Consider the following 72,089-nt stretch of genomic DNA (forward strand, 5'->3'; position numbering starts at 1 on the left):
AAACTAAATGGCTCTAGCTGTAATTTGATGTATGCTGCCCTCAGCAAAGTAATGTCATGGAATGAAAAAAGATCTTATCAAAGAAGAGAAGAATCACCTACTTTACTAATCTCTAAACAAATCACTGCAAGAAGCTCAAGCCTTTTTATTACAAAAATGAAAAAATGATGTTAGCAGGCTACTGGATTTGAATTTATGATGCGATATATATCATATTCGTTAATTGGCTGTGGTATTCTAAAATAAAAATTGCAATTCTCTCCAACACCAAGGAACTCGCGTTAATTACTTGGTTAAAGGTAATATTTACTTTTTTGGGGTTTTCATTTTTTATTCTCGAGAGGCTATATGTTCTATTCTTTCAAATTGATTTTATATGGGACTATTACTATTTGGAAAATAAATGGAGAGTAGCTCACATGATCTGAGTCTCTCATCCTTCACTATGCAGTAAGGGATCAATTCTCACGTATATAATATTTTCCACCCCTTTCTGCTCCCCCTCCCCCTTCCCCTCCCCCTCCCCCTCACCCTAATAATAGAAAGAAAAACTATTTTTTCTTTTGCTGCTATGATTTTTTTCAAACATTAGATACTTTATTTTTAAAATAAAAACTTTGATTTATAGTATTTTTATGTAGATTTCATTTTCAAAAAGATTTAAAAACAATATCTAAAGTGAGACTACAAATTAGATACTTTTGATTCTCATGCCATGAACATTGTCATTCTTTTTTAGAAAAAGAAATCGAAGTAAGATTATCATCAAAATATAGTAGAGATAGTATGTATTACCCAAAAAAGAAAAAGAAAGTCAAAATATAGTAGGCGTTTGGATATAAAAATTCTAATTTTAAAAAAAAATAGTATTTGTAGTTAAGTTAAAAATAGTATTTGGAATTTGAAATTATGTTTGGACATGCATTTCACTTGAAAAAATATTGTATTCTTGTGAGTGAAGAAAAAAAAATCAAAAAATTTGAAAAGGAGGTCGAAATCACTTTTTGATTTTTGAAAAGTTTATTTTCAAAAAATCTCCAGAAACTTAGAAATTTTCATGGACAAACACGTTTTTGGAAAAAACAATCGAAAAAATCTATGGACAAACGGGTTCATAGTACTTTGTTGATTGATCACGCTCAACTATGCCTCCTAAGAGGTCTAGCGGTCGTTGCAAATATAATCCAGTTTATAAGTCCGGAGTCGAATCCCACAGGGAAATAACGTACTAATTACAACCAATAGTTTTGCACGAATTCAAGTAATCAACCTTCAAAAATATTATATAACGATTTGAGAGTTTACTGACTAAGATCAAAGTAATTAAAAATGCAGTAATTTATAACTAACAAAGCAATTGTTGTAGACAAGATTTGGAAAAGTCTAAAGTTATGATTTCCCCTATTGTCGGAATCTTTCCCGCTACGTTTTCTATGAATTTGCCTAAATATTCTCCACCAACCGTGAGTAATTTGATTGTCGTAGCTCTCTCTCGAGCAACTACCATAATTTACTAGACGTATTCTCTCTAACTACGCTAGCTGACACTAATTTACCGCTCACTATGATCGCACCAAGGCTTCGTTATCTCTAATCCCACCTTTAAACCTTCCGTATCGATCTCTCAACTACGTTAGGAGTGGTATTGTTCAACAACAACCTAAATGTGTACTCTCTCTCGAGCAATATACACAGTAAATAGTCCCAGTTAATTACGAGCTCTTCGATTAATAATAATAAAAATATAGTTGAACAAGCAGAAAAAATCAAAGGCAAATTTATATTAAACGCAGTAGAAAATCATCCTCCAATAGGTTCCATCAAACCTTAGATAAGAGAATTTAGCTACTCATAAATACAACAACAATCAACATAATGTTCAAACACATTAAACTATAAAGTAAAGAGATAACGGAAGAGAAAACTCATTTTTTTTCTTGCTCCACAGTGCTTGGCAACCTTTTTCTTCTCCAAAATCGTGTCCAACTCTAGAATAACTTGTTTGGGGAGTATTTATATGTAAAGCCGAGATCCCTCAGTACAAATCCGGGTTGGGGTTTTTTAACCCGCAACTTCTAATTACCGTGCTATAGACCCCGCGAATCCTGGTCTGTAGCGCAGTAAACCTGGCTATAGACCTCGCGAAGCCTGGTCTATAGCGCGGTCAATCTGGTTATAGACCTCGCAATGCCTGGTCTATAGCGCGGTCAACCTGGCTATAGACCTCACAAAGCCTGGTCTATAGCGCGGTCAACCTGGCTATAAATCTCGCGAAGCCTGGTCTGTAGCACGTTTTGCGTACTTGATGCTTTTGCGCTCTTTTCTTGTATTTTTATCCTCTTTTTGTGCAACTTTCATTCGACGATTTCTTCCGATGTTCCTACACATAAAACAACACAATTTAGCTCAAATGTCGCACAATAACTCACTAAACCAACAAAATATAGGGTGAGTAATGTGCTAAAAATATAGCATTTTGGACTAACATCACCACCCTACACTTAAACGTTGCTCGTTCTCGAGTCAACCACCAATTCCTAGAGCACTTTTATTATCTTCTAGCACATCTGAAGCACACCATACTATGACTATGGTTGATAGCAACAATTAAACTTTAGCATATGCCTTCAAACTTCCCTTTACTTTATGACATACTTCAAATCTTTATTTAACAAAAAGACAACATGTTTATAACTATCCTAACCTCACAAACCGACTCAATATCACAATGTATTCATGGGTTGAACACTTTACATCATAGAGAAATCTAATAACGTCATATATCCCTTGTGAAATCATGTGCCCTCACAAAAAGAATAAGAGAGTAAGTTGAATTCACACATTCGAATCAAATGCTCAAATATATTTTAAGGACTCTCATATATCAAAGAAATCTCTCACTCTCACACATAAGTCACATGTATGTACAAAGTACCATAGGCTTGCCCATTATGTAAACCTCTACTAATGTAGGCTTGCTCGATCTAAAATCATTTAGGACTTTTTATGGATGTAATGTGGGCTAAATGATGGGTAGGATAAATTTAGGAATAGTGACTAACCCTCCTAAGCACTTTAACACATCACAAAATTAATTATAAGCGCATTTTTCTTCAACCCAAGTGCAATTTCACAAACAATTTCACCCCCAAAGTATTTTCTCTTTCTTTAAGCACTACTTTAATTAATACACAATAGCAAGGACAAGATATGCTTATTTTCCTTTGCTACATTTTTTTTCTTTTCGACAATACTCTTTTTTTTCTACCATTCCTGCTAGTGGTGTATTCCTTACAATACAAGTGCACCTTTCTTTCTTTCATTGGATCCACTCAAAAGTCACCCAAGTTCCATCCTTACTTCTTTTAGTGCCCATTTTACAATTAAAGTGCTTTAAGAGGTAAAAGGATCAAAACAATGATAATTAAGAACAAAGGGGTATAGGCTTGTAATGTGGTTACCAAATAAAAGTTTATAGGCTCAAAAGGGTTGACTAGGGATAATTTTTATTATGGTAAGCATTAAGTTCAAACAATTCAAAAAAGCCTAAAATCATTTTTAAAACCAAGCAAAACCTAAAATTTCGCTTCAACTCACATGCTGGGAAAGTTCTAGACTCTAATGCAATGACACGGACTATATAATTTCTCACCACACATGCAACATGACTCACTAAGGACAGTTCCATTCCTATTCTCAAACAATTGCAAGTATTCACTGAGCCACAAAATATTAAGCATTAAACACAAAGTGACACAAGCCAAGAAAAAGAGATATAAGTGTCAATAAACATGTTATTACTCAACAAGGCATCATAACATTTTCAAACCATAAGGAAGGTACTACACATGCTATAGCCTAAACATGCTACTATCAAACTAGTCAAAGGCACCTAGCAATTCTCATTTTTCCATTCCTTTATTCCCTAAATCCTATTCTAATCTAAAGACAAAACAAAAACTACTACCCGATTCAACTACATCCCGTGGAAAAGAACCGAGGCACAAAGAAAAACCACGAGAGATTATTACTACCTAAAATAATAAATATTACTACCTAAAATAATAAAAATAAATATATATATATATATATATATATATATATATATATATATATATATATATATATATTTGTTAGACTTTAGTCCCTCAAGAAAACTGCCTAAGAGATCCATCGTCGGGAAAAGTCCAGTCAATTATTTTTTTATTTTTTTAAGGGGAATTACGAATCTAAAAATTAAAATAAAATAAAAAATTAAACACAAAAACTAATTAGTTTATCTAATATTTACAAATGATAGAGAATACCTCCCACCCCATACTTAGTTCATGCATTGTCCCCAATGCATATATAAGTTCCAACAATAAACAAAAACAGGTAAGGGGGTAGGAAAAAAAAACTCCTTGTTCAGTCATCGTCCTCGCCCTCATCTTCAAAAGCCTCATCTGCAGTTGTCCACTAGTCATCCGCTGCTCCCTCCTCAGCATCATCAACATCATCATTATCCTCGGACTGCTCTGGCTCGACCTCGGAACATACGGGTGTGTTGACATCCTCATCATCTGGGAGTCGTTGTCCATCGCCAAGCCTAACTAGCTGATGTGCATGAGAGTTGAGAGGGAAATGCTCTTCCAAGATGGTCCTCTCCTCCGTAGTGGTCGGTCGTCCCCCAATCCTGAGCTGTAAATCCATCATCCCATATAAATGTGCCATAAAGCTGTCATCTCGAGCATTGCGCTCGGCACCTGTGATTGTAGCCATGGCATTCTCCTCCTTAACTCGGATGCTTGTGATGTCCGTTAGTCTGAGGGGTGGAGTAATGACTATATCAAAATCTCGCTCCTCCTCCACCTCTTCTTTTCTCAGGTACTGAGTCAATATGTTGGCGAAGGACAATCTATCATTTTTCTTGCTTGTTCTAACCAGGGCCATCTAGTAGTGTATCAAGTGGCCCACATTCATTTTCTGGCCAGTCATAAGGAAGTACAACACACATATCCTTTCACGGATAATAAGAGTCTCATGGTTGCAGGGTAATAGGCGCGTGTTGATCAATTTCAGCCACACCTGAGCTTCCAGCTTCATTGTTTTCTTTAGAAATTTCCTATGGTGCTGGGTCTTCTTGTCATGAACCCAAGCAGCCACAGAATTGACACCACAGAGAGTGTGTCTCAATGCTAGATATGTTGGACGGGTGATGAAGTTGTCCAAGGGTTCCTGTGGAACATCCGAAGCTCCCAAAAAATTGCATATAGTTGATGTTGAAAAATCGATCAACCTTCCCCTAATAGGCACCAGCTGCTCAGGATCATTCGGATCAAAACCAGCATAAAACTCCCAAACAAGGTTTACATTGATATCCCTGGTGTTTCTAAACACGTAGCTCAAGCCAAGATCATGAATACCTTTCCAAATTGATTGATACTTAGCTTGTAGGCGACGTTCATGAACAACTGACTCAAAATGTATATGTCTCAGCCGACAAAGCTTGTACCAGTCCTTGGCAAATTGAGGTATGCTCTTCAGTCCAAAATCTCGATGTCCCTCGGGTTGTGGACATGTGGATACTATAGCTGCAACTGCTTGCAACCCTTCAACTTGGCTTGAAGTGGCCTCCCCTCCTTTTCTATTTTTCGGTGGAGGTCTGGAAGAAGCCTTGGCCTTAGTAGGAGCAATAGCCTTGCCCTTGCCTTTACCATCGCCTTTTTTAGGAGGCATATTCGTACCTACATAAGTTAACGTTCCTCGGTCATAGAACATATGAATCAATTCAAAACATGGTCTTGCGACCCCACACTTAAGAGTTCACGACATGATGTTCAACCATTTTGAGGCTACTCAGACTTCACCTTTTTATTTTAGCATGAGAATCAAGCAATGGCAAAATGATGTGTACTACAATTGCGATGCATATAGCTACCGGTGAGCTCACCTAAACTTGCAATTTGGAGTGTGCAAGGCAACATAGAACTAGTATTACAATCCCGGAGACTAGAACTCCATTGGGGACAAAGAATACCTTTGAGGCATTTTGACAAACATATAACGTGCACTAATGCCATGGAAGTGCTTGTAGGGATGAGGGATTGCCTCACCCTCCCAAATCGGCTTGGAGATTTCATGTTACCACCCTTGTACACAATAACAATACCAATCCTATGGGGTTAATGGGATTAGGGCGAAGAAGCACAATGTTACAATGAAGATATACACAAAAGTTGTCAGATTTCATTACTACAACCCCATTCGAATTTTGATAAAGAAAAGAGTTAGAAACATACCTTAGATGCTTAGGAGGAGATTGCTCTTCAATTGATGTTGCTAGTGAGTGAAGGAGTGGGTGATTTTTGGGCGGTCAGTGGAGTTTGGGTATGTGTTCAATGGAGTTTGTGTTTTTGGTGTGAGAGGGGTTTTGTTTTTAAAATTGGGCATGCAGTGTTGTGTGTGTAGTGTTTTAAACCGGTGGGGATTAAAAAGAAAAATAAATCGCAACTTACCTGACCGCGCGACGCCAGGCTAGATGCGAGAGCCAGCTCACTATATGTCGCACGATGCCTGACCAAACGCGAGGTCTAGATCGCTATATTCCTTGCGACGCGGGCTGTATAGCGAGAAAACAATCTCGCGATGCCTGACCAAACGCGAGGTCTAGCTCGCTATATGCCTTATGGCGCGAGCTGTGTAGAAAGGAAACTACATGGCGATGCCTGGCCAAATGTGAGGTCCAACTAGCTATATGCCTTGCGTCGCGAGCTGTGTAGCGAGGGTCTGTTGTTCTTTAGGCTTTGTGGAACGGGGTAGACATCGAGGTCTAGAGCGTACTCACGTGATTTTTATTCCGAGTTATGCCCGACTCCCTGTGAAATGACTTCTCAACATGCTCTATTACCTGTTCAAACACCAAGACTTAACTAAAACTTGTTAGTGACTAAAAACAAAGAGAAAATTCTAGTTAAGCTAAAATAAACTACGAATTGGGTTGCCTCCCAACGAGCGCCTGATTTAATATCGCGGCACGATGCAGGCGATCAAACTTAAGGTTCACTCAACACTTGAGGCTCCTTCAAATGAAGCACCGATACAATTTTTTCCTCCTCCATGCCAAGGTAATGTTTCAACATTTGCCCATTGACTCTAAACCTGTTCGTTCCATCCTCGGATTCAATTTCTGCAGCTCCACTTGAAAGTACTTGCACCACTCTAAATGGTCCCGACCATCTAGATTTCAGCTTACCCGGAAATAGTTTCAATCTTGAATTATATAACAACACGACATCTCCGGTTTTGAAAATCCTCTCTTGGATATGCTTATCATGCATGATCTTCATCCTTTACTTGTACAATCTGGTGCTCTCAAAAGCATGCTAATGGAACTCATCAAGTTCATGAAGCTTTGTGACTCTACTCATACCAGCGACCTCCATGTCAAGATTTAATTACCTTAATGCCCAAAAAGCTCTATGCTCTAGCTCCACCGGTAAGTGACACACCTTTCCGCACACCAATTTATACGGTGACATACTAATCGGAGTTTTGAATGTAGTGCGGTAGGCTCATAGTGCATCATCTAATTTTCTCACCCACTCAGTCTGAGTAGCATTTACAATTTTGGTCAAAGCACTCTTCATTTCTCTGTTCGACACCTCAACTTGCCCACTTGTTTATGGGTGATACGGAGTGGCAACCTTATGGCATACGCCATAGTTTTCCAGCAACTTTGTGAAGGCTCGATTGCAGAAGTGAGTTCCTCCATCACTGATGATCGCTCTTGGAGTTCCAAATAGGGTGAAGATATTTTTTCTTAGAAAATCAATAACTCCCTTTGCATCATTTGTTGGGAGTGCTACATCTTCTACCCATTTCGATACATAGTCCACTGCTACGAGTATATACTTATTGTTGTATGAGCTGACAAATGGTTCCATCAAGTCGATTCCCCATACATCAAAAACTTCTACCTCTTGAATTGTGTTCATGGGCATCTCATATCGACGGGAAATATTCTTCGTCCTTTGACACTCATCACAACTCTTTACCCAAAAGTGTGCATCTTTAAATAACGTTGGCCAATAAAATCCCGACTCCAACACTTTAGCAGTTGTCCTTACTCCTCCAAAATAGCCTCCATAAGGAAAAGCATGACATGCCTGCAAAACAAAAGCTTGGTTTATCTCGGGAATACATCTCCGGATTATGTTATCAATACAAATCCTAAACAAATATGGTTCATCCCAGAAATACATGCGACAATCACGAGAGAACTTTTTCTTCTGTACAGAAGATAAGTCATAGGGAACAATACCGCTTGCTAGGTAGTTTGCAATGTCTGCATACCATGGCACTACCTCAAGGCTCGTGGCCAACAGTTGTTCATCTGGGAAGGTCTCCATGATCTCTTCCACCTCAACCTTCATTTCAGCTCCTTCAAGCCTGGACAAGTGATCGGCAACTTGGTTTTCCGTTCCTTTTTGGTCACGGATTTCCAAGTCAAACTCTTGCAGTAGTAGAAACCATCGAATCAGGCATGACTTTGCCTCTTTCTTATCAATTAGGTACCTGAGAGCAGCATAGTCACTTGCATCACACATCAGCTCAAATGGTTGCTCCCAGTCGGGTGCAACTATGATAGGTGCAGACACTAGCCTCTTCTTCAATCCCATAAAAGCTACCCTGCAGTCATCTTAAAACACAAAAGGGTGATTTTTTCAAGCAATTTACACAAAGGGTTAGCAATCTTAGAAAAATCTTTTATGAACCGCTTGTAAAAACCGGCATGACCAAAGAAACTTCTTATTGCCTTGACGGAAGTGGGTGGTGGCAACTTCTCTATTACATTAATCTTGGCACGGTCTACCTCAATGCCCTTACTTGACACTAGGTGTTCCAAGACTATACCTTCATGTACCATAAAATGGCATTTTTCCTAGTTTAGCACCAGATTAGTCTCCATACATCTCTGCAGCACTCTTTTCAGATTTCTAAGGCAATCATCGAAAGAGTTTCCCACCACTAATAAATCATCCATGAAAATCTCTATTATTTCCTCTACCATATCTGTGAAGATGGCCATCGTGTACCTTTGGAATGTGGCGGGTGCATTGCATAGGCCAAACGACATTCTCCGAAAAGCGTAAATGCCATATGGACATGTGAATGACGTTTTCTCTCTATCTTTTGGGGTAATAGATATATGATTATACCCCGAGTATCCATCCAAGAAGCAAAAATGGGACCTCCTTGCCAATCTATCTAGCATCTGATCAATAAAAGGCAAGGGAAAATGGTCTTTTTGGGTGGCCTTATTCAATCTTCTGTAATCCATACAAATTCGCCATCCCGTGACTATTCTCGTTGAGATCAACTCGTTGTTCTTGTTTCTCACAACAGATCCCACCTTTCTTTGGCACACACTAAACTGGACTAACCCAATTGCTATCAGAGATGGGAAAAATAATTCCTGCATCTAACCACTTGATCACTTCCTTCTTTACAACTTCTTTCATGTTAGGGTTCTGCCTTCTTTGATGTTCTCTAGAAGGTTTGTGCCCATCTTCCTGTAGAATCTTATACATATAGAAATCTGGGGTGATACCCTTAATGTCTGCGATGGTCCAACCGATTGCAGTCATGCACTCTTTCAACACCTGCACAAGTTGTTCTACCTGCACATCTAACAAACCAGATAAGATAATAACAAGTAAAGTCATGTTAGGTCCCAAGAAAGCACACCTGAGGTGAGATGGTAGCGGTTTCAGCTCCAATTGTGGTGGCGCTTCGATCGATGGCTTGGCTGGAGGGGTCTTTCTTTCTTCCGAGTGTAAAGGCTCGAATTCGAGCTCTCTTTTCCAGTAACCTTGCCCTTGAAGAGCCAACACCCATTCCGCTAAGTCATCGCCATTTACTTCTTCTAAGTTCATGAGGCAGGCTGTTAGAGGGTCTTTTTTATTAAGTGCCTCATCATCTTCCTCCATGATCACATCCACTGCATCTATCAGAGAGAAATTTGCAAACTCACTGGGTCGCTGCATAGACTTTTGCACATTAAATGTTATTTATTCATTATTCAATCTCATCTTCAGCTCCCCCATTTTACAATCAATTAGAGCTCTTTCTGTGGCCAAGAACGGCCTTCCCAAAATTATGGGAATCTCCTTATCAACCTGGTAGTCCAGAATGACAAAATCTGCTAGAAACACGAATTTTTCAACTTGCACAAGTACATCGTCAATTATACCTGATGACCTTTTTACCGTTCGGTCAGCTAGCTATAGTAACATGGATGTGGGATTTGCTCTTCCAATGCCTAATTTTTTATAGATAGACAATGGAATCAGATTTATGCTTGCCCCAAATCACGCAATGTTTTGGTGAATGCATAACTACCTATGGTGCATGGAATTGTGAAGCTTTTAGGGTCGGATAGCTTCTCAGCTATAGGTCTTGTCACAACAGCACTACAGGTATGTGTCAATGTGACAGTTGCCAGGTCTTGGAAGTCGAACTTACAAGACATCAAGTCCTTCATCATTTTTGCATAACCGGACATCTCCCTCGAAGCATCAATTAGAGGAATGTTTACTTGAATTTGCTTCAGCATTTCCATGAATTTTTTGTACTGCTCATCCTTCTGATATTTGGCCAACCTCTGCGGGAAGGGTGCTGGAGCTCGCTTCTTTCCTATGGCTTGAGTTAGATTTTGCTCGGGCACTTTTTCTAATGCCTTCTCTTGCACTTTATCAGTCTCCTCCATAACCTCTTTTTCCTTGTTTATTTCCTCCTGGGCTGGTTGCACTCTTACTTTTGTTAGCTTAATTGACTCATCTACCTCAATTGGCACTAACACAAGTGTTTCAGTTGATCGGTTCTCACGCGAGATTTCTTGCTCTAAATCAAGATCTCTACCATTTCTCAAACTCACTGCCATAAGTTGATTCAGGCCCTACTCCTTCGGATTGACATGTGTGTTTGCAGGTAAAGTCCCTTGGGGGTGATTATTCAGAGCCATAGATATCTGCCCTAATTGAATCTCAATGCCTTTTATCATTGACTCATGCTTCCACCTTCTCTCGCATTTTTTCATTAGACCCAATCAGTTGTTGCAACATTCCTTTAATTGCAGACAACCCATCATCTTGTCTCACTAGCTGTTGTTGTTGAGGCAATTGATAAGCTAGCTGCTGATTTTGCTGACTATATCCATGTTGCCTTTGGTAAGGTACTACTTGACCCTGTGGTCGCATAGCTCCAGAATTATTGGTGTTATTGTATTGTTGTTGTGCTGGTCTATACTGCTGATTCTGCTGCCCCCAATTCTGACCACCTTGTCTCTAGCCTCCATAGTTGCCCGCATAGTTTATATTCTCCTGATAGTTTTGGTTGTCACTTTCACCACTCCACGAGCATATGTATGGTTGGTTAATGCATGGTGTACATAATTCCCCATTAGTCGTGTCAACTATGTGTACCTGCTTCTGTCCTGATTCATCAATCTTCTTGGTAAGGATACTTATTTGCGTCATCAAAGTAGTCATATTCTTGGCTATGGAGTTGTTCGGGTCCAATGCTACTGAGTGAGTTATAGGGGTGATTGTAGTGTCTCTTGTTATCCAGCTTGAGTTTTGAGCCATTTTGTCTAGCATGACCTTATATTCTCTAAATGACTTGCTCAAAAATGCTCCACCTGCTGAAGCATCAACATTGGCCTTCAAGATATCCGCTAATCCCATGTAAAACCGTTGTCCCAACATCTGATCTGGAATGCCATGATGTGGACACTTAATCAGCATACATTTGAACCTCTCCCATGTTTCTTGTAATGTTTCAGCTGGTTTCTGCCTGAAGCTCAATATTTCATCAACTTGCTTGGTGGTCTTATTGGGTGGGTAGAACTTATTCAAAAATTGCTTGACTAATTCCTCCCAAGTGGTGATGGAATTTATGGGAAGCCAATTAAGCCAAGTCTGGGCTTCTCCTGTCACTGAGAATGGAAACAATAACAGTCTTATTGCTTCCGGTGTCACATTCGGTTGCCTTTGCGTGACACAAATTGACAGAAAGTTTTTTAGATGCTGCTGTGGATCTTCAATGTAAGACCCGGAGAACAGTCCCTTGTTTTGCAGCAGATGTAGCATGTTGTTTGTGATTTGAAATGACTCCGTTTGTATCTGAGGGGCTGAAATTGCAGTTGCCAAATTTTCAGCGGTGGGTTGTGCCCAATCATATAAAGCTGCTTCATGCACAAGAGATGCCACACCCTGATTGTTCGGGTCATTCATATTGTTTCGATTGTCTTGATTATCCAAAACATCACCCATGTCTAATTCAATTTGTTCGCTTGGGTGTTGTTGTCGTTTGTCTTTCCTATTTGCACGATTTAATGCCTTGAAAGCTTTCTCAAGATCCGGTAATGCTTCAAACAATTCACCAATTCTTGAGGAGTTTCTAGGCACACACCTATAACAAACAAGACTACAAACGTTATAATTTCAATGTAATGAAGTAAAATGGAGAAAATTGACTAAACTAAGAATCCTAGCAATTCTTCTAGCTGTAATTAATAACAATGTTGCTTCCCCAGCAACGACGCCAAAATTTGATCACGCCCAACTATGCCTCCTAAAAGTTCTAGTGGTCGTTGCAAATATAATTCGATTTATAAGTCCGGAGTCAAATCCCACAGGGAAATAACGTACTAGTTACAACCAATAGTTTTGCACGAATTTAAGTAATCAACCTTCAGAAATATTATATAACGATTTGAGAGTTTACTGACTAAGATCAAATTAATTAAAAATGCAGTAATTTATAACTAACAAAGTAATTGTTATAGACAAGATTTGGAAAAGTCTAAGGTTACGATTTCCCCTATTGTCGGAATCTTTCCCTACCTTTTCTATGAAGTTGCCTAAATATTCTCCACCAATCGTGAGTACTTTGATTGTCGTAGCTCTATCTCGAGCAACTACCATAATTTACTAGACATATTCTCTCAAACTACGCTAGCTGGCACTAATTTACCCCTCACTACAATCGCACCAAGGCTTTGTTATCTCTAATCCCGCCTTTAAACCTTGAGTATCGATCTCGCAACTACGTTAGGAGTGGTGTTGTTCAATAACTACCTAAATGTGTACTCTCTCTCGAGCAATATACACACTAAATAGGCCCAGTTAATTGAGAGCTCTTTAATTAACAACAATAAAAATATAGTTGAACAAGTAGAAAAAAATCAAAGGCAAATCTACATTAAACGCAGTAGAAAATCATCCTCTAATAGGTTTTATCAAGCCTTGGATAAGAGAGTTTAGCTACTCATAAATACAACAACAATCAACATAATTTTCGAACACATTAAACTACAAAGTAAAGAGATAAAGGAAGAGAAAATTCGTTTAATTCTAGCTCCACAGTGCTTGGCAGCCTTTTTCTTCTCCAAAATCGTGTCCAACCCTAGAATAACTCGTTTGGGGAGTATTTATATGTAAGGCCGAGATTCCTCAGTCCAAATCCGGGTTGGGATCTTTTAACCCGCAACTTTTAATTACCGTGCTATAAACCTCGCGAAGCCTGGTCTGTAGCGTGGTCAACCTGGCTATAGACCTCACGAAGCCTGGTCTATAGTGTGGTCAACCTAGCTATAGACCTCGCGAAGCCTGATTTATAGCGCGGTCAACCTGGCTATAGACCTCGCAAAGCCTGGTCTATAGCTCGGTCAACCTGGCTATAGACCTCGTGAAGCCTGGTCTATAGCACGGTCAACCTGGCTATAGACCTCGCAAAGCCTGGTCTGTAGCACGGTTTGGGTACTTGATGCTTTTGCGCTCTTTGCTTGCATTTTTATCCTTTTTTTGTGCAACTTTCGTTCGACGATTTCTTCCGATGTTCCTACATATAAAACAACACAACTTAGCTCAAATGTCACACAATAACTCACTAAACCAACAAAATATAGGGTGAGTAATGTGCTAAACGTATAGCATTTTGGCATAACATCATTGATCCAGTCATTTATTTATACTTAATGGAGGTTTGAATCTTGATCATTCAGATCTCAATCATTAAGTGTGATTATGTTTTAAATCTAAATCGTAATCATTCAGATCTTATCCATTAAATATGTTTGTTTTTTTAATTTTATAACCGCTTAATGGATCTTAATGATGAAGATTTGTAACAGAGTCTTAATATCATTAAGATATTATACATTCAAGAATTTATGTAAAAATGATATTTTACTATTACTCATACACTTTTACCACTAATCACCATCACTACTGCTATTGATGTCCCCCAACGTTATAGACTACTATCACCCACTACCCATTACCACTATCCTTAGCTACAACCACCACTGCCGCCAAGCACGAATGTCAGTTGTTAATACCATTTAGCCATTATTTACAACCATCACCACCAACCACCATTACTACAACAATCAGCAATCATCACTATCAACAACAACTATATATCACCCATCACTGTTGTCAGTCACCACCATTATCAACCATCACCGTTAATTACTATTGTTATCCACTGTCTACTATACATAATCACCACTATCAATCACCACCACCACCAGCCACTACTCAGTTGTACCCACAACCACCATTGTTAGCCATAATGTCACGACCCAAAATCCTATCTTAGGAATTGTGATGGCACCTAGTCACTAAGACTAGGTAAGCCTGGTACATGAAGAGATATAACAGAAATAAACAACTTAACTATATCAAAATCAAACGGATAAATGAGATAATGAAACTAAAACTGAACATATGTTATACAATCCCCATAACCGGTAATATAGAGTCATAAGCTCTAATGACATACACTAGAATTTTTATATATAATATTGTTTTAAAATGAAGATAAACAACAGTAATGATAACATTCGAAGGTGACTCCGAGGCATGTGAATGACAAGCAGGAATACCTTGAAGTCTCCAGACGCACAGACACAACTCCCCAAGACAACGCGATCGGAAGTACCTGGGTTTGCACAAAATGATGCAGAAGCGTAGCATGAGTACACCACAGCGGTACCCAGTAAGTATCAAGCCTAACCTCGATAGAGTAATGACAAGACCAGGTCAAGACATCTACTAGATATAGAAACATATGCAGGATATAACATAAAGCTAACAATGGAAAGAACATCAATGTAAGACTAACAGTGGAAGGATCACTAATTTACAACCAACATTGAAAATAGTAGAAGCAAAAATGGTAACAAGAAGTAACCAGGTAATAAAGCAATAACATAATTAGAACACAGATGAGATATCAATAAACTCAATTAAAAAAAGAGATGATAACTCAATTAATCAAATTGTTCCCAATGCATGAATTACAACAAGAATTTTCCCAAGGCACCACTCCTCGTAACCACAAATCATAAGCCAAAATTCTGAATCTTACACGCGTGGCATCTCGTGCCCACATTATCAATCACCTTTGCACGGCAAAGCCCACGTGCTACCATGTATGTTATATCCGTGTCAAATATCAATTAAAGTGATCGAGAGATATATTTAAACCCAATAAACCATAACAATAATCTAGAATAAAGTAAGGCATCAAATGAGATAATTAATTTATTTTAAAAATCAAATAAAGTAAGATAAGAACAAGTTATACAAAATAGAGTATCAGATAGGTTTAGTTTAGAAACAAATAAAATAAGTAGAAATATCATGTTTAAACAAAGTAAAACGTTCGTTAAATTAATGAATTAAATATATAATTTGTTAAAAGTAAAATGTGATGACAACTTTCAAGTATAGTAAACATCAAATGGGGTGATGAATATAATTTGAAAATCCAATTAAATTAAAAAATGTGATAACCATTTAAAATAGTAAAGTATCGAGTGAGATAACCAGTTTTATTTTGAAAGTCACATAAGTAAATCACCTACATAATTCTTTTATTTAGAGCCCATAGGTTACCAACAACTCAACCGAATATGAGATACTGTCCCCACACACGTAAATTCACCTTGACAATCAATTTGCCAAGAAATAACGGAGGCACATATTGGCATGTTAAATCAACACAGCAAACCACGTAGAATGCATGACTCACAAGAAGTCTCTATCGTTCCATTATTAGAATACCGACAGTCAACCAAATACGATAAAAATACAAGTGAAATGATTTAAGAAACAACAATAATCGTTCAACCGGTAAACCGTTCCAACGGAGAATGAACCATGAGAATCACAACCGAGAATAACTTTACTGTCACAAATAATTACAACATATCAATCCGTTACGGCGTGCAACCCGATCCCGCCTATATCATATTACCCGTCCTTATCGCTCCATATCATATCTTTCCATATTATTTCAATACCATTGCGGCGTGCAACCCGATCCCCAAAAAATATGAGTTAAGCAAACAAACTACAACCAACTACGTCGTATAACAAAATTAAACGAAATAAAGAAACTAAACAAAGAAGGTCACAAACGGATAAAATAGTTACATGTTGACTCACAAGGTCAAATAGCAGGTAGTGACGGTTCATAAATAATAATACAATTACAAAAAAAAAACAATTAACACTTAAGGCACGTAGCGGATAAGGCATGAATTCAACAAGTAATTGCAATTAACAATTAAAGCAGTTAAGAGTAAACCTGACAATAAAAGATAAAACATGTACAAACCACTTCAATTAAATACAAAAAAGAAACCTAAGAGTCTAAATCGGTCAAATACCACATATAAGCATGGGTACACACTCATCACCTCGTGTACACGTCTTCCACATGATTCAAATAGTACAATCAACCTAAATCCTAAGGGGTAGTTTCCCCCACACAAAGTCAGGTAAGATACTTACCTCAAAGAAGCCAAATCAATATTCTAAGAAGCCTTTCCCATTTGAAACAAACTCCGGACGGCTCGAATCAAGCCAAAATAACTTAATATAAAAAATAAAAGCCATAGGAAATAATTTCGGATAATAAAGCTTTGATCTTTAATGAAAACCAAAAAGTCAACTCCGGGCCCGCACCTTGAAACCCGACAAAACTCATAAATTTCGAACACTCATTCCGATACGAGTCCAATCATACCAAAATCATTCAATTCTGACCTCAAATAGGCCTTCAAACCATCAATTTATGTCTTAGAATTTTTTTTTACTAAAATCCCCAATTTTTTCAATTCAAATTATTAATCAAACACTAAAATCCATGTTGGAATCATGAAATAATAACAAATCTGAGTAAAAAATATTTACCCCAATCCAAGTAGTAAAATCTCCTCCAAAATCGCCCAAAATCGAGCTCCAAAACCTTGGGAGAAAAAGTAACTAAATTTCGAAACAAGAAATAAAATGCAGCAGCTGTCCCAGCTCGATTCAAGTTCTAGATGATCCCAAAACTTACGTTTGATAAGCTCACAATCCTTGCGAGATTACACCCAAGATAGCCTCTTGAATCACACAATTTGGCCTTAAAATGAGGGAGATAAAGTTTTAAAAGAAATCTGAAAATTTCAATGGCACATTCGTAATTATTTGCACCTAAAAAAACTAGCAATAAGAAAATCTTCGTTTTAGAACCCAAAACTCATTCGGAACCTCTCGGACACAAACCATATATGCATTTCAATCATAAAATATGCTACGAATCTGCTCGTGTACTCAAAACACCAAAAAGAGGTCATCTTAACCCAAAATTAACCATGGTCAAACTTCAAATCCTTAACATAACTAGTTTCTCTACCAATGATCCAAAATACATCCGAGCCCCCGGGACCCCATCCAATCATACCACCAAGTACAAATATATCATCCAAACTTCTCCAAAACCTCTAAACACCCACGGGAATATCACAACAAAGAATCGATGCTCAAACCGAATATAATTTCTCTTAAGTTGTTAAATCTTTATCCTTTCAAAGAGTGTCCAAATCACACTTAACACTTCAGATTACTTTCAAAATTTGCACACATGTTCAATTCAACTATATAGACCTTTTCAAATCCCCGGAACAACAATTGGAGTTCAATAACATAAGTCAACTCTTGGTCAAACTTATGAACTCTTAAGTTCTTCAAATTGTCAACTTTCGACAAATAGTGTCGAATTCTTCTAGGAACCTTCGAAACCAAATTCGAACATATGTACAAGTCCAAAACTACCATACGAACCTATCGGAACAATCAAAATCCAATTCCGAGTCCGTTTACTCAAAAGTCAAACCTTTGTCAACTCTTCCAACTTAAAGCTTCTAAAATGAGAATCATTCTTCCAAATCAATCCTGAACCGCTCGAAAACCAAAATCAACCATAAACGCGCAAGTCATAATACGTAATATGAAGCTACTCAAAGTCTCAAACCACCGAATAGAATGCTAAAACTCAAAACGACCGGTCGGGTCGTTACACATAATCACCACCAACCACTATATAATTGTTTTAAAAATATTTTATTAATTTAGTATTTGATTAATTAGTACTATATCATTTGAATTTATATTTATTAATATTTAAATAAGACAAGTTTTACACATTCAAATATAGAGAAAACAAACAATCTTAATTATTCAGTATTCAAATACTAATACAATGTGTAGTGAGATTTCGGCATTTTAATCTTAATACACATATTAATATTCAGATGTGTATTCAGATTCAAATGTTTTAACCTTAATAAAAATAATGGAATCTTATGGGAATGTTTAAAAGAAAGACACTATTTACCAACAACTATCCATTTTAGTCATGATACTAAAACTAGCCAAAAGAAATTACTAATGATATATAGCATTCAAAACATAGACAAAAAAAGATTTACTTTCAATGGGTATTATTGCGACCCATTGAAAACACATAGACGAGGCAATATACAAAATTTATAGAAGTTTGAAGGCGAGTTAGACTAGTTTAACATGTGATAGGAAAAAAGTTCTTAGTCACTCCGCGTACGAAGAACCGCTTAGCAAACTCCAAAGCACCAACTGACGATACTAATAATTTCTCTAACGAAAATGGAACATTCAGTGGCGAAATTAGCTCGCGATAACGCTTAGCCACCCGCTCATCTCCGATGATGATATCTTCGCCGAGGATAGCGTAGCACCAATATATAAAATACTAAAAAAAAGGGTAAAAAATATTTTTTTTAATGGGTATGATTGGAATTCATTGAAAATATATAGATGAGGCAATATACAAATTTTGAATAAGATTGGAGGTGATTTGGACTAGTTTAGTATCAAAATTTGTAATTAAAATCGAGTTTGAAATATTTTTCTACGACACGTATATCAAACATGTATCACGTGTGTATCTCACACACATGTATACATGGATATACATGTGATACATATTTTATACACATATGATACATATGTGATACACAAATGATACACAATGTGATACACATATCATCTTTTTTCATGTTTATCTTCTACTTCGAATTTTCAATTCAAACCACCTCAAAACTGAATCAAATCATCCAAAAACAGAGATTCAAACTCTTTAAGATGTGCCCAATGTATTCTAACAACATCTACTTGAAAAAAAACAAAAAAATGACTTTTTATTTTTTGCTACAAATAGCTAATTGGCTAATATTGGTAACATTTACCTAATATTAGTGATATTTTATGAATTTGTCAATTTTTATAATCTATATATTATTAAAAGGAGAGAAAAAAGCCTCCACATTAAGCCAAGTGGAATCCTCACAATAGACCACTTGACAATTTAGGACAAAGTTAGTTAGATTAAGTAATAATTAGTTTTTGGTAAAAATACATAAAGACCCCATTAAACTTGTCCAAAAAATAGGTTTGAACACTTAAACTAAACGGGTATTATTTTACCCCCTATTCTTGTGCATATGAAATTAATGCCTCCCTGTTAGACCTAAACCCAGTCATAAGTTGAGCAGTGTAGTACACTCGTTCCACATCATCTTTCACATAAGAAAATCATTAAAAATTTAACAAATTAAATTTCCTTGGCTTAATCTACTCTCTTCCTCACCCCACCCTACCTGTTTCTTCCTCCTCTCCAAAATAATCTACTATTTCCACTCTTCTTCATACAAATCATCACATTTTCACTAAACCACCAACCTCGTCGCACCATTGTCCCCAGCACCTATCCACCATGGTCCCCCTCCATCTTCACCAAAAATATAATTAAGTTCTCCCATATTTATGTGATAAATTTCACCATAACATTTTACAATAGTACCTATAATGAGGCTAATAGTAATTTCTTCCTTGCATCAAGACGACAAGTGCGAGTCAAAAATTGACATAAATGAGCCAAGAAATTAAGCTATACCCAATTTGATTTATAATTCGGTGGTGTTAATTGCGAATATAAGAGGAATAAATGTGCTTTTAGAAGTGAATAATGATGGAAGCAAATTTGGGAATGAATTTGTAGTGTGGTCGAGGAAGTGAAGGTTCCAGAGATGGCCATGGAAACGGTGGAAGTAGTTGGGTGTTGCTGGATTTTGTTGGGTGCAATTTATGGAATCTGTACCTTAAATTTGGGGTGAAGGATTTGGGTGGTTTTGAGTTGGATTAAAGCTTCAATAGTCTACTGCACTATCTGTAAAGAAGAAAGGGATGAGGGGGTGAGGAAGAAGGAGACATAAACTTTTTTATTTTTTATTTTTTGTTATGTACGCGCTTTTAATTTTTTTTTTTTTTACTACATCAGCTGTTAAGGAGGAAAATAATTCACTTCAGATGTGTTTAGGGGAGGGGAGGGGGAGGGAGGAGGGAGGGTAAAAGAACACCCATTTAGTTTAAGTATTCAAACATATTTTTTGGACAAGTTTAATGGGGTCTTTATGTATTTTGCCTTAATTTTTTAATTTTTTTAAAATTAAATTATGCACGATATGTTGTTAATAGTTAGTTTCTCTTTTTGAATTTGAGTTTAAACATACTTAACTAATTTGTTTTTACGGAAATAATAATTTTTATGTACTGAAACTTATTTATTCTGAAACATATTATATTTTAAATTGAAAAGTTATCACCACATAATATAACTTCATATATTATATTAAAAGAATGATAGTGAAGCATGATGTCAAGCTAAGTGTCATATAAAGAAAATGCTACTTTGCTCTTTAAAACTTGGCAATTTAGGACAAAGTAAGTTAAATTAGGTAATAGTTATTTTTTTTAATTTATATTTTAAAATAATTAAATTATGTATTATGTATTATTAATAATTAATTACTCTTTTTGAGTTTGAATTTAAACATACTTAACTAAATATTTCTATGAAAACAATAATTTTTATTTACTAAAAATTATTTATTCTGAAACCTATTATATTTTAAATTGAAAAGATGCTATCACCTAATATAACTTTATATATTATATTAAAAGAATGATAGTGAAGCATGAGGTCATCCAAAGTGTCATATAGAGAAAATACTACTTCGCACTTTAAAGGCAATTTTTTTTATCTTATGACAAAATATAATCTATATCTATATTATAGATTTGTATAGATAATTTGTAATGCTAAGAGTACATCTGAAATCGAAACCTAAAATACACAATTTTTAATATCTTATTAGATTATATCATTTCAAAATTTTTGTATATATTTGAATTGAAAGACAAAAATATTTGAATTAATTTAAAAAATAAAATAAATTATTCTCTCTTATAGGCGGACATAACTGGTAGTTTCCTAAAAACAAAAGAGGCCTGAACCAACCTTTTCATTCCGAGGACTTATTGGGCCTCTAAGAGCCATTGGCCCAAAATACTCTGCGGGTCGGGTACTTTGGGATTCTCCCGCAACATATACTAGTGTTTATATCTTCTTCCCGCGCTCATTTTGAAACCTCCCCCTTTTCTTTTTTGCGTCTTCCAATTCCTCCTAGGGTTTGGCCAATTCTTCTTCATACTCCATTTCTGCGTTAGTAGCCAAATATTTCCACATTGTCACAACAAAATGAGCGCTCCAATGGAAATCTCCATGGTCAACGCTCCTGAAGTCAACACCAGCGAGCAAAACGGCATCGTTCCGGATCCTCCTCCACCTCCGTCACTCACATTGCCTGAAGAAAAAGTTCTTGTTTCAGGTTCTCCACAATATTATACATTTGTAATATTCTACCTTGTGGAATTAATTTTGTTTAAGGATTTGGATAGTTTTTCTTTTTGCCCAAAAGTTTAATTTTTTGTAATTGTAGTTGAAGTTTGTTTGAAGCCTTCAAGTACAGCTCGCATTGATGATGTTACGTTAGCTGTTGAGAGGTATGTAAATTTTCAACATTTATGTCTCGGTGTCTTTGGGTGCTGTGAATGACTTCTCTTACTTTTGAATGTACTAAATATCAATGTTGAAGTATGTAATTGAAAATAATGCAACTAAATGGGATAAAAAGGAGGTTATCTTGTGCACTAAGTGCTCCTAGTCCAGTATAGGGTTAGAGGATAATTGCAGTATACCATATGCAGATTGCTGAGGTCATTTCCACACAATTAAGTGATAATGCGAGCGGAGGAAAAAAATAGATTATTTCTTTTCGTTTGCCTATGCCTTGGTGGGTAGAGTTACCCGTAGCAGGTACCTGGTGGAATAGTCGAGGTGGGTACAAGTTGGCCTGGACACATGTCACAAAAATAATTAAATGTCAAGTTTGATTAGTTGAGTATAATGTTAGTCGTGATGCTATGCTAAGATGAGGCTTACTGTTGCTAGAGATTTGCTTGTTACTAGGAAATATAGAGAGAATCTAGTGTTAGAGGAACTCAAATTATTGAATATCAGGATGCAATAGGTCCTAATAGAGCTTAATTGGATGATGATAATTCATATGCTGACTGCAACTAGCTGCAATTGAGGCATATATGTTGTTAATGTTGTATTTGACGTCTCTGGGAATTGTTAAGGTGCATGCTGTTTCATATGAACACTATTTATGGCTAAGGTTACTTTTTCTTATTTTGAATTCTCAGTCAAATTTGCTTATTTGGTTTATTTGGGAAAATCATTTTGTACAGAATGCTGGAAAAGAGGAGCATGAGCTACGAGGATGGTCCAATTCCAATTCCAATTGATGATCTCTTTCTTGCTGAAAATGTTCAGCACATATGTGTTTGTGACACAGGTATAAAATATTCAGTCGCTTTGGCCTTCTGTTTGTGTAGCAGAAAGAAGCAAACTAATGTTTACCAAGCTTATTTTTGGGTATTAATGCGCTGCTACATTGTTTCTTTTGTAGATGTGTGGGTGGAGAACCGAGATATTCTTCTGTTCTGGCAAGTAAAACCAGTTGTTCATGTATTCCAGGTCTGCTTCTTTTCTAAAGCTACCTAAAGTCCCAAGCCATTTGGGCATCCCTATTTTCTATCCTAGCTTGATGATATAGAAACTTGATGAAAGGATTCTTCAAGACACACAAAAGTTGCTAGAAACTTGTGCCCATATTGGATATATATTGAATTTGGTACTCCTACCTGAGCCCAATGTAACATACGATTCATGTGTGCGTATGTTGTAGCTATCATTCGTGTAACTGCTTGTATGAAAGGGTTATATGATGTCCTGTTATTCATAAATCCTGCCAAGTAAAATAGAATAAACCAGAAAAGAAGTGAAAGAGAAATTGGAGGTTGGTGTGAGAATAGCTAACACAGTCAACATGTGCACCTAATCGATTAGAGTTGACGTGTCCAATTTTTTGACCTCCCCAATTTGAATTTGATTTGGAGATTTTCATTTCTCAGCTTAGTGAGGAAGGACCATGTGAAGAGTTGAGTGGGGATGGCCAGCTTTCTACATTTAATGAATGGATTCTTCCCGCAAAGGAATTTAATGGAATGTGGGAAAGGTGTGTCGCTCGCTAGCTTAAAAAACTAGATGTTTCTTCAAGGAATACATATGTGATTTATCATTTCATTTCTACAGCTTAATATATGAATCTGGTCTCAAGCAGAGATTGTTGCGATATGCAGCAAGTGCTTTGCTGTTTACCGAAAAGGGAGTTAATCCATTCCTAGTATCTTGGAATCGGTAAGAAACTTGTTTTCCCGATTCACAAATATTTATGAGGCCAAGCTTTGCCTATAAACCTTGTCTGTGCTTATGATATGTTCATTCTGCCTTGCATTCTTGTCTTGGTGAGTTTCGAATAACCAGTTTAAGTGAAGCTTAGTTGGAGTTTTTGATGCACTTTTGGCACTTGTACAAAATCCGGATTGTTTGGTAGCCGTTTGCATATTGAATGCACCGTAGGATCACACATGCTTCATGAAATTGCTAATTAGAATCTCTTCAACATAAGTATTTCAGATCCCAATCTTGCATATGGTTGTTGCCACACTTGTTGTTTCATTAGGGTGCTTATTAATCACAAAAAGCCCTAATGAAACAACATACTCATTAGTGTACAGGTTTATTGTGCCTATCGATGTCAACTTACTCCTTATGGATGCATAATTGAGGATCTAAATTGTAACTTGATAACATTTTGAAGTTCTATTGTGCAAAGGATCAGTATTCTGTAGGTTTATCCAAGCTTGCTTCAAGATTTTGACTCGATGTGGTAATAACACGTTTGATAGATTTGGTTTTATTGATTATGAGTGCATGTTCAGTTCTCACTTATTTCCACGTTGGTCTGCTCTAATGAGCTCTTGTTGAATGCATATGGACCAAAAACAACAAATATTTTGGTTTAGGCTCTCTACTTTTTGGTATACTGCTTGTATATGGAAATGTCCCAACTCGATACAATTATTTACCTTATGAGAAAAATAAAGGCCTTAGGTAAAAAAATAATTAGCTTCAATCACTTACTCTCTCTGTCCTAATTTATGTGAGGTTGTTTGACTGGGCTCAGAGTTTAAGAAAGAACGAAAGACTTTTGAAACTTGTGGAGTAAAACATTTCGTAGATATTTTTGTGGCTATAAATCATCTCATTCAAGGAAAAATGAGAACTTTAAAGTTAAATTGTTTCTAAATATAGCAAGTGCCATTCTTTTGGAGATAGACTAAAAAAGACAGTATCACATAAATTGAGACGGGGGAGTATTTCCAATGCTTTTCTAATGCTACCTTTGTTTCTACATTATTTATTTTTGACAAAATCCTGGTAATTGTATGAGAAATAATAATTTTATTCTAGAAACTGTCTACTGCATTACGGATGTGAAGGAATTGGAATCGTTGGAAGCAGGATTTATCCCATCCCAGGATATTGTTAGTATGCAAAATTTGAGGATTTGTTTTACTAAAGGTAGACCGTCAAATTTGTTTATGAAGTTTGAATATCTTGTTAGGTTACATAATATCAAATTTTGAGGCTATCCTATTATCACAAACCCTATCACGACTCTTATATCTTCCAAGCAAAATAATAATTAGAGATGATACTGACAAGTCAGAGTGAGATTTTTCTTAAATGTGGGATTTGACATTTTAGAACTAATACAAATGGACACAACAAACTGCTGTACACAAGAAATAACTAACTTGATCAGGTATATAAATTAGAGAAGAAAGATAGGCAAAAGAGGCAAAAAAGGAAAAACAAACAAAAAAAAATCACGGGATAATGGATGTAGATAGTGGGAAATAAGAGCCAAATAGTAATATGCGGCATTATCAAACACAAAAAGCAAAAAAGCACTTTGAAGTTTGTTGGAGCTTTAAGGGCAAGCACAATGAGTTTTGATTAAGAAAGATGCAAATCAAGAGAATAATGAAAAAGTAATATATGTAATACATTAATAGTGGGCAGAAGAGTTGAAAAAATTATTGTTAGGTTAGGTGAACTAGTTATTGTTTAGTGTTGTTTTCTCTAAAGCATAGCCCATAGGTGATGAGACATACTCCTTAAACGACTTGGTTCTTGAATTAAAATGCTGCCTAAGAACGCAAAGTGCTCATCCTATTATGCATCTAGCTTCAGGGTTAAGCGCTCGTTAAACGACCCTTTGACACCACTAGAAACATGATTATTTTACTAACCTTATTTTTCTGGCTAGCGAGGTAGTTATAACAGTATTATCAGAAGAAATGTGAGAGGGTTTCATATAACTCTAGGAAGTTCATCTTCTAGCTATTAACTTGTTCTTCATCCGTTATTATGAAGAAGAATTCATCAAGTGTGAGATTGTTCACCCACAAATATGGAACATGAGCTGGGTTTAGACCGTCGTGAGACTGATTAGTGTTACCCTACTGAATATAATGTTGCAATAGTAATTCAACTTAGTACGAGCCGAATCATTGATTCGCACAATTGGTCATCACTGATTGGTTAAAAAGCTAGTGGCACGAAGCTACCTGCGCGGATTATGACTGAACGCCTTTAACTTAGAATGCGGTCTAGAAGTAATGCATGCGCATGGTGTCCACATATTGACCCCCCCAGTAGGGGCCTCTGGCCCAAAGGGCACGTGATATTGGCAAAGTTATCACGGTAGAAGGATCGCACTGACTGCTTTGAAGTACAATTTCCATCAAGAGGCGAGTTGAATCCTTTATAGACGACTTGAATACACGAGGTGTATTTAAATTTAGAGTAGTGCTGCCATGATCCACTAAGATTTAGCCTTGCCACTCCAATTCGTCTACCCTCTATTCCAATCAATTTTAACCATTTTCTAAAGGCGGTTTATTCCTTATTTTATGATAAATAGGCACAAAGTTTTGGAAGATCGAATAAGTCCAACAAATCATACAGAGCGTATGCTCCCTTTAAAATTGACATCCACACATGGCACACAACTAAATGCATGGATGCTAAGGTTAAGGCACGTTTTCTTTTGGGGTGTCAAGTGGCTTATGACTCGTGACATGTCAAGGACAACGTTAATGCCTAGTGTCGAGTGCAAGGCTAATGCCCAATGACATGTCAAGTACTAGCCGCATGCAACGACAATGTCACAACTAAAGGTTTTTCGGGTTGTCTAGTGCAAGGCTAATGCCTAGTGACATGTCAAGTGGTGATGGTGGTTGGTAGTGGTGGTGGCTGTGATGTAGGAGGTAGTTGGTAGTAGTGGTGCTGGTGATAGTTGTGGTGATGGTGGTTGGTAGTGGTGATAATTGTGATAGTGGAGATGGATGGTGCAATTGTGATTGACGATGGTGGTTGGTCATGGAGGTAGTTGGAAGTGGTGATGGTGGTTGGCAGTGTGCACCATGCAGTAGGGTGCCTGCTTCCCGACTCGTCTGCTATTATAGTCGTATTCTAATCAACACATTTTGGCTTATCTATTCCCAACTTTCCAACAATCTAGTTCACAATATCACACTTCTCATATTCATGCTTCTCTCCCCAACTTTATATATTTTTTTCACTAATTTTACATAATTTTAACCTATTGTTTAATTAATTTTAGTGCATTTTTTGTATTTCATTTTTATGTTATTTTGTTACTTTTTTTGCACAAATGCATGCTCATATATGTGTTTTTAAATTATTTGATGTGCTGGAAAATTTGTCACATTTTTTTTCTTTTTTTTTTTGATTTCTTATTATTTTATATTATTGTATTATATAAATATTTGATAATAATATCTATATCTATATATTATTAAAAGGAGAGAAAAAAGCCCTCTCCTTAAGCCAAGAGGCAAAAGCACATTATTAAGACAAGTGGCATAACCACAAAAAGCCAAGTGGCATTATTAAGAAAAAATTAACTACCATTTTAACTAAAAAACCCTTTTTAAACTTTGAATTAATTGGTTGCTCTATTTGAATTAATAAATATAGATATCTTATAATTAATTATATTAAAAAAATGAAAGTATAAAAAAATAACTACTCATTCAAATTGTGGAGTTGTTTCAAGTTGGAGTTTTAAAGTTATTTCAAAATTAAAAAACTAAAAATAAGAAAAAATTAAATTAGCTACAATAAAAAAACGAAAATATTAATAATAATAAAAACTACTTATTCAAGTTGGAGAATAGTTTCAAGTTGGAGTTTTAAATTATTTTAAAATAAAAAACGAAAATAAAGAAATAAAGAATTGCCAATTCAAATTGGGGTATGGTTTCAATTTGGAGTTTTAAAATTATTTTAAAATAAAAATCGGAAATAAAGAAATAAAAAATTACCAATTTAAATTGGGGAGTAGTTTCTTTCTAATATAGTAGTCTATATATATATATACATACACACACACAAAAAGAGAAGTAAATAATTATATGATGCCAAGTGGTATCACCATGGGACACCAAGTATAGATTTTTAGGACAAAGCTCCAACTAAGTTGGTGTTTTAAAATTATTTTAAATAAAAACAAAATTGAAAAAAAATAAAAAATTGCAAATTCAAATTTGGGAGTAGTTTCAAGTTGGAGTTTTAAGACAAAATAAACTACCTTTCTAACTAAAAAATCTTTTGAATTTTAAATTTTGAATTAATTGGTTACTCTATTTGAATTAATAAATATAGATATCTTATAATTAGCTATAATAAAATCGAAAAAAAATTACCCATTCAAATTGGGAAGTAGTTTCAAGTTGGAGTTTTAAAAATATATTAAAAAAAATAAAAAAATAAAATTAGCTATAATAAAAAACGAAAATATATAAATAAAAGAAATACCCATTCAAATTGGGGAGTAGTTTCAAGTTGGAGTTTTAAAATTATTTTAAAATAAAAAACAAAAATAAAGAAATAAAAAAACTTTCAATTCAAATGAAAAATATAAAAAGTCAAGTGGCATTGTTAAGACAAAATATTTTTCAAGTGACATTCAAACTGGGGAGTAGTTTCAAGTTGGAGTTTTAAAATTATTTTAAAATTTTTTAGAAAAAATAAGAAAAAAATTAAATTAGCTATAGTAAAATTGAAAATATTAAAAACAAACAAAAAAAACTACCTATTCAAGTTAGGGAATAGTTTTGGTTACTCCCTTTCTAACTAAAAAACCTTTGAATTTTAAATTTTGAATTAATTGGTTACTCTATTTAAATTAATAAATAAAGATATCTTATAATTAACTATAATAAAAAAAGGAAAAAATACTACCTATTCAAATTGGGGAGTAGTTTCAAGTTAGAGTTTTACAAATATTTTAAAATAAAAAAACAAAAAAAAAGAATTGTTTTTAGCTATAATAAAAAAATGAAAACATATATAATAAAAAAGGAAAACAAATCTACTCATCAAGTTGGGGAGTAGTTTCAAGTTGAAGTTTTGCAAATGTTTTTTTTTTAAAATATATTAAATTAGCTATAATAAAAAAATGAAAATATATAATAAAAATTATCCATTCAAATCGTGGAGTAGTTTCAAGTTGGAGTTTTAGAATTATTTTAAAATAAAAAAACAAAATAAAAAAATAAAGAAACTTTCAATTCAATTAAAAAATAAAAGATAAATAAATAACACTCAAGAAAATTATCAATAGTACTAAGTACTTGCTAATACAATAATAAAAATAAAAAAGGATCAAACAATTTATTTGATTACTATATGATGTGTATCCTTTAATTTTGTATAGATTGTGTTATATTTTTGCACACTATATTAAATAATAAAATACAACTAATATTTATTAAGTTAATATGATATATTAGATCATAATTTTATAAGATTAATATTCTGTCAAATTATCCGCGCATCACGCGGGTTCTTATACTAGTATATATATATGGATACATTAAAAAATTTATGTAGCTTAGTTGTACCTCAGATTGTGCAATTTGGTGTTGTACACGACTAGTATGATTCTCTGGCCAAACTTTGTCTACTCATGTCATTTAGGGGTTTTCTTAAGACATATATAAGGGGAATATATGTGTTGAAGGCACCTCAAGGTACTTACTGCCAGGCAGGGGCATGCATGTATTGGGGAAAGTCAGCATGCAACATAGTTATTTGGTGCCATGCATAGACAAGTCGTTATATGTTGTTGGTGTTGTCCCCTGGGGCTAAGCTCATGACTTGCCAAATGTTGTGTGTCTGTGTGCGGAACTCGAGGTGCCTTCTTTGCTTCGGTGGGATCTTATAGGATAGCCTATTGGGGTGGAGTAGGGTGGTGTGGGATGAGAAACTAGTGTAACTCGTGTCTGACGAGACTTGCTTTGACTTTGCAACATTGGCATTGGTGGCAACACATGGCATCTATATGCTGACCATTGTGGTTGGTGTTTGACGTGCATTGGTGAGGCATGTGTACGCATGCCATTTGAGTGATGTTTTGCTTGTGTGGATATGTTGGATCCCTACTTGAGCAGCAATGCTCTAACCTACATGCCATCTCAATCATGACACAAAAAGACAAGTTAGGCTTGTTCGGAAGTCGGTTTTTCTTGTGTTGCATACCTTATGCCCAGACATTATCAGGTACAATCAGTTTCCATTCGGCCCTCGCATTCCATGTGCACGGTGAATCAAATGCTGCAGTTTTGTCCCTCATCTTCCTCGCTCCGGCGTGTAATGGCATGGTCCATGGCTAGTTGTTGAGACTCTTGGACTTGGTAAATGCAATGGGCATGAGGTCTTTATTTACTCCTATCTGCCCAAAAGATGCTCCGCATGAACGATAGTCGTGCTCGTTTTGGACTTGGCCGTGCCTTTGGGTTGGTTAGACTCTTGTAATGCTGACTTCAACGAGGAATGCTACATGATTGATCCTGCCAGTAGTCATATTCTATGTATAAAATCGATTAAACCTTGGTCATTGATTTTATTTTGAAATTTCCCTTCCATGCCTGAATATATTGTTTATTTGTTGTGAATTTTTGTATAGCTTATCTCAATATGCCAAGATTTGTGAAAGAAAGATTATTTACAAACATTTTGAAACATGTTGAATACATGTCATATATCAGGTTTGTAACATTGAGACATTAACACATTGACAGTGTGTTGACTTCATTATCCCATACGTGAAAGGATTACCAATTAACTTATAGAGCCTAATATGAAGAGGATTGTTTACTTTTTCTTTTAAAAGTGTCAGAATTTCTTGGAATAAGTACCATAAATAAGTGAGGAGCTACAAGAGAAAGTGGAAGTCAAGCAAGCGGCATACTTGACGCTTATAGAGAGCATGGATGAGGATGCAGAGAGGATGAACATGGAGGGGTATAGGACGGCTAAGAAAGAGGCAAAGTTAGCGGTTACTGCGGCTAAGACTGTGGCGTTTGGGCGTTTGTATGAAGAGCTTGGGGCCAAAGGCGGGGACAAGAAGTTATATAGGCTAGCCAAGGTGAGAGAGAGGAAGGCTCGTGATCTGGATCAAGTTAAGTGTATCAAAGAGGAAGGTAGAGTTTTGATGGAAGAGGCTCAGATTAGACGAAGATGGCAGGCATATTTCCATAAACTCCTTAACGAAGAGCGACTTGGAGCACTCCGAGATGCGCAGAGATTTCGGGTATTGTGGGCGCATAAGAGTAGAGGAGGTAGAGAGGGCTATGCGTAAGATGCACATGGGTAGAGCTACCGGGCCAGATGAAATACCTGTGGAATTTGGAAGAATGCGGGTAAAGTAGGTTTGGAGTGGCTCACTAGGCTGTTCAATGTCATTTTTAGGACCAAGAAGATGCCCGATGAATGGAGGTGGAGTATGATGATTTCTCTGTATAAAAACAAATGTGATATCCAAAGTTGCAATAATTATAGGAGGATTAAGCTGGTAAGACATACTATGAAAGTTTGGGAGAGGGTGGTTGAAGTAAGGGTGAGGACCAGTGTGTCCATTTCTGAGAACCAGTTCGGTTTCATGCCGGGGCGTTCTACTATGGAAGCCATTCACATTGTGAGGAGATTGGTGGAGCGGTATAGAGAGATAAAGGATTTGCACATGGTGTTCATTGACCTAGAGAAAGCATATGACAAAAGCCCGCGAGAGGTGCTCTGGCGATGCTTGGAGGCTAAAGGGGTCCCAGTAGCCTACATTAGGGTGATTAAGGACATGTATGATGAAACTAAGACTCGGGTTAGGGCAGCGGGAGGAGACTCAGAACACTTTCCGGCAGTGTTGTGAAGAGCGTGAAGCGAGGAAAAGCAACAACCCCCATTTTGCTTAAAGTGAGAAGCGAGAAGCGAAGCGCTCACTTTTTTGAAGTGAAGCGGAATTTAAAAATAAAATAAAAAAATAAATACTGCATAGACAACACATGTAATTGTAAGCAGATGTTCAATACTTCAATGTAAAAACTAAAGAGTAGCATTGAGGCGTCGTTAGTGTACTCATCTGAAACAAACAACTTCTTCAAATTGCTTTTTTGCTCATACATCCTATGCAAAGTCAAGAAAGCGGTATCAAATCTTGTCTTTGCAGGTTTCACCAAGCTTCTTTGTTTAGTGAATCTCTTCATCATATTCAATAACAAAGGCCTTTGAACAATATAGAAATGTACTCTAATTGCCTGATTAAAGACTGAATTGAAGGGTCTTTCCTTGAAAATGTCACCGAAGATCAAATTAATGCAATGTGTTGCACACGGAGTCCAATAAACATTTTCACTGGCGTTGTCCGTGACAACTTGAACAACATTTTCTGCTCCAATAGAGTCTATTGTACTCTTGAACAAGGAGTACATTTTGGTTGAATCAGTCGAAGAGTCGCTTGCATCAACGGACTCAAGAAACATGCTTCCCTTAGGAGAATTCACCAAGATATTGATGATCATTTTTCCATTTCTTGCCGTCCACTTATCCATCATAATGGAACAACCAAACTTGTTCCATTCTACTTTGTGCTCCTCCACGATTTTGTTAGTCTCTTCCACCTCTTTTTTTAGATATGGACCTCTAACTTCATGATAAGTTGGGGGCTTCATTCCTGGACCATATTGGCCTACGACCTCAATAAAAGCAGAAAAAGTATCAGTATAATTAACACAATTAAAAGGAAGAGCTGCATCATACATCCACCACGCAAACATTGTAACTGCACGATCCCTCAAAATCGCTTTGGCATCAATTTGAGGATTATCATTTTTTCCTCCCTTATCTCCAGATTTTTGCGTGAAGTAACAATCCATAGGACCTTTGGTCTTGCCAGTAGATCCACAACCAGAAGACATTGTTTGCATCCTTCCCCGCTTTTGTGATTTTGATGGAAGCGACGAAGCATCGTCACCTTCTTCTATTTCATCATTGTCTTCATCAAGATTATACAATTCTTGTTCATGAATCATTTGAGTCTTTAACTCTTTTTTTTTTGAAGGAATGCTTTCAATTCTTCCTTCACATACGACAAAACTTTAAAACAAGATGCGACATTTGGATCACCACCGATTAGATGCGCTTTTTGACGATAGATTCCCCCATTTGAAATCTTGTCACAAAAAAGACATCTAATTGCCATCTTGTTGGTCTCGCTAACTCTTGTAGAGTAAGCCCAAGCCGGATCTTTCCTATCTTCTTTTGGTGCCATTAAAAGAACAACTACATAACACATAAGAAAAGCAATAAGAACTAAGAATAAAGGATATAAAAATAAGAGGACGGGCAGTATGGTTCTGTTAAAAACTGGGCAGCATAAAAACAATGAAAGAAAAACTCAACGAAGAGGAGAAGACTGAGAAAGAAGAACCGAAGGTAAAAAAAAAAATTCGCCAGCATTTCGCTGCTATTTGGATGTTGAAACAGTGAAAGAAAAAGAAGAAGAAGAAGGAATATCATTACATACCTGTTGCTGCTGAATCTCTATTGAAGGCTTGAAGTTGAAGAACCCTACTCGCCTCTTTAGACTCTCAGATGCTCCGATGGTCGTGTTTTAATAAAAAAGCACTGAAAACCCTTCATTTTTAATTAAACAGCCTGTCACCTGCTTAAAACAAAGAAGCGTTCGCTTGCATTGCTTCGCTTCGCTTGGTCGCTTCCCGCTTCTACCTGAGTCGCTTCACATGGCAGAAACGGGTAAAGGGTCGCTTCGCTTCTCGCTTTAAGCGAGGAAGCGACCGCTTTTCACAACCCTCCTTTCCGGTTATGATGGGGTTGCCAGGGATCAACTCTTAGTCCATTCCTATTTTCCTTGGTGATGGACGCATTGACGAGACACATTCAAGGTGAGTTGTCATGGTGTATGTTATTTGCTGATGACATAATTTTAATTGACGAGACGTGGGGTGGTGTTAATGAGAGGCCGGAGGTTTGGAGGCAGACCCTAGAGTCTAAGGGTTTCAAGTTGAGCAGGACCAAGACGGAATACTTGGAGTGCAAGTTCAACAACGGTACCCAGGAAGGGGATATGAAGGTGAGGCTTGATACGCAAGTCATCCCCAAGAGAGATAGTTTCAAGTATCTTGGATCTATAATACAAGGTAACAGGGAGATTGATGAAGATGTCACGCATCGTATCGGAACAGGATGGATGAAGTGAAGGCTCGCTTCCGGTGTCTTGTGTGATAAGAATGTGCCGCTGAGACTTAAAGGTAAGTTCTACAAGGTTGTAGTTAGACCGACTATGTTGTATGGAGCAGACTGTTGGCCGGCCAAGAACTCTCATACCCAGAAACTAAAAGTAGCTGAGATGAGGATGTTGAGGTGGATGTGTGGGCATACCCGGTTGGATAAGATTATAAATGAAGTTATTCGGGAAAAGGTGGAAGTGGCCCCTGTGGAGGATAAGATGCGAGAGGTGAGGTTGAGATAGTTCGGGCATGTTAAGAGGAGAAGTATAAAAGCCCCAGTTAGAAGGTGCGAGCGGTTAGTCTCGGTGGGTAGCAGGAGGGCTAGAGGTTGGCCTAACAAGTCTTGGGGATAGGTTATTAGGCGGGACATGGCGCAGCTGGAGCTGACTGAGGACATGGTCCTAGACAGGAGGATGTGAAGGTCAAAAATTGTGGTAGAAGGTTCGTAGGTAGTCGAGCGTTTCTCTTTGTCTTACTCAGTTCGCTAGCATTAATGTTAGTATGATATCCTTTTATCCATATATGGCTATTACTACCTAGAGTTTGATTGCATTCTTGGATTCAATCTTATTTCATCTTGTTGTTGTTCCTACTTGTTGCAATTATCTTTTCTTTTTCAGTCGTTCTCTAGCCGAGGGTTTATCGGAAACATCCTCTCTGCCCTTCCAAGGGTAGGGGTAAGGCTACCCTCCCCATACCCTACTTGTGGGAAACTACTGGATTTTTTGTTGTTGTTGTTGTTGTTATTGTTGTTAAGTACCATAAATAAGTGGATGAACTGATGTCAAGCAGCTATGACAGTATAATCAAACTGTAAATCAAGACAAACTACTAGGCACAAACATGGGTACTCTAGTAATTCAGACATAAGATGTGAAAACTACATCGAGCAACAATTTGGTTGCGTATGTTTTTGAAAGTATATATGCATCAGTAAAACTAGTAAATTGGTCGAAGCACGAGCTCCCATCTTTAATGTGACAAATGGGTCAGAGTTCAGATAGCCTTGCTGCTCATTACTTCCTTTTCGTCCCATTTTGTTTGATCTAGTTGTTATTTAAGAGAGTCAAACATATTCTTCTTTGATAGTGATCTTTCTAATTCCTTTTAAGCAAATATTCATAGTTAATAGCATTTTCAGATATTTTCTATACCTATAATTTATTTGAAAAATTAATGTCCGTGTTGAACTGAAAATTATTCAAATCTACCTTTGTAAACATGAATTAGGTAGTTGGGGCTGAAGTAATCAGATATTGATTTTCTGGTTTTCTCTCCCACACAATTCGTTCTTTTATAGCTTTTATTACCTTAAGGATGTAGCAAAACTTATCTGTCCTTGATTGTGTTTCTTTTTCCAGTCCTGCATTTGGATACAGTTATCCAGTTTTCTCACTGATTTCTTTTCTAATGGTTTGTAGTATTATTCTTCTGCATGGACCTCCAGGAACGGGAAAGACATCTTTATGCAAAGCATTGGCGCAGAAGCTTTCCATACGCTTTAGCTCTAGGTTTGTACACAAGTAATGCTCTATTGGATGTTCCAGCACTTGGGTACTTTGCTGACCTCCTTTTTTCCTTTGGATTCATACTCGCATAAATCAGATACCCACAGAGCCAATTGGTCGAAGTCAATGCACATTCATTGTTCAGTAAATGGTTTTCTGAAAGTGGCAAGCTGGTATGTTTCATAGTACACTTTGAGATAACTATTCAGGTCTTGACACCTATCTACACTGGGTCAAGCTTGGCCTTGGAGATGAATTTGAAATCCATACATTTAAATCTACACAATTTAAGAACCATTTTGTTTGTTGGAAAGGAAAATTGTGCTGAGGATTTGAGATCCTGCTTTATCCATTTATTAGACTAATAGAAAATTACCATAACTTGACTATCATAAGATATTCTCAGTTACATCATAGTCTGAGGGAGAAACTGCCGAACTGTATAAGTTACAGACTTCAAGTCTTCACAATGCTGAAACCAAGAGAGTTTTTTGTTGTTGTGTGATAATGGTGGTGTGCGGGCAGCTTGCACGCACCTCGACCGGCACAAGTACGGGTAACTCTGCCCCTCAAGGTTTAGGCCGAGGGGAAGAAATCACCTAGTGTTTTTTATCTCCGCTGGGATTGAACCTGAGACCTCATGGTTCTCCTCCCACTTCATTGACTACCAGGCCACACCCAAGAGAAGATATTCTTTATATTGGCTTCTTATCTTTGATGCAATTTGCTGGCATAGGGCAGAGAATGAGTCCATGGAGGACAATGAATTTGAAGAGCATGCAGCACTAGTTTGGAATAGTTGGTTGATGAGATTGGATATTTGTGGATTCTGTTTTGGTGCTTGAAAATGAATTTTGCTGAAACTTCAACTCCACGATTACATTACAAGTTCATACTCTCTAATGCTGGTCTAGTTAATTGCAATAATGGAGTCCACATGCGCACGTCGCAAGAGACTGACCCACGGTCAAGATCATTGATAGTTTTACTAACACTCAAAGAGCCAAGTTGGCAGTCGAATTAGGGGTCTTTTAGTTCACATACTAGTTATGTGGGAATTATCATATAAGGATTGTCCATACGGTGAATAATAATGAAGCGGTTGTTATGGGGTAAATAATATTTTAGGGAATTTTGTGCCTTGAATCTATGAATAATAATGTAGGATTGTTATGTAAGGATTACTTTAAGGGCATCTATATCTTTAAATATTTTTATTCTCATATGATCAACTTTGTTTGGAATTGAGACATAATAGTTGTTGTTGTTATTGCTAATATGTGTAATCTTATTCCATTCTATCGACATAACTAATACGTAGATTCTTGCATATCTGAGTGCGGGGTTTATTTAATAACACCAACCAAATGCTGGCATTACTTTGAGGGGATTGTTTTTCTTATTAGGCCAACCAAATGACCCCTTAGTGTTTTAAAGTTTTCAGGTTAAGCTGCATCTATCAACTTATTGTCTTCGTTGGTCATTCTTGTATTGCATGGGCTGCATTATTCGCAAGCAGTCAACTATGAAGATGAAGGTGTCTCTTAGTGCTAAGATTGTTCTCCGGAAAAGGAAAATGCTGTTACAGACTTCCATAATGTCATTGACTACAATATTTTCTTATATTATTATGAGACAAGACTTGTTATCTAATCTGTCAGCTGAAGTACTCAGAACAGAAACTAAAATTTTGTCAAAGCAAAAGCAAAAGTATATAAGAGTGTTGAAAAGCCCTGATATATTCTGCAATGCAGTTCTACTTCCTAATCATGTTAGTCACTAGAACATGGGACCACCAAGAAGTTTGTTTGGTAATTTGATGTCCTCCATTCTGTTTATCTCCACCTTCCTATCTCCAATGTTGCACTAGTTTGCCCATTTGATTCTTTGGTAGACAGCTCTATTTTGACACCTTTGTGCTCCACTTCAGCTAAGTGGCTTACATCCTTATTTCAACCTTAGGTTGCAAAGCTGTTCTCGAAAATCCAAGAAATGGTAGAGGAAGAAAACAATCTGGTATTTGTCCTGATTGGTGAGAATTACAATAAATGAACAATTCAGTTATACTGGTGAATTATTTATTTATCGTTTAGCATAATAACTCTTTGCCCATATTTTTCCAGATGAAGTTGAAAGCCTTGCTGCTGCTAGAAAAGCTGCTTTGTCTGGATCTGAACCTTCAGATTCTATCCGGGTACCATAATCTTTATATTACTCACCAAAATTAAAACCTGTTAGGATTTCTTTTGTTAAAGAACAAATGTGTTTTCTTGATAAAGCTGCATATCTATTTGTCGTTTGACACATGATATATCTTCTCAGGTAGTGAATGCTCTGTTGACCCAACTTGACAAGTTGAAGTCTGCACCAAATGTCATAATTCTCACTACATCCAACATCACTGCTGCTATTGGTATGCCTACCATTAAATTCAGATGCCATATGAGGACAGTTCATTGGAGCCTCTTCATCCTAATGTTGATAGTTTAACAGTAAAGTTATGGATATAATTCAGATATTTTAGATCTATGCATTGGCTAGAGAATCTTGCATTTCCATTATCTAGGGAGTAGGGTCCAACACTGATCATATGGCCATAATAATTATCGTGTCCTAGTGGTCAATGAAGTGGGTGAGAACCATGAGGTCTCAGGTTCAAATCCCAGCGGAGGCAAATACCAGGTGATTTCTTCCCATCTATCCAAGCCTTGGTGGATAGAGTTACCTGATACCTGTTGCTGGTGGGAGGTGGTAGGTATCCCGTGGAATTAGTCGAGGTGCGCGCAAGCTGGCCCGGACACTACGGTTATCAAAAAAAATAATTATCCTTTTTCATCCTCTCGAATTACATACATTACATTTTAGTAAGGATTTATGGGATTACTCTCTACTGGGAAAATTCTTTAGTCCGATGGGATAAAGCAGGAAATTGAATTACTAGTCCTGCTCCTACTCTCCAGTTTCCAGTCATACTTGGGGTTTTGATATGGGCCTTACTTCCTATCATAAGTTTCTATAATTGATCTTTGCCGTCATCCCAGTATTTATCTACCCAGAAAATTGTAAAGTTTGGTGCCTTCTTGTCAAAGTATAGTACATAATATGTCTTCTGCGAACTCCTGTTTAGTTTCAGGACTAGGTAGTTGAACCCATCCAGCTGATTGAAAGAGAGAAATATTTGAACAATATAATGTAAATGTCTTGTTTTCCAAGTATTCTACTGTAAGCAGTCGTGCCAGATAAAATATAAAATGCTATGTATTGCTTTGTTTTGACAGCAAAATTGCAAGCACAGTAACTCTGAGTTTCTTTTAATTGTATGAGATCATAATCGTGCAGAGGTCTAGTTTCTTGTTAATATATTAATGAGCAGTTTCAGTTTCTTCTTTTTTCATTAAGAAAAGCATATGTGCAGATCATCGTGCATGTATTTTTTCTTCCTAGTTTGAATCTTGTGTAATAGTAGTTAGGAAGCATTTTGGAATTTTCCTATCATCGTTTTCTTCTGCAATTAAAATTTAAAACTACTACAAACAGTTTGACATGTACTGCGTGTTTAACAAGCTAGTATGAATATAATGCTATTGGATCTTCATGTACATTAATGTAAGATGAAAATTTTGTTTTCATGAATAGTTACTGCTTATTAAACCGATGTTACCATTCAATTGGCTAGCATTTTCTTTTTACTTCTCTTTTTCTTTAATTAGCATTTTCCTTTTACTTCCCTTTTCCTCCCAGTGACATGCTTTGAACAGTATCCTGATCACACTTGCATATGTTTATTTAACCTAAAAATTGTATGCTTCATGAGATTGCAGATATAGCTTTTGTGGATCGTGCTGACATTAAGGCATATGTGGGACCACCAACTCTTCAAGCACGTTATGAGATACTAAGATCATGCTTGCAAGAGCTATTGCGTACTGGCGTCTTGTCAAATTCTCAGGTGCTGGTTGTTCTTGGATCATTTTTGAGTTGTTTTGATCCACTTGGATTATAGTGCACTAAATAATCTCTATGAAATGGCTGTAATATATGCAGGACGCTTACCATCTTCTTCCAAATTTTGCGGGTTTGAGGGAGAACCTGAGCATAGTTACAACTGAGTCTCAGATGTCATTACACCTTGGTAAACAACTCCTTGAAGCTGCAGAGGCATGTGAGGTAAAGATGTGCCCCTTGTATCCAGTCAAGTAAATTCAACAGCATCAATCACACAATGTTAATGCATGTCTATCTTTTAGGGAATGAGTGGAAGATCACTTAGAAAGCTACCATTCTTGGCGCACGCAGCACTTGCTAGTCCTTACAATTGTGAGCCTGGCAAATTTTTGCATGTAATGATGGAAACAGCTAAAAGAGAACGGTCAGAGCTCTCCGAGTGAGTTTTTTTCCCATTCGAAGTCAAAATCCTGCTTCTGTTACTAACCCTGTCACCAAGCTCACCTATAGAATAAATCGATGACTAGCACTGTTAAAATGCCGAGAGAAATTATCATATGGTCCTGAGACCGACAGAAGCAAGCTCTTTATTATCTCTTTTGGGAGAGGAAGGATTTCTGGGCAATGTGAATTATGTAACAACGATATATTTGAAGGCCATTACATCAATGATAGGTATTCTTGTATGTTGTAACATCAATTGCACTGGAGATGCATATATGAAAGTTAAGATGAAATATGTATATCACATCTACATCTCCATCAGATATTGGTAGATCTGGTCACTTGGGCCGATTAGCTTTCATTCATCAAGCACGGTTAAGAAGTTTTTATACTATCTGATTATGTCAGGCACTATGAACTTTGGAAAGTTGACATATCTGTTGAATTTTGATATCACCAGATTGTGGCAAATAAATGAGAAAGGCTTATTCGTTCTTAGCAAATAATCACAATTTTATTTGTTTAACTCTCTAAGTGGCGCTAGATGGTAATTAGGTTAAACAAATGAGTTTAAATCCTGTCAACTGCGGTGTAAAGAAATTTACTTAATTTTGTCACTTCAAAGATAATTGTATGTAGATGTTTACTCTATGTATGTGTTAGTAACATACGTGGAGTAACTTGGTGGAGTTGACCAAATTGCAACCAAACAAGCAAACCATATTCGAATGGAAGTGATAAACATACTAATTAATATCTTAACAAAATGGGATTAAAGAAGTAAACAAAGTGATAAACCTATCCTTTTGTTATCTTGTAAACTTGAGATTTGTTCCCACGATTATGTTTATTGCTTCAGCTAGGAAACTAAAAGAGAATCATGATACCAACCTGATCGCTTTCTGTCTTAGTTCTCAATGGTAAGTCTAATATTCCGAATCTAACAATGCACCTCCTCTTACTTCGTAGAGCTTAAAAGGTTGGATTAATTTGTTTGTCTTTCTTGTTCAGTGTTTTTCGTCCAAACCGAAGTGAAAGAGCTGTAAGGATCACTAAGCATGCCTAAGAATATGCCAATTTATGAGTGAAACTTGAAGTGAGGTTAATTATGTAATGACAATGTAAATAAACTTTATACTATGGAGATACCTAAAAGGTAACTACATTGGTTCTCGTGGTCCTCTATGTGCTTTGATAAAAATGTAGGAGGAGCTGGTTTTAGGTCCATCCATGACATAGACAAGGCCTTTGCAGCTAAGTCATGGTGAGTCCTTAGACCCAAAAACTCTCTATGAAGGGATTCTATTGAAGCTAAGTAACGTAATAGTATACATCTCGGTCATTCTCATATTTGGAGAAGAATGATGGATATCAAGATTGAGTCTGAGAAACATATTAAGTGGATACTTTTTAATGGAAGGGCCTCGTTCTGGTGGGATAACTGGTCAGAACATGGCTCCTTATCCAAGTTTATAAATGACCCTAATAAAGGAAAGGAGACAGTTATGGACTTCATTCATGAAGGTCAGTGGAACCTTTCTGCTCTTGAGAATGTTCTTCTTAGTTCCATTGCCAGGCTCTAAACTAGTTATGGACCATTACTAATGATGGTTCATTTTTTAGTAAATCCGCGTGGCATCTTTTCAAGCAATCTAGAAATGTTACCTTACTCTACTAGTAATATTTGATATAAAGGGTTCCCTTTCAAAATATCTTTCTTTATAATGAGATTAATTCATAACAGATTGCCTATTGGTGAGATCAGTATAAAATTTGGGTTTGTTGGTCCATTATGTGTTCTTGTTGTAAAGCTCCTAAATATGAAACCATTGAACATGTTTTCATTAGCGGTGATGGCGCATCATCTGCTTGGACTTGTTTGGTGGTGTTTGTGGTTTGAGAACTACCAATAGAGTGTGACAAACTCTTTCCAACTGGTGGTTAACAAAGCCCAAGAACAATGTTCACTCTTTTGTAATTCACTGCCTCCCATGTTTGATATGTTGGGAAATTTGGAAACAAAGATATGCTATTAGATATGGAAATTGAAAAGCTTCTGTTAAAAAACTTTTGCTCCAAATCCAGAACAGGATCTGCATTCTTATTAATGTGAAGTTCCCATTTTTGCCTATTTTTTCTGAGTGGAAACATTTGATCCATGCTGTGGAAAGATGCAAACCTTTACTAAAGGTTATCCCTGTCAAATGGTAACACTGATGGATGCAGCAAAGGAAATCCAGGCTTAGCAGGTGGAGGAGGATGCTTGAGAAATCACAATGAGGATCTAATTATAGCTTACTCCAATTTCTTTGGTTCATGTATTAATAATAATAATATGGCTGAAGCAAAGGCTATTCTAATTGTCTTAGAGTGGTGCATTGTCAATGGATACAAGGAGGTCAAAATTGAATCTGATTCTCTAGTCCTGATCAATGCTATAAACATTCACATATTAGAGAGCTAAGGCAGAAAGACTGTTTTATTTTCTCACATTGTTATAGGGAAGCTAATTGCACTGCAGACTCACTAGCTAACTGGAGTTTATATAAGAAGACTTATATTTTCTTTATGGGGTCTGACACTTTACCTATGAAGGTAAGAGCTGCTTTGAACATTGACAAATGTCAGTTATTCAACTTCAGAATTAGGACGAGAAAGAATTCCTTCTGTCGTTTAGCCATTTTCGTAATCCGTTTTGTTTAGATGGAAGGATTAATACCTTCTTCAAGCTTTTACTTTGGAGCACTTTATTTTATACTCCACTGGAAGGTGTTCCCCAGCTGTTGACTTAGGAGTTGCTTAGTTTAGATTTTCCAACTCCTCATGTAATGATATTTTATTTTAGAATTAATTTAAAAAATATCCAATGAATATAGACTAGCTCAGTTTAATAAAAAAAAGGTAACTACACGTTAGTGTATATAATATGCGACAGATAATTTGTTATAACACGTTAAATTACACAACTCTATAGGGTAGAATATGCTATGCTACGTGGCCGTCCAAAAGAAGGACACGTGGAATCTAAGGCGGGAGATAACTAAAACCGAAGACAATTGTCCTGTCTGTCACCGGAAAGAATAACACTCATAAAGATGCAATAAATACCCTCCGTCCGGTGGCATTTAATGGAGAATATTCCACAATATTTAGTGCGCTGTCCGTTACAGAGAATATGCCATTTATGTTCACCGTTACACCTTTTTCAATGACCCTCATAATTGATATTAAAGAAGGGCATGATCCTAGGACCTTGTTCCCTAGGTGTAACTATAAATAGTGAGTTCTGTTATCATTGTAAAGGAAAGGACTTTTCTGGAAAACTTACGCTATAATCGATTACATGCTTTATACAATTTTATTTTCTCGTTCCTTGGTTTCATCACTGTTGTGCCCGGAAGCTCTGCCCCCGAATTACTGTTTTTCATGTTTTTATCTTTATTTCAAGACTAAGTATTGTGTATTTCTTTAATTATTTTATTATTTCAGGATCAAATTAATTTACTTGTCTAGAAACCACGTATAAATTTAACTGTACCATTTTACGGGTAAACAGTTTGGCGCCCACCATGGGGCCTAGACAACCGTGTAATTAAGTTGACCCTTGCCTTTTTTACTAACGTATTTTGATTATTTGTCTTAATAAAAAATCATAAGAAATGGCATATAATGGTGTTAACAACACACACAATCCTGAGGTTCAAGGAGACCAGCCTCATCTCAAGGATTCAGTCAGTGACACCCACAATGAGGGAAACGATGCCTCGCCGGTCCACGATAGGCGGTACCCACGACATGTTCGGGAGGCAACTCCCGATGATGTTGAAGAGGAGTATGTTGTTGATGTGGTAAGGGTCCTACAAGAACAACAAGCGATCATTCTAGGCTACCTCACACAGCAGGATAAGGTTATGACAGAGTTGAAGCAGGCGCTGTCGGGGGCTTCAAATAATGCAAATAGACGGGGTCCAGTTCTGCCTGGCACTCCCGCGAATCAAACAACGCATAGGGTCGACAAAAATACCCCGATGGGCGAGGTTGGCTCCGATGGGGTTGGGGGGAGCGGATCCGGCCCCAATAACGAAAACGATCCCTTCAAGAATGAACTCTTACGATTTATGAGGGAAGTGAATGCCTGCATGGATCAAATCTCGGGCGCACCACCGGTTATGAAAAGTCCAGACTCAAAGAAGTATACTCAGTTGTCATACAAACCAAGCGCGACACCAGAATTAATCCCAAAGCAGTTTAAAATGCCCGACGTGCCAAAGTATGATGGAACTTCAAACCCTCAGGAGCATATTACCACCTATACAACGGCAATGAAGGGGAATGATTTAGCTCCTCACGAGATTGAATCCGTTTTGCTGAAGAAATTTGGAGAGACTCTCGCGAGAGGAGCCTTGACGTGGTATTCGATGTTACCCAAGCATTCCATAGATTCCTTTGAGATACTCGCAGATTATTTTATTAAGGCTCATGTTGGGGCCAGAAAAGTGCAGACCCGAAAGGCCGACATATTCAGAATTGCACAAGGAGAATCCGAGTTTCTGCGAGAGTTCGTTACCCGGTTCCAAAAGGAGAGAATGTTGCTCTCGACTGTTCCGGATGAATGGGCGGCTGAAGAATTCACCAAGGGTCTGAATCCGAGAAGTTCAGACGCTTCCCGAAAACTGAAGGAAAGCTTGCTTGAGTTTCAAGCAACGACATGGGCGGATGTCCACAACCGTTACGAGTTGAAGATAAGGATCGAATATGATCAGGTTGGCTTCCTGTCGTCGACAAAAGGACGAGAGAAGAACAGAGAAAAATCAAAAGACGATTTCGACACGGACATACGATTGAGGGGCCGGTTTTTTCCCTAGGAACGGACCGAAGGCCGCGGCAGAGGCTTCGGGTCAGTAGACAGGTTCGCCACCGATATAAGGACTAATTTCGGTCGGAACAATAGATCATTGCAGGACAAAGAAACGTCAAGTACGCGTGATCCTTCTTACCCGAGGTTGTCAGAATATAATTTCAACGTTAGTGTAATAGAGTTGGTGTCAGCTATGAGAAATATCAAAGAATCACGGTTCCCGAAACTGATGAGATCCGATCCCAGCCAGAGGGATCCCAACTTGTGGTGTGAATACCACGGGATGAATGGCCACCGGACTGGGGACTGTCGACATCTACGGGAAGAAGTGGCGACACTATTGAATAATGGGCATCTCAGAGAATTCTTAAGTGATCGGGCCAAGAACAATTACGGTCGCAACCGGGATAACGCTGAACCCTCGAAAGTAGGAGAAGATCATACGATCAACATGATCTTCGGGGGGAATGAAATCAATGGCGTCACCTTCTCGACAGCAAAAAAGACGAAAGTATTAATAACCCATGGCAAGAGACTCTGGGAAGATGCTGAAGACGACATCACTTTCACGGAGGAAGACGCAGACAGATTATTGCTGCCTCACAAAGATGCATTGGTAATTTCTTTAAATGTGCTAGACTTTAAACGTGTTCTAGTGGATCCCGGAAGTTCGGCCAATATCATACAATGGAGAGTATTTGAGAAAGCTAAACTCACCGGAAGCATCATTCCGGCCACAAAACTCCTCGTCGGATTCAACCTTGCGAGCGTGACAACCCGAGGAAAGATTTTGTTGCCCACGAACGCTGAAGGGGTGATGAAAATGACTCTTTTTGAAGTGTTGGATGGTGTCATGGGATATAATATTATTATGGGAAGACTATGGTTGCACGAGATGAGAGCTGTACCGTCAACGTATCATCAGTTACTGAAATTTTCAATGCCCAAAGGAATTAAACAGATAAGGGGTGACCAACCGGCGACAAGGGAGATGAATGCAATTTCGATCTCCAGTAGCAAAGGGAAGGAACACGCGTTATGGCAACTACAAGAACCGGTGCCCACTCCCGAATAGAATGAATTTAACCCGGGGGTAGAAGTGTCGAAATATTATCAGGTACCAAGGTATTTCCAGGTACCAGAAGAGAAGGATGCAACAAAATCCATGACGGAAGAGCTCAAGCAAGTTGCATTATTTAAAGAGTTCTTAGAAAGGAAATTCCACTTGGGGACATGATTGCACCCCGAGCTTAGGTCTGGCTTTATTGAATTTCTTAAATTTAATGCCGATTATTTTGCTTGGTTGCATGCAGACATGACAGGTATCCCAACGGAGGTGGTCGTACACAAGCTAAGTTTGGATCCTAACATCCCTCCGATAAGACAAAAGAAACGCCCTATTGCGGAGGTCAAGAATAAATTCGTCAAAGAAGAGGTAACTCGCTTACTCGATATCGGTTTGATCTGAGAGGTAAAGTATCCAGACTGGCTAGCTAATGTAGTAGTAGTTCCTAAGAAGAACAATAAATTTTGCATGTGTGTAGATTATAAGGACTTGAATAAGGTGTGCCCAAAAGACTCGTTCCCACTGCCAAACATCGATCAAATGATTGATGCAACGACGGGGCACGAGTTAATGAGTTTCCTCGATACTTATTCCGGGTACAACCAAATTAAGATGAACCCGTAGGATCAGGAAAAGACTTCATTTATAACAAATTTTGGCGCATATTGCTATAATATGATGCCCTTTGGGTTGAAGAACACGGGATCCACTTACCAGTGCCTCGTAAACAAGTTGTATGAAAAATAAATAAGAAAAACTATGGAGGTTTATATAGACGATATGATCATTAAGTATTTGAATGCATGTGATCACCTTAAATATCTGCAAGAAATTGTTGACACCCTAAGGAAGGATAACATGAGGCTCAACCCCGAGAAGTGCGCGCTCGGGGTCAGCTCCAGTAAGTTCCTAGGATTTCTGGTATCACAAAGGGGGATTGAGGTAAACCCCAATAAGATTAAGGCCATCGAAGACATCCTGGACCAGATGTCGAGCATGAAAGAAGTCCAAAGGCTCACAGGGAGATTGGCCACTTTGAGCAGGTTCATTTCTCGGTCATCAGAGAAATGCCACAGTTTCTTCGCATTGCTCAAAAAGAAAAACAACTTCGAATGGACCCCAGAATGCCAACAGGATTTGAGAGATTTGAAATGGTACTTGTTAAGCCCTCCGTTACTTTTGAAACCAAAGGAAGGTGAAACGCTGTTGGTCTACCTCGCAGTCTCGGAAGTAGCGGTAAGTGCAGTTTTGGTCCGTGAGAACGAAGGTACGTAATCTCCCATTTATTATGTTAGTAAAATTTTTATGGTAGCGAAAACTCACTACCCGCACTTGGAGAAGTTGGCCTTAGCTCTCGTAGTCACCGCTCGGAAGCTGAGGCCCTACTTTCAATGTCACCCGATAGCTGTGGTGATAATATTTCCCCTGCGGAACATCCTTCACAAACCCAAACTCTCGGGTAGGTTGGCCAAATGGGCCATCAAAATGAGTGAATTAGATATAGAATATAAACCAAGGACTGCGATTAAGTCACAAGTCATAGCTGACTTTGTGGTCGATTTCAGTCCAGGATTGCTGCCTCTAGAAACTAAGGAGGCAGTCATGGTGTCAGAATCAACATCAGGAGTTTGGACTTTATTTACGGGCATAGCCTCCAATGTAAAAGGGTCCGGGCTTGGCATAGTATTAACCACGCCTTTGGGAGAAACTCTAAGGCAAGCCACCAGAACGGTCCCTTTAACTAACAATGAAGCAGAATATGAGGCTTTGATTGCAGGACTCGAAATGCTCCGGGGGCTAGATTCCGAGGTCATAGAAATCAAGTGCGACTCACAGCTGGTGGTAAATCAAGTCTACGGGATCTTTGAAACCAAAGAAGAGCGCATGCAGCAATACGTGGTAAAGCTCCAGGCTCTGCTGGCTCGATTTCGGGAGTGACCAATTACTCACATCCCGAGGGAAGAAAATGCATAAGCGGATGCACTGGCTAACCTCGGCTCATCGACGGAAATGAAGGGATCAAAGTTTGGGATGGTGGTACAACCGAAGCACTCGGTCCTGGATGCAAATAGCTATTGCGAGGTAAATACTACTAATTTGGTCTGGGACTGGAGGAATGAGATCATCGATTATCTCGAGCACGGGAAATTGCCCGAAGATTCTAAGGCATCTCAGGAGCTGCGTGTCAAAGCAGCATGGTATAGCTTTAAAGGAGGACAATTGTATAGAAAATCTTTCCAAGGCCCACTGGCCCGATGTTTGGGAGCATCCGAAGCAAATTATGTTATGCGAGAGGTCTATGAAGAGATATGCGAAAACCATTCGGGTGTAGATTCCTTAGTGTTAAAACTGGTAAGGTCAGGATATTATTGGCCCCGCATGGAATAAGACGCTAAAGATTTCGTACAAAAATACGATAAGTGCCAACGCTACGCACCGCTAGTACATCAACCGGTGGAACCACTACATTCAATCCTGTCTCCATGGCCGTTCATGAAGTAGGGGATGGACATCGTCAGACCGCTGCCGCCGACCCCGATAAGGTAAGATTTCTTTTGATTTTAATTGATTATTTTTCTAAGTGGGTGAAAGTAAGTCCTTATCAGAAGATCGGCGAACGCGAAGTGGTGGATTTCTTGTGGGAAAACATAATCTGCAGGTTCGGAATACCAAAAGAGATAGCATGCGACAATGGACCGCAATTTATCGGCGCAAAGATCACAAAGTTCCTTGAAGATTTGAAAATAAAGAGGATCACATATTCACCCTATCATCCGAGCGCAAATGGTCAAGCAGAGTCAACGAACAAAGTGATTATACAAAACTTCAAGAAAAGGTTGGAAGCGGCTAAAGGTAAATGGTCTGAGGAACTACCTGGAGTTTTATGGGCATACCGAACGACGACCAAGTCGAGCACGGGGGAAACTCCCTTTTCCCTTGTGTACGGAGCATAAGCCTTAATTCCGGTAGAAGTAGGGGAGCCTACCTTAAGGTATTTCCAGGCAAGCGAATAAGCGAACAATAAAGCGATGCTGGTCAACTTGGAGTTACTGGATGAGCGCAGGAACTTGGCACATATAAGGATGGTGGCGCAAAAGCAGAGAATGGAAAGATATTACAATCGGAGAGCCAACCTTCGTTACTTTAAAGTGGGAGATTTGGTTTTAAGAAAAGTAACTCAAAACACCCCGTAACTCAACGCAGGGAAGTTAGGCCCAACTTGGGAAGCCCCTACCGGGTTTCAGGTGTCATCGGGAAAGGTTCGTATGAGTTAGAGAATCGGAATGGAGAAAAGTTGCCAAGTAATTAGAATGTGGCACACCTCAAGAGATATTATTACTGACATACATCGTTTGTACTGGAAGTATGCATTACACTCTTTTTCCCTTAGTCCACTATTTATCTCAATTGGGTTTTTCTGGCAAGGTTTTTAATGAGGCAGCAACGGAAAGCATACTACGAAGAAAAAGTTTCAACGACAACAATAAGACCTTTAATAGCAAGGCACACAAACGAAGAATCATTCCGAGGCGGTTAGATAATCTTTGGCTATATAGCAAAATTCCCACCGGGAAAATAAGTTTGCTATAAAGCAAAGGTTACCCGACCATTCACAAGTGCAAACCACTAGAGGATTGTTAGTGTATAGAGTAAAATATGCTATGCTACGTGGCCATCCAAAAGAGGGACATGTGGAACCTAATGCGGGGGATAACTAAAACCGAAGGCAATTGTCCCATCTGTCACCGGAAAGAATAATGCTCATAAATATGCAATAAATACCCTCCGCCCGATAGCATTTAATGGAGAATATTTCACAGCTTTTAGTGCGCTGTCCGTTATAGAGAATATGTCATTTATGGTCACCGTTACACCTTCTTCAATAGTCCTCATAATTGACATTAAAGAAGGGCATGATCCTAGGACCTTGTTCCCTAGGTGCAACTATAAATAGTGAGCTCTGTTATCATTGTAAAGGACAAGACTTTTCTGGAAAACATACGCTATAATAGATTAAAAACTTTATACAATTTTATTTTCTCGTTCCTTGGTTTCATCACTGTTGTGCCCAGAAGCTCTGCCCCCGAATTACTGCTTTTGTGATTTTATCTTCATTTCAAGGCTAAGAATTGCGTATTTCTTTAATTATTTTATTATTTTAGGATTAAATTAATTTATTTATCTAGAAACCACGTATAAATTTAACTGTACCGTGTTATGGGTAAACAATTAGATAGTCTTTTGCTCGATAGAAAAAATCCTAAGGGGAAGCAAAGTTTGTTACCGAGTAGAAGATTGTCTAGCAATTCATTAGTGGGATCCTTGAAGATGCAAGATTCCTAGTGTTCCAATTTGCATTCTTTGCATTTGAACACTTGGGGGGGGGGGGATGATATAAGAATGAAGCAACAATGACTGCCACGTCGATCGGAGCACGAAAATCGAGAATATATAATTGTGTCATCAGGATCGGGGACTGCACGGCCAGCCCCGTAGAAACAAGTTGTACAAATTAGCCACAAGAAATAGCAATTTCTCTTTAACATAACGAATGCTTATGTACCTTTTGAAAATGATAGGAATAAAGTAAAGTCCTTTTATTTTCCATCTTGTTTCTTGTCTTATCGATGAATTGATTGTATCATTTGAAAGTTAAACAAGTACTTCAAATGCTAGTGCCGTAATTAACAGGAGACGTCCTCTTCAAGAGCACCGTAAACATAAGAGGGCCTTCTCTTATGAAAACCCTCATGTTAAAAGTTTTATTTCGGTAGAACTTATGCTCGGAATCAAAATGCTTTCGGAGAAAAATGCACCCAAGGCTTCACATAATAAGATGCAAACAGTAAAACGTACGCAAAACTCTTTAGCAAAAAGAAGGGAATGCAAAGATTAAAACTTGCATAAATGTTCAAACGAAAGAAAGACTCAAACAATACTTGAGCAAAAGGATGTTCTTATTTACAAGAACATGCCAAAATGGCACATATACAAAAGTTGGAAAAAGAAAAGAAAAGCTAAACTACTGCATCTCTGGAACCCAGAGGAAGAGAAGTGTCCGCGCCACCAGGGGAAGTGGGTAGATCCGCCGATGGCTCAACATTTTGGCCCTCGTCAGTTTGGCCATCGACATATGCGCCTTCGATTTCCTCTTGAGTTCCCAAAGTTTCAGAACTAGAAGCATTAGGCTCTGTCGGGAGACCACTTTTAGCAGCTAACTCAAGCTCACGGGCCTTAGCAATTTCGGCATCAAAGTTAATGATACCAGCTTTGGCCTCTTCCAAGGGTTTTCTCCTCATGCTGTACATAGCGTAAGTTTTCTCAACAACGAGGGAAGCCGCTCGGTGCTTAAGTTCTTCTTCGAGTTGGGTTACCTCGGCATAAAGTTTTTCCCGGGCGGATCTAACGGATCTGAGACTAACATCAAGGTCACAGACAGTTGAGCTAAAGGGCCTATTTTGCTCGATAGTTTTCCTATACTTCTTCTCCAACTAGGCATGTTTCACCCCCGCCACAGCAAGCTCCTCAGTTTTGGAGTTCAATGCTGCCTCTAAGTTGGTCAATCTTTCAGCGGAGGCAGCCTCGCAGTCGGTTGCAGCAAGAACGACATTATGGACTTTAGCCCATTTGGCCTTGGCTTCATCAAATTTAACCCTCAGCGGGCCAATCTATTGGCTAAGGGTTATCACTTCTTGCTCACTTTGCCGCAAACGAGTCTCCAATACAACAACCTCAGCAGCTTTGGCTTCCAAATTTGAGAGGCGAGCGACAGTTTGCTCCCGCTCGGCCAAAAGTTGATCTCGTGCGGAGGTAAGTTCTTCCTTTTCCTGAATCAACCTTTAGAGGCCCTCAGAAGCAAGAAAGTTGGCCTACAAAGCAAGAAAGGCAAACTTAGGATATTTTCAGGCAAAAGCAAAAGAAATAACAAAAGAAGTAAGGAATGTACCGCTGCGGCGTTGTGCATGGCATTGTTCAACAAGCACTCTCTCTCGAGAGCCTGTATCTTTTACCAATCTTTCTCTGAAGCCAAGGGCTTTAGATAGTTAGCAAGTTCCACCGGTCGGGATAGCAAATTGCATCCGGTGGAGACCGAGAGAGTAACGCTCCTCCTCCTTTGAGGATCTTCTGAGGGGGGAGCATAGTTTTGCCCCCAATTCCCATGAACTGGGGACTGGGGGAGAAGGACACCCTCTTCTCGGGCAGATGCAGCTGGTGGAGATGATGTAGAAGTTGCTGGTGGAAGAGTTGATAAAGGTGGAAATGACATTGCAGTTGCTGGTGTTGGTGAAGATGGAGATGAAGCTGATGGAGTTGAAGGGTGAGAAGCAACTGCGACAAACGCAGTGCTGGTTATTGGTTGCTCGTCAGCCAAGGACGGAAGGGATCCGGTACTCAGCCCCAAAATACCGGGCACAACGACTGGGACACGGAAGTGGGAGTTGGCATTTTCCACTATTTCATACTCCCCTCATAGCACCAAGATATCATCCTCGACTGGTGTAACTAACTCAACGAATTGAGCGGTTTGTTGAGTTGAGGAAGGTCGTTGTCTTCTATGTAGAGAAGCTCCTTCCTCGCTAGCTTCTCCATCATCTTCAATCATCACGGTATCAATGGCCGGCCTGAGTAGAGGGCTCGTCACCACGACTTCTGGAGACAACTCGGGGGCATCATTCTTTGCACTCTTATTTTTCGCTCCAGCCGCAGAGGAACGCCTTCTTTTTAGTTGCTTGTCTCCGGTCGAGGACTCCGAGAAGAAGCACTTGTACCAAAAGCAGGCCTGGAGACGTCTGTCTGTGAAAAAGCTTTTTGCAGTAGCCTCGCCGCATCAGCAGGATCAGCCAAAATATCCTAATCGAGGACAACAACTGAGCCTTGGGGTAGACCTAAATTCAACAGAAGGAAGGAGTCAGATAATTTTCTCATAAGAAAAGGTAAGGACATAACGATTTAAACTTACCATGATTTTTGGTCTTCTACCCGTATTTTAGGGACAGCTCTTTCCATGAGCGGGTTTCGGGTGTGGTAACGTCCAAAATCTTCTGAACCCATTGGTGTAGGCCCTCAACCCTAGGGGAACCCACCGAGCCGCTGAGGCAGGAAATAGAAGGAGAGTTAATAATGATGAGGAAAGGATCTTTAAGGATCTTTAACAAGGAAAGAAACAGACTATATACTCACGAGTGCGGTTCCATAGTTCTAGGAAGGAAGAAGCCGATGCCGAGATGATGTCACTAGTGGCAACTGAAGCAAACTGTTCCATACACCCACGGTCATTATCATCATCCATGATAGACAGCAGCGCAGGGTGGCCCCGCTTGCTGAAGTTGATCATTCCCCCACGGAAGATCTTGGGGGAATAAAGGTTCATCACATGGGCTAAAGTTAGCTCCTCTCCCATTTCCTAGCACAGGCTCCGAAGGCAAGCAATCGTCCTCCATACGGAGGGACTCAAGTGTGCCAAACATACTTGATAGTGGAGGCAAAACTCTTCAATAAAAGAGTCAAGCTCTCCACTCAAAGAAAATGTCCCCAAAGTGAAAGGATACGTATAAAAGTACGTAAAATCCTTCTTGGGTAAGGTTGCCTGCTCCGTCAGGTCAGGAACAAAAATGACTAGGTCTTGGAAACGACAGTCTTCCTTCATAGTAGGAATACTGGAAGGATGGATGGAAGAAAGATACCTACTAACGACCCATGTACGAGAGCTAACTGAAGAAAATTTCTCTTCGAAGTCTTTTGTTGTAACAAGAATTCTAGGGATGATGATGCCCACTGTTGGGGGAGCAGATTCCTCGGCTTTGTTCTTGTTCTTTGAAGAACTGGTATTCTTTGAAGAAGCAACCATTATATGGAAGAAGAAAAAACTTTTTCGTTTGAAGAGAATTGAAGAACATGATGCAAGTTGAATAAAGACAGTTTTAGAGGATTTGGAGAGTTATGGAGTATGAATAAAAGAGGTTGATGCGTATAAGTAAAGGTTTAGGCGGCTAAATTTGTGGCCATGATTACCTCGATAACCGGCAAAAGTTATGCTGAATCGTGGGATGACGCGTGTTCAGAACATTAAATGCGGCGAGACGTGCGTCTAATCAACCGTCAGAAGCTTTTCAGAAGAAATCATAGTAATTCCCGCCAAAAAGAGTGCTTCTACTAACTTTCCTGTGACACAAAGTTATGTCACCAGAAAGAAGGGGGACTATCTGTATAGGGTAAAATATGCTATGCTACGTGGCTATCCAAAAGAGGGACACGTGGAACCTAAGGTGGGGGATAACTAAAACCGAAGGCAATTGTCCCGTGTGTCACCGAAAAGAATAACGCTCATAAAGATACAATAAATATCCTCCGCCCGGTAGCATTTAATGGAGAATATTCTACAACATTTAGTGCGCTGCCCGTTACAGAGAATATGTCATTTATGCTCACCGTTACACCTTTTCAATGGCCCTCATAATTGACATTAAAGAAGAGCATGATCCTAGGACGTTATTTCCTAGGTGCATCTATAAATATTGAGCTCTGTTATCATTGTAAAGGACATGACTTTTCTAGAAAACTTATGCTATAATCGATTAAAAGCTTTATACAATTTCATTTTCTTGTTCCTTAGTTTCAACACTGTTGTGCCCGGAAGCTCTGCCCCCGAATTACTGTTTTTCATGTTTTTATCTTCATTTCAAGACTAAATATTGCGCATTTCTTTAATTATTTTATTATTTCAGGATCAAATTAATTCACTTGTCTAGAAACCACGTATAAATTCAATTGTACCGTTTTACGGATAAACAACAACATAGCGTAAAATTTCTTTATGCTATTGATGTATACCCATTAGATCCTATATGTATTCTTTCTCCTGGCAGAGCAACAATGATGGGACCAAGAGAGGCGTTACATCTCCTCCTTTTTATCATTTTTCTTTAATATAGTTTGGGGAAATGCAAGTACGTTAATGTTCCGTTACTTTTCATTTTATTATTTTCCCTATTTCATTTCCGACCAGAAAATACACAACAACTTTGAAATATTTTCACCTCTGATCTAGGAGGATTCATTAGTATGGCTTTCTTCCAGAGTTGCAGATTTGGATCATATGAACAGCTTAGTGGCGCTTGTTAATAATCTGTATTTGTAAAGTCATTCTGAAAATAGAAAATAACGTAAAAACAGAAATGTAGAAGAAGCAGATATTAATCCGAGCCCACTGAATTCACAGTGTTTCCTTAAGGAACTTAATCCCTCATAGTACCCGAGATTATGGATTAGTTTCTTCCAGGATAGAACCGATTGCACGCTAGTGTAGCGGTACTTCAAACCCCAGTATTTCAACGAACACAAATGACAGCATCAATCACGCTTACTTTGTTTGTTTTGGAAGAAAACAATGCAGAAAGGAAGAAGAGATTTCATAATTTTCGTAAGAAAAATCTGAGGGAATGGCCTAATATTTATAGCCTACAGGTTGGGTTCAAACGAAAAGGTGCAACTCTTCCAGATGACTTTTTGCATAAAACGGGTATTACGTAAATAGTTATTTACGCAAAATATAACGAAAAAATAAAATCGGAGGGAAACTTTAAATTACCGTTACAAAAACGGCCGATTTGGATTAAGTATTAATATTTAACAAATAAATTTGGTCCAAATAATTAATCAATCAATTAGATCATTTGACCGAATCCGACTCCGAAAGCCAAGCCAAGCCGAGCCGAGCGAGCGACGACGACGACGACGCGAGACTTGCCTTCTTCTCAACTCTTTAATAGCTAGAAAAAGTATACTCATATATATACTCAACAAATGAGCTTTCCTCCTCTAATATGGGACAATGTTTCTTTGTAAAGAAAGGAAAATCAAAATTTTATTTTTTTCTCCATTTCCCGTTCACCTCAATTTTAACTAAAAATCTAACAATCCCCCACATGAATGGGGAATGACTATCCAATAGAAATATGCATGAAAACCTGTGCGATTTGCAAGAAAGGATTAATCAGATCTGGATAAGTAGGTTTTCCTTTGAACTTCTGTAGTGTACTTATGTCGGATATAATCGGTCAATCGGTAGACTTGATATTTTTGAACCGTCGAACTTTGGTGTATACCTAGATAATTATAAGTCACACGATCAACCCTTAACCGTCTTTGGTTCTTATTGTTGTATTTGTTTCAGCCATGAACACCGTCTGGTTTCATAAGTGCGTAGAGAACTAGCCTTACAAAATTCTTTTGAAGCGGCTAACACTTCACACTTATATAGGTGATTCTTAAACGTGTCATCCTTTAGATGCACTATTTGATATACCTCGTATCAAATATAGAAACCATTAAAATATCTTAATGCTTTATCCTTGGTACTGAACATTGTCTCATCACGAATATGGACTAAATTATTTTTATTTGACAATGTTGAATTGTCATTCATGACTTTGTTTGATCTCATTGAATCTAAATCTTGGGATCTCCAGTCTTCTAGGTAGAGTTACCACCACAATGACTTGTCCTCGGCCATAGTCCCATTCCCCTAGGTGATCTTTCAATTACCTCTTTAGTTAGGCCTTTTGTAAGTGAATCCGACTCATTATCGCTTAACTTCACGTAGTCAATCGTGATAATTCCTCTAGAGAGTAATTGCCTAACGATTTTATGTCTTCGTCGTATATGGCAAGATTTTCCATTACACATAACGCTCCCAGCCCTTCCGATTGCTGCTTGACTATTGCAATGTATACATATTGGTGCTAACGGATTGGGCCAAAATAGAATATCTTCCAAGAAATTTTGGAGCCATTAAACTTCTTCACCGGCTTTATCTAAGGCTATGAACTCACCCTCTATTGTAGATCGGGCAATACAAGTTTGTTTGGATGACTTCCAAGATACCGCTCCTCCATCGATAGTGAATACATATCCACTTGTGGGCTTAGAATCAGTTGAATTGGTGATCTAATTTGTATAACAATATCCCTCAATCACCGCAGGATATTTACCGTACTGCATAGCAAAGTCTTGGGTATGTTTTAAATATCCCAAAACACATTTCATTGCCATCCAATGAGATTAACCTGGGTTACTCGTGTATCGACTCAATTTACTTATAGCACAAGCTATAGTTGGTCGTGTACAATTCATAATATACATTAAATATCCCAACACACGAGCATAATCCAATTGTTGGCCTGTGTTCTTTGCAAGTGTAAGATTTACGTAAATTGGAGTATTTGAAACTTTTAAAATCTAAGTGCTTGAATTTTTTAAGTACTGTTTTAATGTAATGAGATTGCGACAATGCCATACCTTGAGGAGTCTTATGGATCTTAATACCCAGAATTAAATCGGCAACTCCTAAGTCTTTCATATCAAACTTGCTAGTTAGCATATGCTTAGTCGCATTTATGCTGGCAATACCATTACTCATTAGCAACATATCATCCACATATAAGCAAACAATGACTATGTGATTTAGAATAATTTTAATGTACACACATTCATTACATTCATTTATATTAAAACTATTTGACAATATTGTTTAGTCAAATTTCGCATGTCATTGTTTGGGTACTTGTTTTAGTCCGTAAAGCGACTTAATAAGTGTACATAGTTTTTTTTCTTTACTTGGAACCACAAACCCTTTAGGTTGTTCCATATAAATTTCTTCCTCCAAATATCCATTTAAGAAGGTTGTCTTAACGTCTATTTGATGAATTTCAAGACCATATACCGTAGCTAATGCTACTAACGTCCGTATGGACGTAATTCTTGTAACTGGAGAATATGTATCAAAATAGTCAAGACTTTCTCATTGTCTATACTCTTTGACCACAAGTCTTGCCTTATATTTGTCAATAGTGCCATCATCCTTTATTTTCTTCTTAAAAATCCATTTAGAACCCAACATTTTATTGCCGGGAGGAAGATCAACCAATTCACATGTATAGTTGTTCAATATGGATTCTATTTTCACTATTGACTGCCTCTTTCCAAAATAATAATTCCAAAGAAGACATAGATTCTTTAAATATTCGAGACTAGATAATCTAGGTTTTAGGACAAATTAGAAATCCTCTAAAATAGTATCACAATCTACATAGACATACATCTGGAATGGGGAGATAGACGAGAATGTCACGCACCGTATAGAAGGGTGGATGAAATGGAGGTTAGCATCTGGAGTCCTGTGTGACAAGAAAGTTCCACCGAAACTCAAAAGCAAGTTCTATAGAGCGGTGGTTAGACCGGCCATGTTGTATGGGGCTGAGTGTTGGGCACCCAAGAATTCCCATACCCAGAAGATGAAAGTGGCAGAAATGAGGATGTTGAGATGGATGTGCAGGAACACTAGGCTGGATAAGATTAGGAATGTAGATATTCGGGAGAAGGTGGGCGTGGCTCCCATGGACGACAAGATGCGGGAAGCAAGGCATAGATGGTTCAGGCATGTGCAGAGGAGAAGCATAGATGCCCCGGTTAGGAGGTGTGAGACGTTAGCATTGGCAGGTACGAGGAGAGGTAGAGGACGACCTAAGAAGTATTGGGGTGAGGTAATCAGGCAAGACATGGCGCGACTTCAGATCTCCGAGGACATGGCTCTGGATAGGAAATAGTGGAGGTCGAGCATTAGGGTTGTAGGTTAGGGTTGTTCCGGGGGCTGGCCTGGCCTGTTGTTGTTTCACTGTGGGTTGTTAGTGGTTTATGTAGTTTTCTCACTATTTTCTATGGTAGTATTGTTGTTTATAGTTATTGCTTTTACATCTATTTTTCTATTTCTTACGATGCTGTTAATATTTTTTATCTTCTATTGCTGTTACTGATCTATTGTCTATTGTTTATTTTTCTTCTTCTTGAGCCGAGGGTCTTTCAGAAACAGTCTCTCTACCCCTCTGGGGGTAGGGGTGAGGTCTGCGTATACTCTACCTTCCTCAGACCCCACTTGTGAGATTTTACTGGGTTGTTGTTATTGTTCTTGTTGTTGTTATTGCTCATTTTCCAATAAGAAAGTCACAAAATCTAGTCCAAATGAAGTAGACGTCCTTTGATGTTTACTACGTCTTGGATCCTCCTGATTAGATGCACTTTCTTTTGTTTCTTTCTGAGGTCGTTTAGATCCTTCATCAATCGACTTACGTTCCTTTTTATAGGGATATATATTTTCGAAGAATTCAACATTATCTGATTCAATAACCATATTATTATGAATGTCGGAATTTTCCAATTTATGAACCAGAAATCGATATGCTTTACTATTGGTTGCATATCCTATAAAAACACAATCAATGGTTTTCGGTCCTATCTTTACCTTTTTGGGTTTAGGAACTTGCACTTTTGCCAAACACTCCCACACTTTAAAATAATTCAAGTTGAGCTTCCTTCCTTTTTATTTTTCATATGGAATAGATTATGTTTTGCTATGGGATATTCGGTTAAGTATTCAGTTAGCCGTAAGAATGGCTACCCACCCCACAAGTTCTATGACAAACTAGAACTTATCAATAAAGCGTTCATCATCTCCTTTAATGATCGATTCTTTCTTTCATCAATCCCATTGGATTGAGGCGTGTAAGGGGATGTTGTTTGATGAATAGTTCCATATTCTAAAAATAATTCTTCAAAAGGAGATTTGTATTCACCACTCTTATCACTTCTTATTATTTTGATTTTCTTGTTAAGTTGCGTTTCAACTTCATTTTTGTATTGCTTCATCTTTACTACTAAATAAGTAAACATAGCAATAGCGAGTACAATCGTCAATAAAAGTTATGAAATACTTCTTTTCACCGCGAGATAGTATTGACTTCATGTCACAAATATCTGTGTGAATTAAGTCTAAAGGATTTGAATTCCTTTCAACAGACGTATAAGGATGTTTAACATACTTAGATTCCACACATATTTGACATTTTAATTTGTCGCATTCAAACTTCGGCAATACTTCCAAATTAATCATTTTTTGCAAGGTTCTATAAATGACATGTCCCAAACGTATATGCCATAAATCATTTGACTCAAGTAAGTAAGAAGAAGTTGAAATTTAATTATTCTTAACGACAATTACATTCAGTTGGAAAAGGCCCTTAGTGAGGTAATCTTTTCCTATAAATATTTCATTCTTACTTATTACAATCTTATCAGATACAAAAATGCACTTAAACCCATTTTTGACGAGAAGTGCAATAGAAACTAAATTCTTCCTAATTTCAGGAACATGAAGGATGTTTTTCAGAGTCACCACCTTGCCAAAAGTTATTTTCAGAAATATCTTGTCACATCCTTCAATCTTGGCCGTTGCAGAATTTTCCATAGAAAGCGTCTCTTCAGGTCCAACGGGAGCATATGTAGCAAACACTTCTCTAACAGCACAAACATGGCGAGTGGCTTCAGAATCAATCCACCACTCCTTAGGATTTCTTACCAGGTTGCATTCAGAGAGCATAGCACACAAGTCATCAATATCTTCGTGCTTTTCAACAATGTTTGCTTGACCCTTCTTCTTGTCTTTCTTTGGAGCACGACACTCTACAGATCTGTGTCTAGTTTTTTCACAGTTGTAGCAATTTCTATTGAACCGCTTCTTACTTGGGTTATTTCTTGGCCCAGAAGTTTGCTTCCTCTTTCTCTTAATTTGAGAAGTAGCCTCAACAATATTTGCTCCCATTATTGTTGAGTTTTCACGACCCTTCTTTTTAACAGGTTTGTTATCTTCTTCGATCCTTAACCAAACAATGAGATCGTCGTGCGACATCTCTTTGCGTTAGTCCTTCCATAAAGGAGGCAACTTCTCAATCAACGCTGCAACTTGGAATGATTCACTGATGACCAAACCTTCAATGAAAATTATATTAGTAATAATAATATAATTGATACTTTCAACAAAAGTATTAATTCGAATTATACCTTCAGCAAGGAGATCATGAATAATCACTTACAATTCCTGGACTTGGGTAATAATAGACTTGCTATCTACCATTTTATAGTCCAAAAATAATGCAGTAATAAATTTCTTCAACCTGACTTCCTCAGTTTTGTATTTCTTTTCAAGTGCAGTCCATAGTTCTTTCGACGTCTCCATATTACTATAGACGTTAAATAGATCGTCATCAAGTTCGCTAAGAGTATAATTCTTGCACAAAAAATCAGAATGCTTCCACGCCTCAGTTACAAGGATTTTCCGGAGTTTCATCTCGCACAACTAGAGCATCTTCCTTAATAAACCTCTGAAGGCTAAGGGTAGCCAAATACAAAAACATCTTTTATTGTCAGTGCTTGAAATCAATCCCGAAAATTTTTTCAGGCTTTTCTGCCGGTGCCAGTGCCAATGCCGGTGTTGTTTGGCTTGTCGATGCATTGGCAATCACCATAGAAACAGACATGTTTCCGTTCTCTATCGTCATTTCTGTAAAAAAAAATAATTACACAAACAAATGTTTAATATACGGTGAAGTTTTTATATCTTTAAATCGAATAAAACTGGAATAAAAAATCACGTAGATTTTAATCTCCAATGGAGTAGAAAATCGCTAGGATTTTAATCTCCAAATAACAGATAATAAAACGAAACAGAGTATACGTTAAAATATAAAGACGGAGTAGAAAACCACGAAGGCTTTAATCTCCAAACTGGGAGTAAAAAATCACACAGGTTTTAGTCTCCAGATCAGTGTATACAACACAAACACAGAATATAGATTTAAGTTCCTTAAGCTTGTTAGTAATCTGTATTTGTAAAGTAATTCTAGAAATAGAAAATAACGTAAAAACAGAAATGTAGAAGAAGCAGATATTAATCCGAGCCCGTTGGATTCACAATGTTTCCTTAAGAAACTTAATCCCCTCCTAGTACCCGAGATTATGGGTTAGTTCCTCCCAGGATAGAACCAATTACACACTGGTATAGCGGTACTTCAAACCCCAGTGTTTCAATGAACACAAATGGCGGCAGCAATCACGCTTGCTTTGTTTGTTTTGTAAGAAAATAATGCAGAAAAGAAGAAGAGATTTCAGAAATTTTGTAAGAAAAATATGAGGGAATGACCTGATATTTATAGCCAACAGGTTGGGTTCATACTCTAGGACCCATGGATATCTAAAATACCGCGTGAAGCGTGAAGTGCAAACTGAACTGGCTAACCCACAAAACATCTACCATGCGTACCCTACCTCCAAAATAGGGATTAGTAGATCCTCCCAGTCCACAGGGCCTCTTAGCCTCCCTGCCCTCTCTCTCCTGGACCTACATGCCCTCTAAGCGGCGAGTGATCTCTACCACCAGCTAAAACAGAACATCTATCTCCAACTACAGAGCCATGCTGAATCGGATACCATAGCTGAGCTTGTCAATGAACATGCAGACTCTCGAGGTGCAACTCTTTCAAATGACTGTTCGTGTAAAACGGCTATTACGTAAATGACTATATACGTAAAATAAAATGAAAAAATAAAATCGGAGGGAAACTTTAAATTACCGTTACAAAAACGGCCAATTTGGATTAGATATTAATATTTAACAAATAAATTTGATCCAAAAAATTAATTCAAATCTAAATCCGAAGCAAAGCGAACGACGGCGACGATGCGAGACTTGCCTTCTTCTTTTAACTTAATAATGTCCTAGTCATTTCTACTCTTTCCCCTTAACTTATACGCCAACGCTTAATTTTGCGAATAACCAAGCAGTGAAACTAGATATGCTACCTATATTTGAAGGCAATATTAGTGTGGATGATTCTGCAAAAGAGTCAAAAGTAGCAACGAATCTAAAGCACGCCGATAGAAAAACATATACATATATATAGAGAGAAATCACTTAAAACATTTGCCAGGAAGACACAAGCTGTAGGCATTACCAAGCTCGCCTTTTCAACAGCCAAACGAAAAAAAGAAGAGCCAGAATTCAAAATGACGTCCAAGAAAGACCCTTTTGGAGCACACTTTTATAAAATAGCCCCAGCTTTAGGGCACATATATACGATTAAATGTGCACCTTTTCCCCCAGAAAAAACAACCCCAAGAAAAGACTCCCACTTTCCGTTTTACATTAAAGAAACAAAGTTTGCATGCGGAGAAACCTTATATATATATATATATTATTTAAGTTGTGTGAAGTAACACTACAGGTATAACTTTTTTATACGGTCAACTTAATTAAGTTGACATAGGACAATAGGTGATATTGCATAGCTAACCAATACGGCAACTTAAAAAGTGAATAATATATGCTATACTCAATGATTGTATAAATTTTGTATTCTGACGTCCAAACAATGTGCTTGCTCTAACATTTTAATATAGCTTATTACTTATATATATATATATATATATATATATATATATATATATATATATATATATATATATATAGATATATCCTCTCAATCTCCCACTTTATCACAAGTGAATGTTATTTATGTTTCAGATCACTCTCGACTTGAAGAAAACCTTAAAGTTCAAGATTTGATCTTTGGAGGGCCAATATGGTTGGGAAAGTTATCAACCCTACCTTCTGCTTTCAGAGGAAGTCAGCAGCCTACACGATGCAAAAGGTTAACAGCATGATGGTCGATTCATTATGCAAAGGGAATCAAGCACTACTGGTCCGATAACTTGTTCTTTAATTTGCTTTTGTAATTGTTCTAATATTATCTGAATGAAGGTTGCTGCTACTTGTGAGGCATAAAATCCTTGTTGTTTTAGTTTTTATTTTGCGGTATTGATCTGAATTTAATTACTTCTAGATAAAATTTTTACTTCTCAATTAATTAAATTATATACAATGGTAGTACTGTAAATAATATTTAATTTACACAAAAGAAGAAGAAGATATATTTATATATTTTATTGATTAACATGTCGTAGCAAATTACTTATTTTATTTTTCAGATAACTAATTTCGTTTACTATGAACAATTAGATATAGTTATATTTGAAATGATATTACATGATGGAGTACAAATGTTAAACTCCTTGTGTAGTTTTGGCGTTGGTTTTTGTCCTATGCAGACAAAATGGCCAACTGATTATGGAGTATGGACAAATTGTATCGTATGCGGTGATGACTGATGATAAAAAGTTTTACTGTGATTTGTGTAGTCTATGCAACAACAGCTTCCACGACCTGACATATGTATTTGTCATTTTCTACAAATTTCTGAATGTCTTATCACTATATTTTGTACAGTAAAAATTAACTTTTTGTTTTTCAAAATTTTACGAACGCAACGTAATGGAGAGAGCAAATTCTACACATTCTTTGTTACAACGTTAGTTTTCCCGGTTAGTAGAAATAAGAACTAGAATCAGTCCCCACGATCATGCCATCTGTTTCTCTCTTTTGAGTCTTGCTCGGCTGAACGTATATATCTTGAGTGCTAAGTTCTATTGACGTAACTGTGGATTATGAGTCTTAATCCTGCAGTATTTTCTCAAATATGGTGTCGCCCTTTTTTGTTTTTGACCTGTGTGATAGTACAAATTTTAAGCTATATTCACCAGCTATATATTATTACATTGTAATTTTAATATGTTATAAAAGCTCGTTATTAAAGGTAAAATAAAGAGTTTAAAGTTGAATTATTTTCAATTGTAGAAATGTGTCATTATTTTTATAACGAACTAATAAGGAAAGTGTGTCATCTAAATTGAAACAGTGGGAGTAGTATGTAAGCCCTTACCCACCTTACCCTTTGAACATGTCTTAGAGGCAATTCATCTGCCTAATGATGATTTTATAATTAATTAATGTGTATACGGTCGAAATCGGGCATGTCCGATTTCATAGGCATGAGGAGCTGCCTCGAGAGTAAGCTCATAATAGACCAGGCTCGAGCTCAATGGCAGAGTATGGAGCATGAAGATCGAAGTGCTCGCTGAAGATCGAGACCGAGCATGACCGACTTCGAGTAAGGCATAATAACGGAATGACGAGATATTAGCAACCGACCGAAGATCTCGGTGAGAATCCCGGAACAGATCGAATCAAGCGGTTATTGACGCCAATCATGGGATTTATTTCCGTTATTAGAATTGTACCTTATTTAGGATTCCTCTACTATATAAAGAGGGACCCCATTCATTTGTAGGAGGGAAGGATTCACCAATAAACATATACACATACGCCGCTTTCTCTATTTTACTTACTATCTATTACTGCTTATCACTGTTTATTTTCTGTTCTTTATTGTTCTTGTTACCCAACCTCGAGACCATCTCGAATCGAAGTCGAAAGCACTGCCAGAACACTGGTTTGATTTATTTTACTATTCAGATTATCTATTTAATTCTTTATTTATCAATTAGTATTGGATTAAATCACGTATCCTTGAAACCACTAAATAAGTTTAATTGTTACTCGAAATTCTGGGTAAACAGTTTGGCGCCCACCGTGGGGCTAAGGATAATAGTGATTGTTCAATACTGATTCTGGTAAAACAATCTATTTTACGCTTGTTCTTGTCGAGTGTCTTTGCTTTCAGGTCAAAACATGTCAAACTCACAAAACGCATCCACACACTATGACAATGGCCTCAGATTCCACGATGAAAATATGATCGCTCCAGGAGTCGAGGTGCCACATGCTAATCTCGGGGCAGCATCGGTTGCCAACCCAGTCGATGTCAGTTTGCACGTTGCTCTAAATGCAGACCTAGGCGCAGATCTCAATGGGAGCGTACGCAGAGAAGGCCGATCAAGTGGCCAAGGAACACAAGGCAGAGGAGACGAAGGAGTAAATCTCCAAGTGATATTCGAGATGCTTCAGGCTTAGCAAGCCGCTATTGCTCAGTTACAAAATCAACATAGAGCTCCGAATAGGGTCGAGTCGAAAATTACTTGTCGTACCGAGCTAGTACCGAAAAGGTCGAATGGTAACAAATCGGGGACTAATGCTGCGGTAATAAAAATGCTCGAGGAGCTCACCAAAAGAATTGAATCAGGGGAGAAGAGAATCGAAGCCAACGATAAAAAAAATGGAGATATACAACTCTTGAGTTGATCAGATACCGGGGGCACCGCCAATCTTGAGAGGGATGGATTCGAAGAAGTTTGTACAAAAGTCGTTTCATCCAAGTGCGGCTCCGAAGCCTATTCCAAAGAAGTTTCGTATGCCAGACATACCCAAATACAATGGGACTACCGATCCCAACGAGCATGTTACTTCATATGCATGCGCCATCAAGGGTAACAATTTAGAGGATGATGAAATCGAATATGTGCTGTTGAAAAAATTCGGAGAGACCCTTTCGAAGGGAGCAATGATTTGGTATCATAACCTGCCACCAAATTCCATCGATTCATTTGCCATGTTAGCAGATTCTTTCATAAAGACACACGTCGGGGCCATAAAGGTCGCAACGAGGAAATCAGACCTTTTCAAGGTAAGACAAAGGGATAATGAAATGCTAAGGGAGTTCGTGTCCTGATTTCAAATGGAACGCATGGAGTTGCCACCGGTCACAGATGATTGGGCCGTTCAAGCTTTCACCCAAGGGTTGAACGAACAGAGTTCGATAGCATCACGACAGTTGAAACAAAATTTGATTGAGTATCCAACTATAACTTGGGCATATGTGCACAATCGATAGCAGTCGAACATCAGGGTCGAGGACGAACAATTAGGAGCCCCTTCTGGTTCAGTATATCCAAATAGGTCGACAGTTAAAAACCATAGGGACGTAGACAGGGAGCCAAGGTCGAACAAGGACCGATATCAACCATATACCGCAGATCGAAGGAACAATGGTTCAGGATGCAATTCCGCCCGGAACGATCGAAGAAGTGATCGAAGATAGAATTCTAGGGAACTTATGAGCAAAAGTGGTTTTGACAAGCATGCTGATCCCACAGAGGCACCTCGGTTATTGGAATATAACTTTAGCATCGATGCATCGGGAATTGTATCGGCAATCGGAAGGATCAGAGATACTAGGTGGCCCAAACCCATACAAACCGATCCCTCCCAAAGAAACCCAAATTTGATGTGCAAGTATCATGGCACGCACGGTCACAAGACCGAGGATTGCAGGCAATTAAAAGAGGAGGTAGCCCATCTATTCAATGAGGGCCACCTTCGAGAGTTCCTTAGCGAACGAGCCAAGAATCATTTCAAATAAAAGGATGCCAATAGGAAAAATGAACAGGAGGAACCCCAACATGTCATCCATATGATCGTCGGTGGGGTCGACATTCCACAGGAACCCATATTAAAACACACTAAGGTATCAATCACTAGGGAAAAACGAACCCGAGATTATGTGCCCGAAGGCACTTTATCATTCAACAACGAAGAAGCAGAAAGCATTTCTCAGCCCCACAACGACGCTCTGGTAATTTCTATCTTATTAAATAAAGTTCAAGTTAAGTGTGTTTTAGTGGATCCAGGTTGCTCGGAAAATATCATCCGATCGAGGGTCGTGGAGCAACTCGGCCTATAAAATCAAATCGCACCCGCAACTCGAGTCTTAAACGGCTTCAATATGGCCAGTGAAACAACTAAAGGGGAGATTATTCTACCAGTGAACGTGGCTGGAACCATTTAAGATACCAAGTTCCACGTAATCGAGAGCGACATGAGGTATAATGCCCTGCTCAGAAGGCCTTGGATCCACAATATGAGGGAAGTCCCTTCGACTCTCCACCAAATGATGAAATTCCTGACGTCGGACGGTGTAAAAACAATATACGGGGAGAAACATGCTGCAAAGGAAATATTTGAGGTCGATGAGGTAACACCGATATCGACACTATCAACCTCAGAAAGGTCGAGCATAAAAAGTAAACAGGAAGTCAAATAGCAATCACAGCCACCAGCCTCGACCGTATCAGGGAAGCAGGAGATATAAGAAGAAGAGGAGGATTTTCTGACCCCTCGAACTTTAATTGTTCCTGAAGATTCTGACGCCACCAAATCAATGGTCGAAGAGCTGGAACAGGTTATATTGATTAAGTACCTACCCGAGCGAAAGGTATACCTGGGAATGGGATTAACCCCCGAACTCAGGAAAAAGCTTATTTAATTTCTTATTGATAACATAGATTGTTTTGCTTGGTCCCATTTAGACATGACAGAGATCCCACCGGAGATAACGATGCATCGGCTAAGCTTGGACCCTAGGTTCAAACCGGTGAAGCAAAAGAGAAGACCCTAGTCCGAGGTAAAGCACGCATTCATAAAGGATGAGGTAACTAAACTTCTCAAAATAGGGTCCATTCGGGAGGTGAAATATCCCGAATAGTTAGCCAATATAGTTGTAGTCCCTAAAAAGGGAACAAACTTAGAATGTGTGTAGATTATAAGGATTTAAATAAGGCTTGCCCTAAAGATTCTTTTTCGATGCCTAACATCGATCGTATGATCGATGCCACGATCGGCCACAAGATACTTACTTTTCTCGATGCCTATTCCGGGTACAATCAAATCCAAATGAGCCCGGAAGACCGAGAAAAGACATCATTTATCACCAAGTATGGAACATATTGTTATAATGTAATGCCCTTCGGGCTAAAAAATACAAGAGCTACTTACCAACGCCTAGTAAATAAAATGTTCGAAGAACAAATAGGTAAATCAATGGAAGTTTATATTGATGACATGCTAGTTAAGTCCATGCGTGCAGAGGACCATTTGGCTCATTTGCAGGAAACGTTCGAGATTTTAAGGAAATACAACATGAAGCTCAACCCCGAGAAATATGCTTTCAGGGTCAGGTCGAGCAAGTACCTTGGCTTCATGGTATCGAATCAGGGGATCGAGATCAACCCCGATAAAATCAAAGCCATCAAAGACATCACCGTCGTGAACAATGTAAAAGTCATGTAGAGGCTTACTGGACGGATAGCTGCCTTAGGCCGATTCATTTCAAGGTCATCAGATAGAAGTCACAGGTTTTTCTCTCTGCTCAAAAAGAAGAACGGATTTGCCTGGACCCTGGAATGCCAATAGGCATTAGAGGAATTGAAGCGGTACCTATCGAGCCCACCACTATTTCACACTCCAAAGGCAGATGAGAAGAGCAAGGTACGCACTTTCCCATTTATTATATAAGTTGAACCTTAGGAGAAGCAGAAACTAGATATCCACATTTGGAGAAATTGGCACTTGCATTGATAAGCGCCTCTATAAAGTTAATACCATACTTTCAATGTCACCCCATATGCGTATTAACCAATTACCCACTTCGTAATATTTTGCACAAGCCAGAACTATCGGGCCGATTGGCCAAATGGGTCGTCAAACTCAATGGGTATGATATCGAATATCAACCCCGGACGGCCATCAAGTCTCAAATTTTAGCAGACTTCGTGGCCGATTTCACCCCAACCCTCGTACCTGAAGTTGAAAAGGAACTCTTATTGAAATCATGTACATTGTCGGGGGTATGGACCCTTTTCACAGACGGTGCTTCGAATGCGAAGGGGTCCGGGCTAGGCATCGTTTTGAAGTCGCCCATGGGTAGCACTATTAGACAGTCTATCAAAACCTCCAGATTGACTAACAATAAGGCCGAGTACGAGGACATGATTACAGGTCTCGAGCTAGCTAAAGGCTTGGGAGCAAGTCATTGAAGCAAAGTGTGACTCTTTACTGGTGTCCAACCAGGTAAATAAAACCTTCGATAGAATGCAAAGGTATTTGGACAAATTGCAGGTAACTTTGCACCATTTCAAGGAATGGACTTTACAACATGTACCTCGGGAACAAAACAGTGAGGCCGGTGCACTTGCAAATTTGGGGTCATCGGTCGAGGAAGATGAGATCAGCTCGAGGACTGTCATTCAACTCTCGAAATCCAAGATCGAGGAAGGGCATGCCAAGATAAATTCTACAAGCTTAACCTGGGACTGGAGGAACAAATACATCGAGTACTTGAAGAATGGAAAGCTTCCATCCGACCCTAAAGAATCGAGGACCCTACGAACTAAAGTTGCTCGTTTCACATTGGCCGAAGACGGAACGTTATACAGAAAGACATTCGATGGACCATTGGCAGTGTATTTATGACCAGGAGACACCGATTATGTTTTACGAGAGGTCTATAAAGGCACTTGTAGGAACCACTCTGGCGCCGATTCACTTATTCGCAAAGTCATTAGAGCAGGATACTACTAGGATAACATGGAAAAAGACTAAGGAATTTGTTCGAAAATGTGATAAATGTCAAAGGTTTGCACTGATGATCCACCAGCCCGGAGAACAACTTCACTCGGTCCTATCCCCATGGCCATTCATGTAATGGGGGATGGATATCGTCGGCCCTCTGCCATCGGCCCCAGGTAAAGCTAAGTTCATTTTATTTATAACTGACTATTTCTCTAAATGGGTCGAAGCACAGGCTTTCGAGAAGGTCAGGGAGAAAGAGGTTATAGATTTCATCTAGGATCACATCGCGTGTCTATTTGGGATACCCACAGAAATAGTATGCGACAATGGTAAAAATTTATCGGCAGTAAAGTGACGAAATTTCTCAAAGACCATAAAATAAAAGGGATATTGTCAACACCGTATCACCCTAGTGGGAACGGACAGGCTGAATCGACGAACAACATCCAAAACTTGAAGAAAAGGTTGAACGAAGCTAAAGGGAAATGGAGAGAAATTCTACCCGAAGTCCTTTGGGCATATCGAACAACATCGAAGTCCAGTACAGAGGCAAATCCATTTTCCTTAGTATATGGCTCTAAAGCCTTTATTCCAGTCGAAGCCGGAGAACCCAACGCCAGGTTTCGACATGCAACAGAGGAATCGAACTACCAGGCTATAATTACTAGCCTCGAATTATTAGATGAAAAATGAGAAGCGGCACTCGTTCGAATGGCTGCACAAAAGCAACGAATCGAAAGGTACTAAAATAGAAGAACCAACCTTCGCCACTTCAGGGTCGGGGACTTAGTCCTAATGAAGGTCACCATCAATACTCGAGATCCTAATGAAGGGAAGCTCGGCCCAAATTGGGAAGGACCCTATCAAGTCCTCGATATAGTCGGAAAAGGGTCTTATAAACGCGAAACGATGGACGGCGAACCACTGCCAAACAACTGGAACATATCACTTCTCAAACGATATTATTGTTAAGGTATGACTTTCTCCCTTCTTTTGTTTATATATATTACTCATTGCAGGAGTTCGACCAATGACATCGATACCTCGGGTTTTAAAGTACGCATTGCACTCTTTTTTTCTTAGATCATTTTTTATCCCAAATGGATTTTTCCGACGAGGTTTTTAACGAGACAACAATTATGTGCTATCTGAGGAGAATTCAACAGTATCCAAGGCTTCTTTGTAATCAACCTCGAATACTGGCGGGCATCATCCTCAGATGTTGTATTCTCGAGAATAGTACTTCATGTCAAAGGGCCTCGATAGGGAAGCTTTGTAATGGGCCAAACAGCCAAGTGAACCGTGTCCATATAAATTAGTCGAGCCCCGATGGCAAAACATGTGCGCATGTATAAACTATTCAAATAAGCATTCTCTCTTCATTTAAACATTTTGTGTCTCGAAGAAAATTCTCTACTATATAAACCTCATATTTATGATATTGTGAGAAATGACTCAAGAGCCAAAGTGCAAATATACACTCGGGGACTACCATCGATGATAGGCATATTCGAGTTATCTAAACTCAAATTCATAAGACCTCAAAAAGGTACCCCTCGATCTATAGGCCAAGGCCACCATTCTCGGGGATTGACATTTCAAACAAGTTCGAAATGTTATTGGGAAATAAGCCCAAGAGGCATACCCAAAGTCTACGGCCAAAATACATACCCGAAGGCTACGGACAAATTAAAGGCTACGGCCAAAATACATACCCGAAGGCTACGGCCAAACTAAAGGCTATATCCTAAATAACGCGGCTCGGAGACGTCCGGATTCCGCAATAACGATAGGCCTTCAAATTCTTTGAAAACCTGGTTAAAAAAGGCTACCC

General features: G+C 38.2%; 3 protein-coding genes and 1 non-coding gene across 4 annotated transcripts; all 4 read left to right on the plus strand.

Annotated features, from left to right (window-relative positions):
* Positions 1 to 11,757: 11,757 nt before the first annotated feature.
* LOC142178628 (small nucleolar RNA R71) lies at positions 11,758 to 11,864 on the plus strand. The gene has a single exon (XR_012706899.1). It is a non-coding gene; the product is annotated as a small nucleolar RNA R71 (small nucleolar RNA).
* Positions 11,865 to 21,846: 9,982 nt separating this feature from the next.
* On the plus strand, positions 21,847 to 40,586 carry LOC107828050 (pachytene checkpoint protein 2 homolog). The gene is made up of 14 exons (XM_016655296.2): positions 21,847 to 22,087; positions 22,199 to 22,262; positions 23,013 to 23,119; positions 23,234 to 23,301; positions 23,739 to 23,842; positions 23,920 to 24,024; positions 35,768 to 35,857; positions 35,952 to 36,027; positions 37,817 to 37,886; positions 37,978 to 38,048; positions 38,177 to 38,267; positions 39,676 to 39,803; positions 39,899 to 40,021; positions 40,102 to 40,586. Exons 1-14 carry the CDS (start codon positions 21,958 to 21,960, stop codon positions 40,240 to 40,242), a joined length of 1,368 nt encoding a protein of 455 aa, XP_016510782.1. The 5' UTR covers positions 21,847 to 21,957; the 3' UTR covers positions 40,243 to 40,586.
* Positions 40,587 to 44,565: 3,979 nt separating this feature from the next.
* LOC142178178 (uncharacterized) lies at positions 44,566 to 45,108 on the plus strand. Its single transcript, XM_075247507.1, has one exon. The coding sequence runs from the start codon at positions 44,566 to 44,568 to the stop codon at positions 45,106 to 45,108; it is 543 nt and encodes a 180-aa protein (XP_075103608.1).
* Positions 45,109 to 45,294: 186 nt separating this feature from the next.
* On the plus strand, positions 45,295 to 46,420 carry LOC142178179 (uncharacterized). The gene is made up of 2 exons (XM_075247508.1): positions 45,295 to 45,717; positions 46,415 to 46,420. Exons 1-2 carry the CDS (start codon positions 45,295 to 45,297, stop codon positions 46,418 to 46,420), a joined length of 429 nt encoding a protein of 142 aa, XP_075103609.1.
* Positions 46,421 to 72,089: the final 25,669 nt, after the last annotated feature.

This window comes from Nicotiana tabacum, chromosome 24, assembly GCF_000715075.1.
Source record: "Nicotiana tabacum cultivar K326 chromosome 24, ASM71507v2, whole genome shotgun sequence".
NCBI lineage: Eukaryota > Viridiplantae > Streptophyta > Magnoliopsida > Solanales > Solanaceae > Nicotiana > Nicotiana tabacum.

What these genes read in the sequence shown, in the direction of transcription:
- LOC107828050 (XM_016655296.2), top strand. Translation starts at nt 21,958, where the DNA reads ATGAGCGCTCCAATGGAAATCTCCATGGTCAACGCTCCTGAAGTCAAC. An exon ending in CAGTTGTTCATGTATTCCAG is followed by an intron (nt 23,302 to 23,738) that starts GTCTGCTTCTTT and finishes TTCATTTCTCAG; the next exon opens with CTTAGTGAGGAAGGACCATG. An exon ending in TTCCTAGTATCTTGGAATCG is followed by an intron (nt 24,025 to 35,767) that starts GTAAGAAACTTG and finishes AATGGTTTGTAG; the next exon opens with TATTATTCTTCTGCATGGAC.
- LOC142178178 (XM_075247507.1), top strand. Translation starts at nt 44,566, where the DNA reads ATGAAGGGGAATGATTTAGCTCCTCACGAGATTGAATCCGTTTTGCTG.
- LOC142178179 (XM_075247508.1), top strand. Translation starts at nt 45,295, where the DNA reads ATGAGAAATATCAAAGAATCACGGTTCCCGAAACTGATGAGATCCGAT.